Consider the following 72,089-nt stretch of genomic DNA (forward strand, 5'->3'; position numbering starts at 1 on the left):
TGTGCCCTTCCTTGAAGCATTTTGAGAGCAGCGTGCAAAGCTGAAAAATGGCAGCCTTGCTCCTCCACCTGAAAGTACCAGGAGGAATTCTGCAGCTCGTATTTATTATTTGGTGAAAGGAAGACTGATGTTACTCTGCAGCACCAGGCCTCATCCTCCCCTCTTGATAAGGCTGCGTGTATGAAGCCAGGGAATGTGGAGAGGGGTCTCCAACATCTGGAGTTTTTACCAGATGTTTCTTTTCAATATGCCTGTATCTGTTAAACAAATAGTGAAGAAGCTTTTTTCCTGCTGCTGCTTGCTGTACCTCGTGATTTATTTTCCCTGCTTTTAACATGTTTGTGTATTTACTTCCTCCATCAGGACAAAACTACTGTGCTGCGAACAATGGCGGCTGCACTCACCTCTGTTTAGCAACACCAGGCGGCCGCTCCTGCAAGTGTCCCAGTAACGCAGTGGGTGTGGGCTGTGTGGAGAGAGACGGCGGGTACTGACGTGAGGCAGCTGAACGATGACACTGTTTGGATGTTTGACCACAAATTAGGAGCCAGTCAGCATTACTAAACTATAGCTGCTGAAAAAAGCCACTGTAAAGCGAGGTAAACTTGCTGTGCCTTTTATTTCTCAGTGTCATGCTTATTTACTTTTTTTTTTTTACATTTCCCATTGCCTTAATAAAACACATTGGCCTTTCAAAATTGTAAATATAAACACTTTTTATGTTATGACTTATTTCCTGAGTGCACATGAACTGAGAATAAAGCTCAAGGGATAAATAATTTAATGTGAAATTCATCACAGCAGCGCATGATGTCATCTCATGTCAGCTGTGTTACACTGTGGCATGTTTGGATTATCCCAGAAGTTGTCTCATGGAAGTATTTGTGTGGAGTAAGACTGAAATATCTGTGCAAGTTGGTGGGATGAGTTCACATGCTGAGCAACAGAAGAATAAACATTTTTCTAACATGTCCGTCTGTGGATTTACTACAATGGTAGAGACACCTTGTGTTTATTCGAGGGTATTACATATGCATGTCAGGAGCTGTATGTGTACCAACTGGTTAAAAGTTCAAATGTAGAATAACAAAATTTGTGTGACCTTTAATGACACATTATTAATAAAAAAAACAAAAAAATACAATGAAGAAGTGACAAACACTCAAATCTAGGGATGCAAAGTAAAAAAAACAAACAGACAACAAGTTACTGTTGGCAATGGCTTTAACAATTAACAATTTGCCAAAATAGTTCACATTATGGTCTTGTGGAAAGATGTAAACAAATGGAGGTCAGGACACACAATCACCAGACAAAACTACTTGAAGCTGTAACATACTGACCTGCATTAATATACAATACAATACAATTTGCTTAGAAACAAATGATACTGTATGTGTTGATGTTTGAATGTGTAAAGATTAGATTAGACTTTATTGATCCCACACTGGGGACATTCCCATGTCGCAGCAGTTTAAGAACAGAGAAACACAAGAGAATAGAAATAGAACACAATTGTAATGCAGAGAGTATAAAATAAGATGTACAAAGGTAGAAAGACAAGAATAATAAAATAAATAGAAATCTATATTTACATTTAGAGAAATTAATATGCAATTATTTTTTAAGAATCTATTTTGTATTTGAATAAAATGCCAACACTTGAGAGAAAAAACACTCACCAAAGCAGTATTTAGAGGTGATATGAAAAGTCCATATCTTGGTTATACTGAGCAAAATAATTGAGATTACTGATTAATGATATTATTGCAGTAATTGATCATTTCTGTCCAATTACCGTCATTTGGATGTTATTTGTAGAATATCTGAAAATAAGCATGATTGTAATTAAAACATGTTAGGAAATTTCATAATGTTGAAAAAACAACATGTTTCCAAGGTTATATCATTTGTGTGAACATTTTTTGTGTGAAAAACAAGAGTATTAATAATTAAACAGAATCAGTAAAGTTATCAGGTCCTGGAGTGACTGGAGAGATACAGGCTCCCCCTTGTGGTTAAAGAATAAATCACGAGGACTATATGTTGGTGATGTCCACGAGAAGTCACTCACATATTAACACATCCCCAATATGATTGTCTCAATGATGGAAATTTACCAGTCAACTTATTGTACATGCTATTTATCGTGATACAACAAAATCGTGATATCAATCTTTTCTATTATCGATTATCAACTCAATTCTTTTGGACTACTCAAAGTTATATAACTTGTTTTTTTGTTGTAAGTCAACATTAAAAGTGATAATGGTTTAACAGTGGCATAGATGTGTATATATATGTATACTATATATGTAAATACGTGTTTTCGCGGCTGAGCTTCTGTGGAGCAGCAGGCAAAGAAAGGGGCGGTACTGTTGTTGCCTTGCAGTCGAGGCTGAGGGCTAAAACACACCTACAGCCCTCTGCTGGAAGGAGGCTAACGTTTGCTGCGTTTAATTTATGGGAAACGAAGGTTTGTATGAAATGTATATATTTATTAATTAATGACATTTTTTTCCGTGAGGAACTTGTTGTTATGAGTTTAAATAAGACGTTTGTGCTGCCGGACCGACAGTTTATTTTGGTAGACAGCGTTTACGACGTGTCGTTTGTATCTGTTGCACTGTCTTGACAGCTGCCATACCCAGTAACTACAGTCAATTTACAGCTACAAAAGAGCCGGAACACTCTAATGTCAGGTTTGTTAATTGAAACAGGTTTTAATTGAGAGTTATAGCGAACTTGAGGCTAATGTGACATTTATGCAAACATTTTGCTGTAATATATCGAGCTTTCTTGGTTATAGCCGTCGTGGTCAAGGTAGCTTAAATAATGAACCCGACGATCGATCGGAACTTTCAAAATAAAAGGTCCTTAATACACTTAAGTCCCAAAATATGAGTAAACATCTTTTACTACACTGTTATATTGTGGTATTTATGTAGCATTATTCCTAAACGCATCACACTAAATCAGTCGTGAATTCAATATTTTTTTAATTTTAAATTTTTTATATAAATATATATTTATTTAGTTAGTTAATGACGAAGATACAGTGAATGTTATTAAACGCATTTTATATAAAGTATTTAATTAAATGAATTTTAAATAAAATAAAATGTATGATTACGTTGTAAATAAAAAAATATATTTGTTGTTAAAATTCCATAAATGTATGTCCATGAAAGAAAAATCACAAGCTTACGTTGTTAAATTCAGAAACAAGCTGATTTAAAACATGCGGCTGGGTTTAGTGAGACAAGAGTCTACCGTTGTAAATTTTGTTTAGGTACCTATGAGTTAGTCTTACTTTGAAAACCAAAGTCGTGTACCGGAAATGAGATGATTTTGCGTACCTGATGCATTGACGCACTTTATGTCAGCTACATAGCTAGCCAGCTAGCCGAGTGTATTGTTTGAGTTCGTTTTATTGCAGTAATGCTAAATTGTGCCGATATCGTCCGGCCGAAGTCCGTGTTTAATTCAGGTTCAAATGCGTCACATCCAGCTGTCAGTATCTGTGTGTGCGGATAAATGCTTGAGTGTTTATGTCAGCTGACTCTGTTTTGCTAACCATTGACACTGTGTTTTCCTCCAGAGAAACAGTGGCAGAGCTGCGCAGTGAATCATGAGGCTGCTATGAAAAATTCAGGAGAACAGTTGCTGCTTCTGTCCAGGTCACTTCCAGTCACCTGCAGGACCAGGACGGAAACCTCAAGCAGGATTCAGTCACTCCTGCCCCCGGCCTGACTGCTGTGGCACTTGGAGGCATGAACGCAATGGCCAGTGTACAACAGACTGATCTGTCATATGCGTGGGAAAAGTATATGGACTGTAGGCTGCAGGGAGCGGATCTGCAGGTAAGCACACTTGATCGATGGGATGGACACTCACGAAACTCGGGGCTTTTTCTATGCCTTTCCTTCCATTTTCATTTCCAGGACTAAAAGGTGGTGGTCCTGGAGATGTGTTAGACTTCTTGTCTGCACCTTTTTATTACAGCCCTGTGTTTACCAGATGTGCAACCAGCCTTGCATCTTTAAACAAGTTAAGATGATAATAACACACACCTGGTTTCCATTAAAACTTGTTAAATGTATCAAGACATTTTCAACAATTCAGAAAAATAAATTGTGCATCTATGTTGGTTTCCATCCACTGATGTTAAAGGACCAATGTGTACAAATTAGCTAATGGTGAGACAGCATAGTGCAACAAAACGAGCACCCTCTTCTACTTCACCTCTTACCCAATGTTTTTTGTGCAATGCAGAAACGAAAGTGACATTTCAGTTGTTGACTCTGTTTACATTCTATTAATACACAAACCTTTCTACCTCCCTTTAGCTTGAGAACTGTTATTTAAAGATATTTTGCTTAAAGACAGGCTGATGGAAATCCACCTAATGTTTTGATGATGCATTTGTTACTTAGCCATTAATGAGTCATTAAAAAAAACATAAAAAACACACAAAATAAATACAGATAACAACTAAACACTGTGCTCCCATAGAAGAAGAAATAAATAGCCCAATATGAATCATATGAATAGCATAATATGAATCAGCAGTGTGACAGATTTGAGCACATCTCACTTACAAACTGGTCATATGAGTTTGCATGTCTCTCTTTACAGCTTGTGCTCAGTAAAACAGTTATATAATATACATTTTGTTTTCATCAGATCTTAATTTTTAGTATCTAATCCAGTGATTTTGAGCAATGTGGAGCAGATAATAATTCTGAGTAGTTAAGCTGATAAAATACTAGGTCAGCTCATTTTGCACACTATGATACAATTGTTTTTTTCTTTGCCTGACTTTTGAATTTTTAAATAATGTCATAAAATAGTATAAATATTTAGTCCTCATTGAGTCCAAACTGTTTTGGTGTTGTTATCAGATTTGCTCGATTCTATGCTGAATAAAAGGTCACGTCATCCAACAATAGCAAACATTGTTTAAATTCAGTCCTTTAGTCTGCTGCTTGTCATTGAAGCTGCATTCATTAGTTTTCTGTCTCTGCTGATCCACATACTTTTGGAGTCTGTTGGTATAGCAATTTACAGTATATACAGTTGGAACAACACACCAATGTTAACATGTTTTGGTTTAGTTTGACTAAAACAGAGTCCAGATGGTACTTGTGTAAAACAAATCTGTAGGACAGTTGAATATTGTGTTTTGTTCACTTAATTTGTATTGCATATGTAGAATTATGTGTAATTGTATGAGTGGGGTAACCACAGTGTGGAGAGTCATTCAGTAGAAGAGGTTGTTCTGTGGTTGTGTTTGACCTAAGAAGTAAAAATAAATGAAAGAAAAAATGCTATGTTGGATAGAACGTGAAAAGAATCGTCCTCAGTATCCTGAAGATCCTTGGCGTAATATTTTTAACCAGAAATCTAACTCACAGCTGAGCAGCACTAGCCCTGGAGGTGAGTCACTGCAGGTGGAGGCAGGCGTTAACCACAGATTGTTCATTTTGTTCAGTTTTGTGTTGTGTCAGTATATCACAGGAGTAAGTGACAGTGGTTTTCAAAATCTCTGTCAGGCCACTGCATTACATTTCACTCCCATCCTGCCTTCAGAGAATGCAGCCAGATCACGAGACATGGATTAAGATCACACCCCAGGCTTAAGAGTGATACACACACACAGTTTTGTGCCACTATCCTTTGAAGGACTCTCATTATTGACTTCCAGTCTTTTGGACAGCCTAAACAATGTGTTAGCCATAACCAGTTAATGTCTAACCATAACTATGGTGATTAGACCAACTTCAGAAATAACATGAACTGTGTGCAGTAACTACAAATAAACCTGCAGCTGTGCAGATGTAACAGATTTATTTTCATTTATACGTGCAACTACTACAATAGAGACTTGTAATCATGGTGCATTAGCTTTCAGTGTGCTGTGCTGCATACATTTACATATTGATGAGGGCAAATGTGAGTTATTAGGCTCCTGAAGTACATTTTGTTTGTATACTGTTCAGTGTAACTAAAACACACACACACACACACACACACTCACATGGGTGCTTTTAGAATACATTGACAGCCTAAACAAAGTGTTATCCCTATCCATAACCTTCACCATAACCAGTTAATGCTTAACCTTAACCCAAACACAGTTAACATCTTAGCCCTAAACTTAACCAGAGTTAAGACTTAATCAGTTTGGTCTCCATGAGGACACCTGGTCCTGACAAGGGCAGTGTTTATTCCAGAAAAGATCCTAAAGAGGTAACAAATACAAGTACACATACAAACACACATACACAATAATTTATCCCATGTGAGTTATCCTTTAAAGACAGGCCTGTGTAATTCTTAAATTTAGAAAGCCATGAGGGTTTTTGTCTTGGAAATAATGTTTCCTTCCTCTGTAGTTGTCATGTCTGTGGTGGTTCATTCATTGCTTTATTAATCATGTTGGTGCATGTAAGGATGTTGGCTGTCGAAATGCTGCTGGCTTCTCAGTTGTCATGGTGATATCGATGCTTGGGCTGCAGCAAGGAGACTCTGCCTTTCTATTAATGGTAACTTTTTTATGTCACTTTTTCTTGTGACAGTGCCTTGGGTCGGCTGTGTTTGCTTCTCCACTTGTCGTGAGTGTGTGTGTGTGTGAGAAGATGCAAATAGAGGGTTAAGTGAGCACATCTGTGCTCTTCAGTTTGCTCTCCCTCCTGATTGAATCTGATGGGGACACACAATGTCAATGATACTGCTCCACTGTCTGCATTTCTCCTTACTCTGTCAGTCTTATCAGTGTGTATATAAACTGTAATGATATACACCAGACAGAGAATGTACAAATCATGTATATTTACACTAATCTACATCTTAAAGTCATTGAGCACAGCAAACAGTTCAACAAAGTGATTATATGATATGGTACGATACAATATGATTGACTTTTTTTGTTGTTTTGGGGAAATTTTGCTTGCTCTCTGTGTAGCTGCGTCATCCATCAAGAAGGAATTCATTTCAAAGCACAGAGAACACATAGGCCGTGATTGCATCGAGTGAAATTGTTCGCTTTGGTGCAAAATACTGTATTAGAAATGTTTTAGCTTTAGCTTATAATAAGCTTTCTATTCTTATTCAAAGCTTGATGTCTTGTTGAGACACACAGCCACAAATTGTGTCACGTTCAATGTCATCATTTGTTGTTATTGCACCGGTACAACGTCATGCTATGTAACTCAGTGACACAGCCATCGTATACAGCCCACACCCCGCTTAACAAGTAAAGGTACTGTTCTTAGTCGAAATGCAAGCCTGACACGGGGCTGACCATTCCAAACCATATCAAACCAAACTGTACCAGGATGGAAACAAAGCAATAATGTAAATCACAACAATAACAGGATGAATTTGCACTTTAATAGTATATATAACAGTAAAATTAAAGTTAAATGCACAGTCAGTATGAGGAGTCTCTCAATCAAAACATAACAAAATACCTAATTTAATGTTTGCATTATATGGTAAGAGCTTCCATTTCATCTGCTTTTCATACATAGTTGCTTATTTGTTGGAGACTAATCTTGGCTTCATGTTTGACCTTAGTCTTCCTGTTTTCTGTTTTTTTGTCAACCTCAAATTCCACTTTTCTGAGAAAGCAGAAATGCCATGAAGACATAAATTTGTTGGGGTCAAAGAAAGAAACTTTTTCAAAACTGTTCATGTGGTCCTGGTTTTGATTCCACTTTGATTCCTGCCCTGTCTTGCTGTCTCTCAATGAGCAGAGTGTGGTACCTTGGTCAGGAACCAATCACAATAGTTTCCTCTGGACTGTTTCAGTTTCATTGTGAGCTAACAGGATGTTTCAAACACCAAAGTGAGCAGTTTAGAGGGCTTCACTTTTTTTGTCTTTCTGTCTCCAAGAGCTCAAGATATCAAGATAGTAGGTCTTCAGTGGTTCCTTCACCTTATATCACTTTAAAATCAGGTAATTCGAATTTCAGACCAATTCTAACTCCAATTTAGGCCTTTGCATTTAGTTTCCTACAATGCGGTTCTGATATTTTGGTAAAAGCTGCACGCACATTATACATCATCAGAGACAATATCTTGTGCAATCTTTTCTTGTGTTCAGCTGTAATTTCATTTGTTAAACTTTTCAAGCTCTCTCAAGCAATTATCTACTGTATAATGTGCACGGATCATAATCTACATCTTTGCAACTGTAAAATGGGAAAAAGTAATTGGTGCTTTAATTGCCCTCTGTTATCGTACAGCAAAAGTAAAAGAGAAAAATCATCCACCTACACTTTATTAAAACTACAGTCACTCATGTGGTCTGCTATGATATGAGTAAATTTATCTCCAACTTTTAGACCTCACTGTATGATTAGTGTTATTATGTAAAAGCTAGAGGCAGGATTGGTTCACACTAAAGAAATAATGGGCATTACAGTGCATTATCGTTCTTCGCTGTAAGGAATCAGGATCCTCTTAGTGCCTTTTTGTAGAGTTGATGGATATTTCTCAGCTGTCATGTTTTCAGTGTTTGTGTTACCTAACCTAATGTGAAGCCGGAGGTTTGAGGTAAAGCTAAACGCTTTCATAACCTGCTTACTCAAACCAGTTGATGTCTACCAATGTGTGAAATCTGCATGCCTTGGGCTGTGGTAACCAGAGTTACAATTGTCTTGTGAACATCAAACTAATCTGACCACAGGTTGTTAGTAATGTTGATTTTTGGTGGGACTTTTTTGACATTGTTTACCCAATTCCTCTTGAGTTACATGGCTGTCCAAGCTTATAGCTGGTTGACCACAGGACAAGTTTCACATCTGCATTTATTGTTTGACTCTTGTTTTCAAACTTACTCTTACTGGCTCTGCTCTCCTGGGCTGTTCTAAACGCTTGGCTGAATGGATGAATTATTCATCTGTCTCTCTAGTCAACCATTGCTCTGCCTCAGCTTTTTCCACCCAGTGGCACTTTATTAAGTCAGATATCTGCCTTCAAAAAGTCAGTCTAAGGCCACGGGGGATTGTAATTTTGACCAACACCAGCATCTATGCTATCTCCCTGTAATAAAAACAACAAAGCAGAGATCAACACATTTTCATTTCCTGCGCAGCGGCTACGCCTGAATAAAGGTCACTGCTTGTGACAGTATGAATCTGACACAATCACAAACATGCCTTTTGATTTTAGCCTCCTGACATTTTGGTTGTATGTGTTAATAGGGAAGAAAGTTGTTTGTAGTGTTGTGTGAAGCGGCTTTGCTCTCTGACTCGACGGCTGTGAGCAAATGCAGAACGTTAGGGGCTCCTCATGATGCTCATAACCCAAATGTCAAATTAGATCAGTGGGGATCTCAAACAGGAAAAAACATTGCGTAACCAATGCCCTGTGTCCTCTCTCACGAGGACAGGATCACATCGCTATCACTGCTTCTTCCAAGTTGTAGTCGACTCAATTATCCAAAGAGAGCTTGAGAGGAACGTCTGTACCAGCATGGGTGACTCAGTCACCAGACTCCCATGACTAAGCCTCGCATGATGGCCATGTTGGATTAAGACAGGTCACAGCTCTGGCTGGGAGATAAAACTAATGATACAGATATCATTTTTCTCAAATATAACTATGTTATTGCATGCCACCGAGTCCGACTGTAATTCTCATGCATTGTGCAGACAAACTGAGCGACATGTTCACTTGCAATGTAGTCAAGCTTTTTTTTTCCCCTCAGCCTTTGCAACAGCAATAGCTCCTTTTTTGTATACCTTTATATATTATGTGCAGTCCTAACCTGCCATCTGAAAGAGTAAATGAATTGCAAAAATGACCATGACCTCGGAAATTGTATCCGAATACTATTGCTACTACTTTCTTCTCCTACTACTACTACTGTTTTGTTTTTTGCATATCTTTCTGTCCTAGCCAATCCCTATTGGTCAATAACTTATTCTTCCAATAAATTTCAAGTTGTAATTAAAATGCAAAAAGTTAAATAAACATCTCGGCATATGAGCAACAAGCCTCAAAAAATACTCAATGTGTCAACATCTCAAATTACCACTATATGGTAGGGTTTAATACTGCAGAGGACAAGTCATAGTGTTGTTTTTTTCAAGTGAGTTTTCCTGAATGAATTGGTATTAGCAGTGTCACTGTCAAATCACCGGTCTGCTTTGAGCTGAGTGCATTGTAATATTAGATTAGACCCTCTGATCTCTGTTTTTTCAACTGAGGTGAAAAAACACCTCAGTTGCTATCAAATTAGTGTTATCACACATTACTCAGTTTCCCTTTCCTGCACGAAAAATGATGTGCCCATAACAGGTATGCTGATAACACAAGGACAAACCCAAATTGTAGATAATAATTTGGGTGGATTGATTTTAAGTGAGTGAGTGCACACCTCCAGCGCAGCCCCAGGGCTTATTAATTAATCTAATCACGGTTTTGGCAACCCTGAAGCTTTGATTTTCTGCCAGTCGCTCCCTCTGTTTATCTTTGCTCTTAGCTGCATTTATTTATTTCACCTTTTATGTTATTGTCAGCTTTCATTGTTTTACTCCTGTCCTCTCCTGTCTCTCTCATCAGCCATTCATTTCTTTTTCTTCCCTTTCCCGTCTCCTGTGTGTGATGTTGTCCAGCCCCCTGATATGCAGTGACCCCCATCCACCCACCCACCCACCCATCCCTTCTCTGCTTGGGTGGGTTGTTACCTCCAGTGTTGAAGTGTCATCCTCTCTGCCTCTCGTTGACTTTGGTGAGTGTGGTCCAGTCTGCATGGGCATCACCTGGAACTTTAGAGTCTTTGCATTTTTTAAAGTTGCATTTTAATCACTATTTTATTATTTTGTATCTCTTTTAAAGTTTTGTAATAGAAAGAAACTTGCTTTGACAGTTTAGCAAGGAAGTTGACTCACCGCAAGCTTGCTTTTGCTGTGACAGAAACGTCTTGGTCTTGTTGGTAGCAAAATGCCAAGTGTGACGAAACATTAGGTACCTGAATATCTGCAGTGTACTTGAAACATACAGTGTGAAAATCCTTTTCACACATATGCATAGGCACTCATTGCTATTGTAGAGCATGTACACTAGACTAAACACACTATAACCGTAATTGATACTATATTTACTCCTTAAGGTAATGTGAAATAGATCAATCACTTTTTGTGTTTGTCACTTTCCTCTATGGTCTGGGGTTCAACAGATTGTGTGAATAGACGAACATGTGTCCATGCATCTAAATTATTTGCGTGGTGTGAAGTGGACTCTATCCTCATTTTTTTCTTTGTAGGAAACCCAAGGGTGCAAACTAATTATTGTGTGCTTAATATGATCTATGGTTCCTCATTTTTGACAGGGAAAAAGAAAAGAGTCATACCTGTGTTGCGCTCCCTCCACTGGCATTTTAGGATTGATTTTAAAATTGTATTGTTGGTGTTTAAAGCTCTTAATGGTTTGGCACCATCTTACCTCTCTGAAATTGAACATGGAAATTAAATCCGCCCCCAACATTGAACATTTTAAATCAATTTTGAAGACCAACCTCTTCTCCTTGGCCTTCACTTCAGGATAAGAATAGTCAACTTGGACACTTTTTTTATTTTTTTATTTTTTTATCTTATTATGTTACTATTTTACTGTTTTACTTTTATGTTTTTATTGATTTGATATTTTACCTGCCTTTAAATGCACTTTGGTCAACCCTGGTTGTTTTTAAGTGCTCTAGAAATAAAGTTGACTTGACTTGACTCATAAAACATGAGAAAAACGGATGTCATGGATATTTTGAATCCTGCATTGTTCACATGGTTGTTAACCAGAAGGACAGCATGAAATCATATTATCAGTTTTTTATGTTTGTGAGGTGTAAAACTATTGCTCCATAGAGCCAAACCTCTACAGGGATCCTTTATTTTATTGCCACTTGGTGTCTCTCAGAGAATAAATCAAAAAGTGTTTGGTGACTTTGTGACGTAGTATGTGATCGAGGTGTTTTTTTTTTGTTTTTTTTACTGCTATTGCCAACAAAGCAGTCAGCGTCTACTAGTTAAGATTCCATCAGTGTTCATCATTCAGGAGGTCGTTAGATTTATTAATAGCATAATTATTCACAGAGGTCTTCTCATCTTGAAAACATGCAGAGCAGGTAATTAAAACCTGGGAAAATACTGACTGAAGTAAATTCATATTAAAAGTCTTTTTTTCTGAGTGTAGCCAAGTCAAGCTGCTAACTGCTCAACTTGTTTATCTGATAGCTTATGATCAGGATGCAGAGAGACAATTATTTTTATCTTCCCATCGAAATATATACAGTATTTTGTACATTTTTATTTACAGACGACCTGAAGCATGTATTGTTAAAATGTGACAAAAGTCAGTTCATGCCAGATAACAATAGTTATCTTTACACTTGTGGAAAGATGCCATTGAGCATTAAAACATAGCATAATTGTTGACTTGCTGTTTTCCAAATTTCATTCATGTTTTAATGTTGAAATGTTTATCCTATACTTTGTATACAGGGTTTTTTTTAAGTACATAATACACACGGTGTAAAACACAGTCATTTCTTTGTGGTTTCAAATGAAAATATTAGTTTGCTTTTTAATTTGTATTAATTCCCAATACAATTTTAACGTATGCGGCTTTACATGTCATTGTTTTCCCCATCCTGACAGTATAATTGCAAGTCAGACAATGCGTAATGTGACTGGCACTGTGTGATGTCTATCCTTTGGCTTTGTGACCCTAGACACTCAGTGCAGTGACATTCAGCCAGGGATCGGTGTTGCCTGAATAAACCCAGTCAGTGGTGTCAGATTAGCAGAGGCATAAAGCCAGCTCGTGTGAGTTGTAAACGACGGCCAGGCGTTGGCCTAGAAGATCCCATGTCTGCCGTGACGGTATTAACACCCTGGAAGCACTAATGTATGGGGTGGGGTGGCTCAGTGGTTAAGACCCTACCTTGTGTAACAAAGACATCAGGGTCGCAAGTTCGATTCCACCCCTTGTACTTGATTCCATTGTAAGTCGCTTTAGATAAAAGCGTCTGCTAAATGACATGTAATGTAATGTAATGTAATGTAATGTAATGTAATGTAATGTAATGTAATGTAGTTAAAAGCAGTCGTATGGCTTGTCTTGCTGTTTAAGTCCTGAGAGAGACACTAACTGCAGTGCTGTGACAAAGCTGATTTAATCTCTACGTGCTCTGTTTCCTCAGAGAGTTTGCACTCTCAGTTTATTTCTGGTTATGATTTTAAAAACCCGAAATGCTGTGCTGTCCTCCAGAACTTGTTCAGTCTTTGAATATGACTTTGGGGACTCTTTGCTCAGAGATAAAAAAAAAAAATAGTTGTTACTTCTCTGGACTGAATTCTTTCAAATCCATTACATCATTTTAAAAATAACTGTATATACGCATAACAATGACATACCTTGTTTTGATAATGATAATGCTTGTTCTGTGTATCAATTTTGTCTTTGGGTTACTGCAACTAAAAGCCTGTGTTTGAATCGTGTTGCTCCTTGTATCTTATCAGTATATCTCTGTCTCTTATCAGGTCAGTCTTCAGAGTCTGGAGAATTTCCTGTGCCTCTTCCACTATGTGCAGCATCATCCCAGCCACAGCACCAAAGATGCACTGAAATTCTGGTAGGTCTTATTTAGATCTGTCTGGGATGTGAGAGGCAGGGCAGGACAACTCATTCAGTGGTTTATACAGATAAATAAATAAAAATTAGCAGGTTCTCAATAGTATTTCAGTTGGGGGGGTGAGAAAATAATAGAGAACCACTGCCTTAACCTAACACCACTCACATCTTAGCCTGAAACATACCCAGAGCCTCAGAAATTAGGTTCTGTACCATTAAGACCAGGTTTTGGACCAGGCTTTGGACTCCCCCAAAGTGATGAGGTGTTGGGAAGGGAGTAGAGAAGTAAGGGAGTTGAGGTTGAATTGTTTAGACATGTGCACAGGAGGAATAGTGATTATATAGGACAAAGGATGTTGAAGATGGAGCCTTCGGGCAGGAGAAAAAAGAGGATGACCACAGAGATTGATTTTCTCTATAGTCTCTGGTGGAGGGAGTGAGTGGTTTACAGAGCGACACAGGCACAATTAGTGCTGACGATTTGTCAGTAACCTCGACAACTGCATCCATTTTACCTCCATGATACTATTCTAACCACTGACAATTTTATAAACCGTACACTAAGCCAGACCACATTTGAATGTTATCTGTCACATTAATTGACCTCAGACACAAACACAAATAGAATATGATTTCTGCAGAAATGAGATTCCCTGATTTTGCAACAGGAAGATATCATGGAAAACATGTTTACAAGTCTTTAATCACTGTCCAACTGTCAACTGTCTTGTGGTTATGATAACACAGCGGGGAGGATGGAAGTACATAGCTGATGGAGAAACTAAATGAACTCTTTGTGTGTTAATGTTTAGGAAAAAATATTGTTTTGCAGCTCTTGTGTATGTTTTTGTATTGGCTCTTTTTAAGTAGTATAGTATAGTATTTATATAGTATAATATATACTACAATATAGTTAAAATCCAGACACTGTTAAGAATATCGTCTTTAAGAATTAATACAGCAAATGTATGGAAAATTGTCTATAGCAAATTCAATTTTGAGTGATGTTTTTCAGTAGTGCTGGCTAATGTCTGCTCTAGTGAGGTCATTTTAGTTACTGATTTGTCTCATTAGCGTTGCAGCATGTACAACACTTATGTATGACTGAAGGTCATTTTCCATCATATATCTATAGAGCAGACATTCGTGCAGCAGGATTATGATTAAAGTCCTATTGTTGTTAAAATATCTTAAAAAATCATTTGACATAGTTTAAGCCAAATATTTTTTGGACATCCTTGTGGTCTAAATTAGATATCAGAATATAATGGCAATGAGTTGGTCTTACAGGCCATACATACGTTAAGAGCATACAAGTTGTTGCTAGTCGACCTTATTGAAAACAATCCTTAAACAGTTGTTGTAGTTGGGAACACAAAGCCAGTTATTGTGAAGGATGGTTGATTATGGAGGTCTTGCAGGGGCCTGGGGGCTTGTCAGTATTCCCAAGGCCAGTCCTCTTGCCATGTGACATCACATGCTTTCATGTGATACGCTGATCTGCTGCGAATCTGGAAGGCTTCCATTTTAATTCCAATTTAATGGAATTTGTGCTGCAGAACAGAAAATTCAGTGAGCAGTGGTGTGAGGAGGTATGGAGATACAGCCAGCAGGGCTACAGTCAGACTTAGAGCAAAAACAAGATGACTGGAAGGGAACTTTTTGGCCCAGCAACATTTGGTAAGACGATAATAATCCTCGTCCTTTTGTTTGGTCCTTTGCGGTGTATTAGTGTAGATCTCCATGCTTCTTGTCTTCTTATGTTATTGTTGTATTTCAGATGGTTTGAGCCAAAACATCTAAACTAAAAGTGAACACTCTTATTTGGTTACTGTATCATGGAATGTCCAATGGCTCAGTCCTAGAGTGTGTCTTAAATTTATGTTGTCAAGTTTTTTTGTTTGCTGTGTTGTCAGGATTTTCCTGTTCAGGGTGTGTTTGTTTGTGTGTTTCTTGTATGATGTAGGTTCGATGTATGATTGTTGTTGAGAGGAACGTCTGGGAGACGTGAGCAGGCTAGCATGAGGGCACTCTGTGTATACTCTTCATTCATGGCACAAGTCTTTGTTAACCTTTCAGCAACATATACTGTATCTGACATGCACTAGTTTTGCTTGTTGAAATGGAGACTGTTGGAACAACCTTATTGCTTGGATTATACAACATAATGAGCGTAGGCTTTTTGAGGGAGTGACCGGAAATGGTTAAGGCCCCTGTCTTTCTTTCATCTAACTGTACTTGTATGTTGTAGTACTCACGCGGTTATGGTGGTATGCATGCAGGCATTTCCATTGAACTGACCCTAACGTATTGATTAAAACATTGCTTTGCCACATTGTGTGTCATCTATGACGAACCTAAGCGTGATTGTCCCCAAACAATAATTTATGGACAAGTTTTATGATAAATATTATTTGTATTTTAGTGATACTTGATACTGGACAATTGTAGTGTCAACATAAGCTTCAAACTATGTGGTATAGTTGTATCTGGTACTTCTGAAGTCTTAATACATTTATGTTTTATGTGAGTCTCTGAAATTACCTCTGAAGTTATCTCAGTAATTCTTCCTCCTAAAATAGCTTCTTATTTTTTTTCCATGGCAATGTAAATACTAAGATAGCCTTTATTAATACTTTAAATATAACTATACACAGAGGAAATTCACATAACAAATAAAAACGGGGCTAAATTACAATAACTTAAATAGCAGTGTGTTTTTTTTTTCATTGTGTTGGAACAGTTATCATGTTTGCATCATATCCTGGTTAGTGTCTCCAGTTGGGAACAGATCAAATGTACTACAATGGAATTGAGTACAATCAGCCAGGGGTGGAGTCAAACTTGCGACCCATTGCGACTATGATGTCTTTCACACACAGGGTACCGGTCTTAACCACTGAGCCACTCCACCCCATCGTACTGCTATCCAGAAATTGTGTGTTTTTTTGCTTATTTTGAGTGTGTGTACTATTGTGTGAACGATTTGATTGTGATGCTTTATGTTGTCTTTTGTAGCTCAGACATGAGTGGGGCCAGTAACACACTGGCGAGGGAGTTCCTGACTGATGTACATCAACTATGCAGTGCAGTGGCTCAGCGAGCAGAGGCTCGAGAGGAAGATGAGGAGGAGAGTCACATGGTGGCACTGGGGGAGTACCTGGTCAGGGGACGGGGCTTCCTGCTGCTCAGCACGTTGGACTCGATCATTGACCAGGTAAGGAAAAGTTTATAGCATTTATCCATCCTGTCTGTTAGAACCACATCACACAATATGTGCATTTAAATTTTGGTTCCAGAATTTCTTTAACATTTTAGCAAAAACGAGTCTCACAAATTAATATTTACAGTAGAAATGGCAACTTTATGCATGTCCCTGTTACTCTGGAAGAGGTAGCTAAACTGAGAACCAAAAAACCTGAACTAAGTAATATCCACACTGAACTATGGACACTGATTTTATTTAGTTATTTATTTATTATTTAGTTAATTTAACTTAACTTGATTTAACATAATTAATCAAACTCACATAACTAACCTTTTAAATGCAACTGTTAGGTAACAGCACAGCACGCATGTGTAACCTGCTGCAGCTAGTATCTGCTAATCATCAAATGGAAATTGCAGGTAGTGTTGTTTATGTCCTTGTTTAAAGGCCCCTTGGCCTCCCTATCTACTTCTGAGGCTGGTGTTGCTACATTTTGCAGGGTGTCTCTTCTTGCAAGAGAAAATAAGCTCTACAGTTTTTATTACATGACTGCAAAATGTTGTGCTGATGCTGCTGCATGCAGGATGTTGTTGCTGATAAACAAATCAATTTCACTGTCAATGCAAAGATTTATTAGTAGTGCTTTTTTCAAAGTAGTGTACATTTGCTTTACTCAAGTAATTGATCCTTGTGTGTTTCCAGGTAAAGTAACACATTCCTGTATTCAGAGTGAATCATAGTTCTTTCACAATTGACATGAAAAGTAGAGCAATTTAACACATACATTGAAAGCATCATGACTTCTCAGTGTTGGGGTTTGGCATTGCTCCGCATCACTTCCATGCAATAGATTTGTTGTTGCTGATTAGTCATAGTTCTGACTACATAAAAACTGTGTAATGGCTTTATGGGTTATGATGATAATCAAGTGAAATCAGCTTCAGAGAAGTTGCAAAGTTATTGGTAAACAGGCTAAACCATTGAGAGCTTAAGTGTGTCAAGCCCATTGAGATGAATTGATAATAAAAATAATGATAATATCACAGCATGTGGACAAGAAATCCATCGGCCATCATTTCCTCAGGAATAATGTAATGATCATTTTGTGACTTCAAAGAGAAAGCTATGGTCCCTAGTGCAGTCATTTTTGACCACCTGTGTCTTAAAATGTTAGTAGTACTTGCAGTAGCATTATGGAATGCAACATAATATGAATGTGAATGTGTGACTCTGGGTGTCTCAGTGGCCTTGTATTGTTAGCCGGCTTCACACATGCTTGTTTTATTTTCCCGTTCATCAGAATGCATTAATGTGTAAGTGTGCTATCACATGCTGCAGCCTTGTGCGTCAGATGTGACCTGAATGGAGTCGTCTATTGTGACAGGGGAAATCAGACATTTTATAAATTAATTATTTGTGCTGTATAAAAGTTTTGCATGTACCATATAGTAAAAAAAAGTATTTTGTGTTAGAATCTTCACATCATTTCATCACATCATGTGCCGCTCAGTCTCTATCTACTACTGTAGTTCTAAACCTTTTTTTCCATGACACATTTCTTTACAGTGAAAAATGATAGCAATACTCTTGACATGGGATAACTTTTAGAGTTGAAGGATCACGGTGTATCCCACACTAGAAGATGTGTTGTCATGTGATCTGGAGGCTTTGCAGTTGCTGTGGGTTCACAGTTAGGGTTGCAGATTTTTTGCATTTTCTTTAAACATGTTTGTATAATAACAAGTAATACAAAAACACTTATTCTTCTTTGTTTAAATTCTTAATTGGCTAATGGTAAATCATTAACAACTCTGTTCACAATATATGAGTGAGTGGGCACTGGGAGACACATTACACAATCTTTTACCAGGAGGAGCTGCTGACTAAAATGTCTCATCACTAAAACACACATGAGAAGTTACAAAGGCACTTTTTGGCTCAACAAGAATTATTTCTCTCTTTGATTAAATGCTGTTGTGTTAATGTTCTGTCTTTACCCTATCCTGGTTGGTTGGGGTGACATGAGTTGTTGCAGACTCAGATCAAATTTCCAACCTGCTAGAAATGAGATCTGTGATGCATTTTGGAGATGCTGGCAGGTCTCTGTGAGCCTGGTCTTTACTTATTTAATCATAAGTGACTGCCAATCAACAGGTTTTGTGAGTCCTGGCAAATTGTCCTTCAAAAAACGTATTGGCAAGTGGATTGTTGGGTTCAGAACCTTGTCTTGTGACCTAGATTTTACTTAGAGTTACACACAATAGTATTCCTACAGGCATGTTTAAAATACAATTTATTACTGACCAAGTAGTAAGTGTCAAGCTATTGACATCCTTATATACAAACAGTTGAATAGTTCAAATGGCAAAAACTTTGCTGCAAATTTTTTAGCTGTAGCTAAAAACAGACAGAAATGAACCAGTAATAAGACTTTGGACAGCTAAATGATCATGTTGTGGAAGTAATTAAACCATAACCAGCAAGCTAATGACTATTTAATTCACACATGAAGGAGCAGGTTGGTTGTTTTTAATTAACACATGAAGAAATTGGTTCTCTCTCTGCTGTGAGAAATGTCTTGAATAGATCCCCTGGGTCTCGGAAGTAAGGTTGTCATTTAGGTGCTACATTGTTCTGTTACACACTTTGCACTGAATGCTAACTTTACTATTTATTAAAATCCACATAAATAAAAAAAATAAGGCCTAAACAAAAAGATGCAATCTTTAGTGGAAGTGGTAAAACCCCAAAAGGATAATCTTCAATCAATTTTGAGAGTGGGTCTAGGTGGGCGTGTCTTAATGTGACATGAGAGTGTGAGCAAAGAGAGTGGTGATGAAGACTCTCTAGGTAACATCAGTGTGGTGTTTCTACCCTTTCAGGAGCTGACCTGTCGAGAGGAACTGCTCACTTTGCTGCTATCTCTACTGCCACTGGTGTGGAAGATCCCTGTACAGGAGGAAAAAGCCCCTGGTGCGTACTCACAAATACTTACTCGCTTACTTGCTCGTCATATTGCACACTGTTGCAATGGTATGTGACTGCTTCTTATTCATAGTCTGAAATGATTCTGAATGATTTTAATTTACATACTTTCTTTTACAAGTATCAAATTTTGCACTACATTCTCTAAGATTATATTATACAGTGTTGGCCGATATTGAATTGCTATTGGATATCAGCAAACATGCCAAGATTCCCTGATATGACTAATCACTAAAAACGGTAGGCAGAATAGGCTGTTACCTCCTTGACTTCTATGCTGGCACCCACACCAACTGTTATTTATTTATGTTTATTTATTTTTCACATCAAGAAAATGTATATCTACATCTGTTGTCACATGAGTATGCAAAATATCATGTTAATTTCTCTGTGGAAGAGACTAAATTACTTGTGCATTTGGTCCTTTGTAAAAGCAGTGGAAAGTGGGCACAAATTGCTTTTGGTTGTAAAAGCTGCCTGTGATGTGCTCTTCAAATGATGTTCATGTATTATTTGGTATTTGCTTAACACTGCAAACTATGAAACTATTAATCATTTCATTATCCAGGTTTATTATTCTTAGTGGTAGAAACATAAATGGTCACACAAGAGAAGAAGAAATGCAGATGAAAGTGCAGATGCTTGTGACCTCAGGATGACACGGATATTTAGTACAGGACTGCTGATCCTCTTTAACATGTACCCTAGACATTTTTACTTTAATTAATATTTACTCTCCGAAGATAAACTAGGAACGCCATCGCTATTGACATGCAACTGAGCTTCGGTTTCCTTAGTTTAGTTTTCTTTATTAAAGTCAGATTTTTGAAGTACAAATTTTTGACTTTTGGAAGTCCTAACCCCTCTCCAAACCTAATAGGATCTTGATTTACGTTTTGGTACTAAATTTATGTCTAGAAAACAACTGACAAATGTTTTTGTGTGGACAGATTTCATCCTGCCATCCCTGCTGGAGGTATTCCTTACCCGGGAGGTGAAGGCTGTCCCGCTCAAGGCAGGACAGAAGGCTGCACCAGATGAACAGAATTCTGGGAAGAGGTCCTGTGTCAGCAGTGGAACCTGGAAGTCACGGAGGTCACACAGAGCAGCACAGAGGTATTCTGTCAAGGATGCGCGCAAGTCCCAGGTTTCTACCTCGGATTCGGAAGCAAACTCTGAAGACAAAGCACTCCCAGCACCAAGTGGTGCAAGGAGTCGAAGATCACATGGTTCCACAATCAGGTTAAGCTATCAGCATCATCGGTCTGAGTACTCACAGTTCACATCTACCGCCAGCACCACAGCAGAAATCATGAGTGCACCATACCCACATCCCCGAGCCCCTGGGTCCCAGACAGCAGACACTGAAACCCTGACTGATCCAGCTGCAATATCAATATTTAACCGCATGGAAAACTCTCCGTTTGATCTCTGCCACGTGTTGCTTTCCCTACTGGAGAAGGTGTGTAAGTTTGACATGAACATCAACCACAACCCTGGCCTTGCGGTCAGTGTTGTTCCGACACTCACTGAGATCCTAACTGAGTTTGGAGATTGTTGTTGTCCAGGGGGAGGTGGTGGAGGTGGAACTGGGGCAGAGGAGCTTGCTGGAGGCTGGACCGAAGAACCCATTGCCCTGGTCCAGAGGATGCTACTACGCACCATCCTACATCTCATGTCAGTAGATGTAAGTCAGAGTGAAACCCTTCCAGACAGTCTGAGACGCAGTCTTACAGACCTGCTGCGAGCCACACTAAAAATTCGGAGCTGCTTGGACAGACAAACAAACCCCTTTGCACCTCGGCAAAAGAAAACCCTGCAGGAGGTCCAGGATGACTTTTCATTCTCACGCTATCGTCACAGGGCACTACTGCTGCCAGAGCTTCTAGAGGGAGTCCTACAGGTTCTTCTTGGTTGCTTGCAGGCTTCCACACCCAACCCCTTTTTCTTTAGTCAAGCACTGGAGCTCATCCACGAATTTGTCCAGCATCGTGGCCTAGAGCTCTTTGAGGCCACAGTGCTGCGGCTAGAGGGACTTGGCAGGGCAAGGGATTCTGAAGTAGGAGGTGAGGCTTCAGAGAGGCTACGAGGTCTCATTGCAGGGGTCTTCAAAATCATCAGTGCTGTCAAGAAAGCAAAATCAGAGCAGCTGCATCAGTCTGTATGTGCCAGGCGGCGTCATCGCCGTTGTGAATACTCACACTTCTTGCATCACCATAGAGATCTGTCAGGGTTGCCTGTCTCTGCTTTCAAACAGGCAGCTAGACGCAACCCCTTTGAAGAGGATGGAGACAGCAAGGACGAGACGGATGGTGATGTGGTGCGTTACCCTGAGCGCTGCTGCTGCCTGGCTGCCTGTTCTCACCAATGCTTGCGGCTCTTGCAGCGTCTATCCTCAAGTGGACCAGCTATACTGCAGGTACTTGCTGGGGTACAGGCTGTTGGAATCTGCTGCTGTATGGAGCCTCGCTCAGTTGTAGGACCCCTGTTACATGCTTTCCAAGCCCCTGGTCTGCGTAGTTACCAGTCTCATGTTCTCAGTGTCTTGAGTAGACTTATCCTAGACCAGCTTGGTGGAGGCCAGCCCTCAGAGAAAGCCAAACTGGCCTCTTGTAATATCTGCACTCTAGACAGCAGCCAGTTGCCAGGCCTGGAAGAAACACTGCAGCATGGGGAACCTTCAGCCGTTCCTCCCAGTCTGCGCTACCGCTCCCAGGGTATTCTGCCAAGTGGAGGTGGGGCAGAGGACATGCTGTGGAAGTGGGATGCTCTTGAGGCCTATCAAGAGCTTGTGTTTGGTGAGGATTGGCAGCTGAGCCAACAGATAGCTGGCCATGTGTGCTACCTGACCCTGCGGGGCAATGCTATAGTGCAGTGGCAGCTCTACACGCATATCTTCAACCCTGTTCTCCAAAGAGGAGTAGAGCTAGCCCACCATGCCCAACAGCTGGGGGTTTCCACTGTTTGTACTCAGGTCTGCAGCTATCATACAAAGTGCCTGCCTGTGGAGGTACTTCTCACATACTTGCAAACATTACCTGCCCTCCTCAAATCAAGGTGAGCTGTTTTCAGTTTGTTTATCAGTCCCTTTCTTTGATCTGTGTTTTTTTAGCTGTTTTATTCATTCTGGGATACAGAAGAAGTAAAGAAGCTGGAACATGCATGATGCAGTTTTAAAAATAGAGGGTATTTCTTATACTTAAAATATACAAATATAGTTTATCTGTTCAGAGTAAGAAACCTTAACCACTTGAACTTTGCTTGTCATCAGATCTGTCTTTCCAGGTCAGTGCAAATTGATGCTAGTTAATCATTTATTACACCTTTGTGGACAGAGTAAGAGATGGAGGATTGTTGACTGTTAATGTAACAATGGTACAGGTACAGTAGCCTGGAAGAACAAGTTGTTTGCAGTGTTATTCTGTATAGATCACACAAATTAATTCAGCCTGTTAAGCTCGTCCTGTAGCTCCTTTCCTGGAATTGGTAGTATGGACCTTAAACAGGACCAGTGAGGATGCTTTGAGGTGTTCTTTTAGCAGCTCAGCTGAAATGTTTCCTTAATTAAATTCAGAGTATGCTTTTCTGCTCACTGCCAATTTGATATTTAGCTGTGGTATTTTTCACTTGAACCTATGAAAAGGACATTTTTGGAATCTTTATTTGGTCCTTATGTTGCTGTAAAAGGAATCATTATAATAATCTGAAATCTCTCTTTTGGAGATACTAACAAATTGGATGTTTACTTCCCTTCTTTTTTGTTTATGATTTATGAACAAAGTACCTCATGATTCATAATAATTCAGGACATACTGAAGCAGTGGCAAATCAAATTGCAATATTTACTTCATGACAAAATCAAATATAGAATGAAGCTTAATTTCACAATTGTACATGTGATCAGTTTTCTACTAATCTATTCAAGCAAGACCATACAGCTCCATCTGCTGGTCTAGTTACATATATCTATATTAATAAATATAGATGTCCTATGAACCCTTATGTATTCTGTGTTGATGTGTTGAAAGGAATATCTGCTTGCTTTGTAAAGATAAACTTGAGAAAGGGACATTTACATCGGCTGAAAGATGTTTTAGGCATGTCTGAGGCTGCCATGTAAAAATGGGGAAGATAAATTTTGATAACACTTTTACCCAAAATCAGTAGGTCCACTAAGTCTACATGGTATTTCATATGGTGTATGCAGCTTGAAATTTTGTTGTTGCAAGACAACATAAAAGAACAGTAATATTCTGTTCTGAATGCTGTACGTCTGACGCCTCTCTTGCCTTTCCATTATCTTGCACTGCTTGCACAGCTTTCTGCGTAACAGAACTCTGTAGACTCTAAATATACAGACTAATGAAAAATCATCCTGATGGACTTGCACACTAATTAAAAGAGGAAATGTTCTGAAAAAGCAGAGGAAGTATAGAAAAAGGGTTAGAAAGATTTCAGCTTACTTCCTCTTAAATAGTTATCTTTTTGATCCTTATTATGCAGTATGAGTATATTTTAAGTCACTTCCTTCAACCTTCCTTCAAACTCAACAAAAGATTAACATTTTGATTACTTTTATAGAATGTGACAGAATTTGTTTTTAAAAAGGTCCAGTAAAACTGTCAAGACAACAATCTCAATATATAACAAAGCAAATGCAAATTGCTGAATATAGCATAAACTAGGGCAAGATTGTGTGAAATGTTGACCATATTTGTAAAAAAAAATGAGTCATTTATTTTAAAATACTGTTTGTCCTTGAAGTTAAAGCAGAACTTTGCAAGTCTTTCTTGCAAGCCGCCTTTCTCCTTTTTCTCTGGCTAGGGTTTGTGCGTGTAGTGCCATGAAACATTTTGTGTTTCTCATGAGACCAGAGACTTAGTGAGACCTTCCGATTCTGAGGACTTCAGGTTGGCAGCCCTGAGCTTGCAAGGCTGACTTTCCACTAGCAGGCGGTAGGGGGGAGTGGAGACAGCCCTAATCTCCCCACAACAAGCCATTTAAACATCACAATTAATGACTCTGAAGCTGTTAAATTGTGGTAAAATCCCTGCATAGTTCTGCTTTAATCAGGAAGACGAGGAAGAATACATCACATGTATTCTTTCTTATCTTAACTTTGAAGTATAAAATGGTGTCATTGGTTGGCATATTCTTACTGATTTTATAATGTTTTTATTATGTTACAGGGTGATACGAGACCTCTTCATCAGTTGTAATGGGCTCAATCAGGTGACTGAGCTGGTCTACCTAGACCAGACACGCTCTTTGGCTCTAAAGGTTTTTGAGACTCTGATCATAGGCATTGGACACCAACAGACTTATGGAGTGCTTCAGGAGCTTGAGTGTGCCGATGGAGAAGAAACAGAGGCAGTCTTGGGTCTTGCTGAAGAATTAGGGTCCAGAGTGGCTGGAGAGGGCCCGCAGAGCCTCAGCAAGTTCTATGAAGGCCTAAAAGTGGCATATCCACATCACAAAAGCCGAAGTGGGCATGGTCGAGGACCAGGGCGCAGCCGAGCTGAGACGCATCTCCATGTTATCAACCTCTTTCTCTGTGTGGCCTTCCTCTGTGTCAGCAAAGAGGCAGATTCTGACCGGGACTCGGCTAATGACTCTGAAGACACCTCAGGTTATGATAGTACAGCTAGTGAACCTCTTGGTGGGCGGCTGCCTTACCTGTCCCCAGAAAGTGTAGCTCTGCCCTCCAAAGAGCAGGTACAACGTGCTGCAGATGTCTGGTCAGTGTGTCGGTGGATCTACCTGGCCAGCCCCTTGTTTCAGCGGCAGTTTTTCAGGCTTGGTGGACTTGATGTCTGTTTGCGCCTCATGGTCATGGTTATTCAGAAACTTGCCTGTAAGACCAAGGATGGAAAAGCAAAAAAGAAGAGGGATGGTAAGAGCAAAGGCAGCCCTGAGTCCACAGTGCCAGCCACTTCTCTGTGTCGGGAGGAGACACCAGACACCCTTGGCCATGGTCCTGCTGAGGCTAAGAACAAAGATCCTGCAAAGAAGCTGGAGGAGGAGTGGCAACTTCAAAGTATTCGATTGCTTGAGGCTCTACTGGCTATTTGTCTGCATAGTGCTAACTCAGCCCTGCAGAAGATAGAGCCTGAACTGTCTTATCAGGTATGTCACACGAAACAAAACTAATCAGCTATACCCTTGCCACTTCAGTCACAAAAAAGCCTTTACCCTGGCCTCAGTTAATCTATTATGTTTTGTTAATTCTTTAGCTCCAGTCAGTACAGGAAACCCTGCTGGAAGTGAGAGACCAGCTCTCTCGCTCAGGTGTGGTGAACTCTGACCTTGCTGTACCTCTGTTTGACTCTCTCCTGAGAGTTGCTATGGCTGAGGTGTCATCCTGTTCTGATCCTCCTGAGGAGAAGCCAGACAGGGTGAGTCCTGCCTTGGGAAAACATGTGAGTGTTACATGCACCTTTTAGTTTCTGAAGTTATTTAAGCTCTGTATATATAGAATCTAGTTTGGGTCATGAAGAAAGGTTCCATTTCTGTTCATCACATTGTAAATTTATTTGTGAATTGACAAGCATAATAGAGGACTTGATAAATTTAGGCAAAATATTTACACCTTTTGTAGGCATTTATTTTGTCAGCAAAGAATTAGAGGTCAACATGTGTTACGTTCTTTGATTGTCATACAACACAACCTGGCTTGTACTTGAAGGTGTGGAGATGTCCTTTTTTCTAGATGCCTTCAAGATGTTCTTGGTTACTTTGTTGATCTGCTTGGTGGAGAGACTGACCCATAAAATGGCTGCATCTTACTTCCAATAGTTTGCATATTGTTCTCCATCTACTGTTACAGTCTTGTTAGATTATATACCTGTACTTGGCTCATTCTGATCCAGAGCCTTATGCATCTCCCTGTGGAACCAGAGTAAGGTTAGTGGTTGTAATGTACCCTGGAAATGTAAGATACCAAGGTCAACCAGTCCATTTCTAATGCCAACAGGAAAGGACTGTCCCATTATGATGCCCATTGCATAAGGCCTTCAGGCTATAGTTCTGTATGTGCAACAGGAATTATTTCTTCAGACAATGCTAACTGGTAAATGGTCTGTATTTATATAGCACTGTTCTAGTCTTGATGAACACTTAAATCTGCTTTACACAACAGTTTTGCATTCACACATCCACACTCAGTTACTCACACATTCATACAGCACATCTATGTGCAGCACATTTTCTGTCACACATCTCATATCCATTCACATGCTGATGGAACAGCCGTCAGGAGAAATATGGGGTTAAGTGTCTTGCCCAAGGACACATCGACATGTAGACAAGTTTAGCAGGGAATCAAATCCACAACCTTCCAGTTGAAAGAAGGTCGCTCTACCACTGAGCTTCAGATGTTTTGGCTGAGTCCTAACAGAAAAAATAATGGTAGTGTCATCCACTTACTGAATGAGGAATTTATCTCATTTATCTCAAAGCACTTCTGCTCTTCAGAGATCAAGGTGATTTTTATGGTCAGTGGTCTGCTCCTGTCTGGTCCAGGCTCTTTGGTTGCCTAGTCTCTGTCTCCCTCTGATCCTCTCAATGCTGGTGCTTTAAAGCTACTAAGTCCATTCTTCCTTGAATCAACCGGCCCAAATAGAGGTTATGACACATCTGAGTATCCACCCTTTTTAATTGCATCTTCAATCCACCACTTGATCCCTGTCTTGACTATGAGACCAGCTGTATGCCTTTAACAGAGCATCGCCTTTCCTGCACTTGTTGTCTACTGCTTCTTGACATAGTTTTTGTATGGTCTCGCAGACTATCTTGCTAAGTAGCTTTTATCTAACTGATCAACAAAATAGCAGATGGAAACTTTGCATCCAAAGAGATCATTAATTAAATCATTGTAATGTAAGTGTATTTGTCAAAGTCTCTATAAACCGTGACAAAACTGATGAGAAACAAACTCACAGGCTATATAAATTAAAGATTTTGAAGACCATAATATGGTTCATACCAGAGGGCACATGCTTAACCTTAAAGGAATCACCACCTGGTAGAGGGTGCCCTCTATCTCACAGCCATATATGTGTTTTCCACAAGTCTTAAAATGCCTGTCTGACTAAGCCTTTTCCAACACAGGAGGATTTAGCTTTTATATAATAGATTTACCTCAGAGCTTAGTTCTTTCTCACTGAGTCCAGCAGTTTAATGATCACTCTACCATTGCAAGTATGTGGTATGAAAGTTCATGGTGAGCCTCCACTGACTTTTATTTGAAATGTCCACTTCACTTGCAATTGAATATCGAAACTACTAATTAACCTGGTATTAATATTTTTACTGCTGTGAACACTACTAAGATGCATTGAGCATACATGTTGACTAAGGCCAAAAGGTTAGAAAACGTGCAGTTAAAAGAGATATCTGAATTTTGGATAAAAAATTGGTATTTACATATAGAGTAGAGAAGTGTGATCCCATCATAAGTGGTCATACTTGTGATTTGATAAACTTACTGATGTCTAACCCTTGTGATCCAGTGTCTCACAGAATGGCTGAAATGCATCTACAGTATCCTGAAAAGCTTAAGAGTTACTATGTACTACTGCATCCTCTTTTTTGACCAAGTGAACATAGAGTGTGTCTGTTTTTTATGTGCGTGTGTCTACATGCACAAATGATGGCTGACTCTTCACCTCAAGGAACTAGGCTGTTTGAGGGTTGCACAAGTCAGCTGATATTTATCATATGACCAAAATCTTCCCGTGTACATAGCCTGAAATCATTTTATTAGAGCTTGTTAAATTATTACTGTCTCACCAACCACTTGACAACTGATGATCTTGAGTTAGTTTCAACTAAACTGGACTGACATTCCAGATTTTACACACACAAACACACACCCTGCTCTTGTGCTTTCTAACACACTCCCTCTCTCTCTCTCTCTCTCTCTCTCTCTCTCTCTCTCTCTGTCTCTCTCTGTCTCTCACATACACACTCCCTCTCCTTCTGTCAGAAGCTCCAGGTATTGGCAGAGGGGGCGGCTCCAGCAGACGATCTGTCAGAGGAGGTGGATGAGGTGCAGAGCTGTGCCGTCAAGCCCCCTGGGGAGGAGGAGGGCTACGACGCTGACAGCGAAAGCAACCCCGAGGACATGGCCAAGCAGGAAGAAGGTAAGTCCACACACACACCAGCATACATACATACATACTTTTACAACAACTACTACTACTTCTACTACTTCACTGCTAGAATACACACCTCCTTACTGCAAATAGCGTTGGCTCAGACAGGTTTAACATTATTTTCCTCACGCCTTATAACTTTCGGCTTTTAGATTTATTTTTCCCCTTGTTCTGCTCAGGGTTATTTTAAATTTACTTTTACCTCAGACACTCTTCATCATCATTTGTTTTTGTTGTTGATGAATGTCAACAGACCAGCAACTGATGGATTGAGAGGCCATGTTTTTTTTTCCGTGGGAAGCTTTGGCCCCATGAACTAGTCGATTTAGTAGATTTTTTTCTACATTATTACATTCATTAGAATTTTTATTGTATAGGATTTTATACCTTTATTTATACCAAATAGCATTTTGCTGAAATTTTGAGTGTAAGACAGTGTATGCAAGGACTGTTAGTGTTGTGTCATAAACCACATCCTCCTTTAGTGGGCTATGGACCATATTGTGGCTATTCTTTTATTGTGTAAATATGACATGGCAGAAACATGTCTCCCTCCTCCCCTCCATCCCCACCCCCCACAACAGCGTCTTATGTCAGCTCGGCCTCTGCATTTTGGTGTTACAGTTTAAGAACGTGGCCTGATTACACCCCTTTTACTTTTTCATCCCCTCAGAATAGAGTCATTGTTTTTTTGTTTTACAACTGTGGGCAACTTCACTGTGGTCTCATGTTCTGGATCTTGTGACTTGAAGTGAATCTTACAACACTTACCATATGCTAGACAAATAAAATATTCAACTAACCAATGGAGAAACAAATGATTACACCTCTTCTTAATTATTCTCAAATCAAACGGCTTATACCTCCTTAACAGAGAATTTCCTGAATCAGTAGGAAATACATATTTTCACCCCAGGCTTTTCTTTATCTGCCAAAATTGAAAATTTTAATTACTACGTTCTTATAATCCTGTGCATGACATAAAATACCTCCGTTGTTTTTGTCAGATTTGTGTTTCTTAGTCTCTTTAACTGTTAACACTTTACTAGCCTCATTGTATTCATTAATACAGCATATTAAATGAGGTTAATTGTGTGAAATAATATGAAACCTCAGACCAAATGCAATCATCTAAATTTCCCTCAAATGGCACTAAGGGAGGCTGGGACGACAGATGGGGTATGAGCTATGCAGTTATAAGATAAAGCAGTTTTTTTATATGGGCATATGTATGTTGTAGATGGATGCCAGCTGTGTACTTGTGCAGAGTGAGGGAGAGCAAGCTTCATTAATAGTAGGAAGTCCCAGAAGACGCATGGGAGGCTGCTCTCCTGTAAATTATGAGGGGACTTCCATGCTGCTCTGAGGCTGAGCACAGGATTGAGGCTAACTCATTTTTATGAGCTGCCTCCATGATAGGAGGATGGAGCTGAAGCAGGGAATGCATGTGTGTCATGAAGATGTGATGCCTCACAGTCGTGGGTGTTTACGTGTTAGCATGTGTGAATGTGATGTGTAGCATCTTTATGTGTGCGTCTTTTGCTGTGTCTCTGATCTTGTCCTGGTGTCTTTAATTGTTCTTTTAGGAGTTAAGCTGGAGTCAGGCCTGCTGCGTGAGTTTGTGGCAGTGGCAGATGGGCCCCAGCATGGCATGCTGTTATTCCCCGAGATCTGCACGATGGAGTTACAGCTTCTCGCCAGCGGCTCCCCAGACCTGGAGGTTCTGAGTCACGTGTTTCATAGTTTGCTGGATGCAGTAAAGGCCAACCACCGTAATGCTGCCTTGCTCTATGACCAGGTTGGGCATTTTATTTTTTCTCTTCATCTCAGTCCTCACCCTATTGAAATTTGTTTTACTTCTCTCCTCAAATATTATATGAGGAATATGACTAACCCCCTGTTATGGTCGCACAGGGAGGAGTCAAAACCATTCTCTCTGGTTTTCACAACATCCTCAGCCAAACGGACCCCTCCTTTACAGGTTTGTAATTTCTCCTAGCTTATTTTTGGCTTATGTGTTCTCACTGTTTTCCCTAGATGTCACACATGAACAGTATCCTGAAGCTCTCCTCATTTTTCTTTGTTCATTAGTTGTACTATTTCAGACATTTTGGCAGGCTTACGTAGATAAAACACAAAATACAGTATGTCTATAACAACAGTATATCAATAAAAACATTAATCTAATGTACATTTTTTTGTTTTCCACTGATAGCAGGCAGTGCTGATGTTTTATGCTTTTGTCAGTCCTGCTTTGGTGCATGCCCAAGTGTTATACTGTTGATATAGCATGTCATTCATTGGTCTTCACGCAGATTGCCAGACTGTGCTAGTGGAGCTGTTGGTTGCCATGGTGAGCCAGCGAATCACAGCGGAAGAACTGGCTCTATTGATTCGCCTTCTTCTGGAGAAGACCCCACCTACTGTAAATAGCAAACCCTATCAGTCACTGAGCAATGCACTGCTAGCTTACTTTCAGGGTGTTGACACGGATAAGTTCACAGTATCTTATGCTCTGATGCTTATCAGGAACAAGAACTTATTTGTTAGACAGCCTTCCTGTCACACTTACTTCTCAATTCTTGTTAAAACTCAAAGTCACACAGTGCTCTCCTGAGCCCACTTTATATTGTTTGTATTTGTATGTACAATTAACACCAGTTTGTGGGGAACAGATCCAACACTTTAATCAACAAATCAAGTCTCTAGTAAACATATTTCCAGAAAGGAAAAGGAGAAGTTTATTTTTAACCATGTGAATGTAATGGCATGTGACCTGTAAGATTTCTGTCTATGAAAATGAGACATCTGTGGTGGCAGTCACTACTTTTCTGTACTGTTGTGCAGGTTTTCTGGTTTAGAAGCAGCTTGTTTTAGTAGTCTTTATCATCTTGTAATGCTACACTACTTTTAAAAGAAAAAGGATTTAGATTATTACAAAATGTATTTACTGTATGCTGCATCAACACACAACTGTCAAGTGTTTTTTCTAGTTAATTATAAAATCCTGACACATTGTTCTCACTGACCTTGTACTTCTTTATTTACCAGGAGATTTTACTGAACGGTATCCTGCAAGTTGTTGAAGCCAACATGACTATGGAACCTCTCCACTTCCTAACCTTTCCAATAATCCTTGGGGCTTTAACACCCGTTGCGCTGTCCCCTGGCTTCAGACAGAATGGTGCTGCTGGAGGGAAAAGTGTTGGTTTACTCTGGAAAGGCAAGCTTTCTGCTGGGCGCAGAGAAGGAGATACTGAGTACCGAGCAAGCCACCTCCGTTCCTCTCCCTGGCACACTGCTCCTCTGCACTTGCCCTTAGTAGGACAGAACTGCTGGCCCCACATGGCTAGTGGTTTCAGCGCCTCTATGTGGCTTAGGGTAGCAGAGCAGGAGGAGACGGACAGGGACAGAGACAAGGGTAAGAAATAGTCACTTCACTGAAACTGTTTTTATGCCTAATGACCATAAACTGAAGCTGGATTTCAGATGTTCCTTTCATTGCTTTCAAGAAGAGAGTAACCTGCCTGCAGCCGAGTTGCACCATGGCTGCTCTCAGGCTGGGACAAATTTGGTAGAAGAAGGGCTCACGCACATTCTGTCCATGGGCTCCAAGGCACTGATGCTTCAAGTATGGGCAGACTTCTCAACAGGTTCTCTCACATTCAGGTGAGCTCCAACGTAGCCAGTGGCCTCAAGGTAGAAAGTGAACAATGAGTTAACCTCATTAACCTTGACATATTGTGATCTGTTGTTTCCTCAGAATTTGTATTGACCCAAATGATGAGATAAAAGCAGGACTGCTAGCTCAGGCAGACTCTAGTGAGGGACTGCTTGGGCGGGGCCAGTGGCAGCACCTCGGCCTCACTTATACCCAGCAACCAGAGGGCAAGAAGAACATCCACGGCCGTGTGGTTGTTTGGGTGTGTGGTGTCAGGTGAGGAACAGATGTAATCTAACAGTAAGACACTGGCACTTGAAATAGTGTACTAAAATAGTGTACACTAACTTCATCTTATTACTTTAATTAGGAACTGTGAGGTTTCTTTGGACTACACCCTACCTAGAAAGTCGAGTTTATCTTCTGACAGCAACAAAACCTTCTGCATGTTGGGCCACTGCATGCCATCCTGTGAAGAGATATTGAAGCAGGGTGCTCGCTGGAACATGGGCACTGTGCTTCTCTTCAATGGTAGGTCTCCTTTTAATATCGGCCTTATTTATGGCTGTAATTATTTGTCAATGAACACTTTTCACATTTTTCACATTTGTTGTAAAACATCAGGTATCATATCTTTCCTCTGTACTGCTCACAGCTGAGACACCTACCTTTTCCCTTTTACACAGAATACACCTAAATGTTTCAGTGCAATCATATTTCAAAAGTGTGCCCAGGCCAGTGTCTGTAAAAGACTTAACTAGTGTGACACACAGTACATTCTCGGCATTCTCTCTGGGGCCTTTCTGAATACTTCTCTTGTTGCCTCTAATTGGCTGTGAATGGCTTGCATCTCTAGGCGACCTCGACCTGTGAAAGCCAGCTGATGTCCTTATATAAGCTGTAGCATATGCACTGTCTTTGGAATTCATCATAGGTACCAGTTTTTTTTTTGGAAAAGATTGCGAGATTCATGAAAATAAGAAATAAAACATCAAAATGTGCACCCTGGTGCCTGAGGGGTCTCACTTAGCATCACTGTAGCAGGGAGGGATGTTTTCATCCATGTATATGTGTTTGTTTATTTGTCAACAGGAATATGCAGAAAATATTAGTGTTTTGCACCAAATTTGTTGAAAAGATTGAACATGGGCCAGGAAAGAACCAATCAAATTTTAGTTTACTCATCTCGATTCCTAACAAAATAAATAAAATACCAAGATATTCCCTAACAAAGTTCAGAACTCCCCAGGTGTCTGCACCAAACCTTAATTATATATTATACGTTCATTTAATGTTTTTTATTCTAAGCACATGCTGTTGGTGTGTATTTTAGGGTCTCGAATAGGGTCTGAGGAGGCCTTCCACCTGTACACCCAGGGGCCTGACCTCACCTCCATCATGCCCTGCAAATATGGCCAGCCACGTGGGACATTCTCCAAGTTTGTCACTCAGGAAGGGCTTAAGTGTGACCATGTACGAGAAATTCTGATGAAGAGCAAGGATGTGGACACGGCAGCTTTGGTGGTATGTCACAAACACAACACAAAACACAAACACAGAGCCAATTCCTGTTAAAATGCAGAGTGACACTACTGTTAAACCCTGTTTTCTTTTCTTTGAGACTGAAGCGCTATATAAGCATAGCAAAGCATTCCTATGGCTCATTTATCATGTGATTTCACAGTTTAATATTCTCTCCCAGTTAATTCTCATTAATGACACTGCATGGCAGGGTGTAATATTTTCTCAATGAAAAAGCTGTTACATTTTAGCTGCAGCTATTTCAGTGAGACTGAAAATAGTTTTACTCCCATTAAATGCTAATGGATTTGTTGATAATAGCTGTGCTAATTACAGAGACAGGAAAGAAGGAAGTGAGAATAATGAATGAGTTCCCCTCTACATCTTTATATACTTTCTAACACTCTAACCACATATAGCCTGGGTAAACATCCATGCTCAGGGCTAGTATAAATAAAAAGTAATTATATATACAGAATATAAATTACAATATAAAGTCACAAGATGACAATTAATTGTGTTTTTGCACAGGAGAGCTTGGCAGTTGTGTATGCCCCCGGCAGCCCCAAAGTCTACACTATCTATGAGCCTGTGATCAGGCTGAAAGGCCAAACCAAGACGGTGGTTACCCAGCGTCCCTTCAGCTCCAAAGAGGTGCAGAGTGTTTCCCTGGAGCCCAACACTCTCAGGACTCTGCTCCCCACTGAAACCCAAGGCCTCCAGAGTGTCCTCCACAAGATTGGAGGAACAGGGAATTTTGTCTTCCTATTTGCACAGGTGGGATGATCCATATCCTTGATGAAGCTGTACAGTTAGAGGTCAGCACTCCCAGTTGTCCAGTTGTTAGCATTTGTGAAATGTATTGAAGTGTTTTGAATAAATTTGCACTTTTTGTGTTACAACTGTGTTATAAACTACACTTTTCATCTAAATAATTATGTTGATTTGTACCTTGCTGTTGCATTTGTTAGTTGAGACCATGGTTAAATATTGCTTTTCAAGACAAAGGTTGATTATATGCCCTTTTGTACTTTTATGATTACATAGTTATTATAGCAGCAACAGTGTGAATTGATTTTAGCAGCGTTTTGTTTGTCTCAGTTCTGTTTGTTTTTTCATCTCTCATCTCTGGCTCCCTGCCATCCAGACGGTGGAACTGAGTGACTGTGAGAAGACCCAGGCTCTGGCCCTGCAGGTGTTACTGTCTCTGTCCAAGATTAACCAACACCGCATTCATGAAATGGATTGTTATCATGGCTACTCTATGATCCACCAAGTCCTCATCAAGTCCAAATGCATCGTGGGATATCATATGCTGAAAGTTAGTCGCACCTTGAACTATGTGCTGTGTTCTGTTCCAAGAAACTCTGCTGATCAGTGCGGTAAAACATATTCACCTGCACTTGTTTTCACCATGAATCTGAGCCGGTCTCACTCTGGTGCCTTTCTGAACCGGTATTGGTGACCCTGTTGTTACTTGACCCTCTGGCTTTGTCCGTAATTGATCTGTGTGATGGCTGTGTACTGAAATAGGTTCTGTCTAACTTGATGAAACACTGAGCTCTTGCGGAGTCACACAGAACCTCTGATTGCCTTTCACATGGTGAAGTGTATAGCCCGATCAGTGTACTATCGAACACTCTGCTTTTTATTTATACCATTTAAATTTCAGTAAAGTGAAGCTTTTATTGTACCATAACTTGATTCTCTTGTCAGGCAAGCAACCAGCTGTTCCCAAGACTGCAAGTTTCTGTCATACCTTAGACTTCAGACTGCAATATTGATGACTGCTGCAGTGAATCTGGTCCCAAATTATGGACTTCAATGCAATTCATTATAAACATGGCCACCACGGAGTATATGACATTGGTTTTGACACACTGATAGGCATTCTCACAAATATTTTGAAGAATTCATTAGTTTTACATGTTGCTGGAGTTGTTTCTACAGAGACGGTGACTATCAGTATGCTCTATGTGTCTGAATGTGAACAGCACACTGGACATTCTATAGAATGTATAAGGGGGGGCTGTATTTCTGATGTGGTGGCCTTACTTTGTCTCTGTAGACTCTGTTGGACGGGTGCTGCAGTGGACCCATACTCATCCTGGGGGAGGATGGGCAGTATCGTTTGGACACCAAGTCCATCGCTGTGGTGCAGGACATCAGGCTTCTCTCAGACATCCTGTTGGACTGGAAGATATGGGCTAAGGCTGAGGTAAACTTGAAAGTGCAGTTATGCACCATAGTAAAAAGAAATAGAATAATTTATATGTATAAGGAGGTATTCTCAGTCCCATACTCATCTGACTTAAATATATCACTTACCAAACCCACAGGTGTGAGGAGGAAATGCTGATCACTGCTTAATATGCACTCTGGCTAGGCCATCAATAAATAAGTTTGAACTATAAATTTTATTTTTACAACACACAAAGTTTAATATATCAAAGAAGCTAAAATAATGAGTCATCAGCGTTGCTTTTTGAGCAGGACAGGTTATGAGATGTTGAGATGCTATGAGATGTGTGAGTGTGCTCAACCCCATCATGTTTTTCTCTCTTTCATTCACCATTCGGGTCATTTCTCTCAGGGTGGAGTGTGGGAAACATTGCTTGCTGCCTTAGAGATCCTCATCAGGGTACACCACCCTCATCAGGTTTTTAACATCCGTCAGTTTCTCAATGCTGAAATAGTGCACCGCTTCCTACTCACCTGCCAGGTGTTACAGGTAGGTCAACTCAATATCACAATACCTTTTCTATTTTCTAAACTATTACTGACGGCATTGTGTTTCTCTTAAGGAGCATCGGGATGAACATCTGACTGCCATCCCGCAGGAAGTCTGTTTGTCTTTTGTCAGAATCATCCAGGAGGTGCTTGGTTCACCTCCAGACATGGACCTGCTCAAACTGATATACAACTTCCTGCTGGCTGTTCACCCACCCACCAACACCTACGTCTGCCACACTCCATCTAGCTTCTACTTCTCACTACACATAGGTAAGGTTGTGGTGCAGCTGAAAGCAGCATCTCTGTATGAAAGTGCCATTAATTTAATGCACTGAGTTCCTTTGATGTTTGTCAGATGGGAAGCTGTACCAGGAGAAGGTGCAGTCCATTATGTCCCTGAGACACTCCAACAGTGGAGGAAAGTCTGCCAGCAGTTCTGTGATGTCACTCTCCCCGACCGTCTTCACTGATACTCCCCACAAAGGTACAGCTACTTCAGCCACAATATGCTGCCCTTAAAGCTCTGGCTGCATCCAAAAAAGCAAAGATAATTAGATGATGACCCCCCAGTGTATTGCTTAGAATGGTTAGCAGGGTTACCCAAATGAAAAACTTAAAAAAAGCTCAAGAGGTAAAAGGATTTTTCTCTTTGCTGTGATTGTTCAGTGTAGTTAATTGTGTTGTGTGGTAAATGTGTCTAGTTGTATTGTATTTATGTCTTTGTTATTTACAAGTTCTTAATTTTTTTCCTTCTCATAGCTTAATATTATAACTCTATAAACACATTTTCTTTAAGTCTGACTAATTTTAAAGAAGCAGTTACTTATTGTCTGATCATATTTGACCAACCCTACTCTTGGTGAAAATCTATCCCTCTCTCTCTCTCACTCTTTCTCTCTTTCTCTGTCTCTCTGTCTCTCTCTCTCTCTCCCCCTCTCTACCTCTCTCCCTCTCTCCCTATCCCCCCCTGTCTATCAGATATAGTCTAATAGTTTATGCTGGTTCCTATTGGTGTTTTTCAGGCCACGTCCCTGCTCCTTCCCCTGAACATGGAGGTGATGATCAGTCGTTACGGCCACCCAGTGTGGCACCATCGCCATACTCGTCCCCACTGCTGACACCTCGACTTGGACACGGTAAATTAAACGAGGCAAGTGAAGGTGACAGGGTCTCGCTTGCAACTCAGCAGGCTCGGGGCAGCACAGAAACACTCAAGAAAGGTGGAGGTGATGAGCAGCTCCTAAGCAGCTGTGAGTCAGCCAAGACCATCTGTGACTCTAATGACATCGGTGAGGGAGGAGCCCAACGTCCGCCCTCCATTAGTGTAGAGGAGGAGCGGGATGAAGCAGCGGAGCTGGACAGTCTGGCGGAAGGGAGTGTGGGTGTGGCAGAGTCTGACGACAGATTTGATTGGGCCAGTGATGAGGCACCACGACGCCCTGACAGTTTGAAAGGCATCCAGTCTTTCCAGAGAAGCCATAGTAACCTTGCTAGCCTGGGCCTGGCTTTCCCAGCACCAAATGGCTCGTTGGCAGTCGGCCGCTGGCCCAGTGCAGCTGATAGAGGCTCCATGCCTGAAGACTGGGAAAGCTACACATACTCTCCTGGCTATGAGAGGGCCCACAGCAAAACCGAGTCCAGTGACAGGTATGTTTACCATGGAAGTGAGATGTGCGGAATGTTTTAACTGAACACTGATAATCCTCACAAACTGAAATTACATGACCTACTAAGTGAAACTGTGATCTTGTTTTCTTTATTTAAGAAGTGCTGTTTAGGGGTTTTCATTTCATTCAACAGATCTGCTTAATTTGTTGATATGTTTTAAGTAGTCAAGCAGACTGTCTAGGACAAAAAATGTATTTAATGTAAATTGATAGTAGGTGCTTTATATTTTGTGCACTGAATTTATACATCATTTAAAATTCTGTAGAACTTAAAATTATTTTGACATTCAGTACTTTACAGTTTTAAAACATGTTAAATTGAGAGAAACAGTGATACAGATCTAAAGTGAGTGTTGCTTAGGTCCAGTACTGAGGACTGCCTGGTGCTGATCTGCTGTGGCCTCTATGATCTTCTGAGAGGCGTCTTGTTGCTGTTGCCTGATCTCATGCTTGAGGAGGTGATGGACAAACTCATTCAGCCAGAAGCTCTCATTGTCCTTGTCAACCACTCGTCACCTCTTATCCAGCAAGGAGTCATGAAGGTTGGTCCCGACTCTGTCTGAAAGCAGATTGTTCCGGCAGCTGTGTTTTTGCACTCATTTGGTCTCGCCAGTGTACAGTGTTTTTGCCTATTATCATTCCCAAAAGTCATATTCACACATTTGTTATTCAAAAGGAAGACAGCAAGTGAAACTATCATGCATTTCTGTAAATATGCCAATTAGGCTAGTTTTCCATGTGTAGTTGGATGTTACAATAAGCTCCCTGAAAAGCAAAGACAGAATAAAAAACAAGAAGCAGACTTCAGTAGCAACTTTAGGTAAAACATTAATAACATTTGCTTATGGTAACATTTATTATAATGCAGCTAGAAGTGCTAGTGCTAGAAGGCAGAGTTTAATGACTCTTAATAAAACCAGGATTGCTTTTTCTACCCTCTGTATTTCCCATCGTTATGCTAAAATGACCAGTTCTGACATGGCAGTTTTTGCATTAACCTAATTAACTCTTGGTATTAGCCCATTTTTGAGCACTTATTTGGTGTAATTTGTTGAATATTTATTCAACTGTGCCTTAATCGTAAGAAACAAAACTTTTAATGATCACATCAGGGATGAGTGTGAACCACAAAAATAGTATGAAGAGAGTATATTTGAAATTCGAGCTTTGCTGCCCATTAATACTGTGCTGTTCTCACTCCCACCTCCATCCAGCTGTTGGATGCCTATTTTAGCCGTGCTCTCAAGGAGCAGAAGGAGAAATTCCTGAAGAACCATGGCTTCTCACTGCTGGCCAACCAGCTATATATCCATCAGGGCAGCCAGGGGCTGCTTGAATGCTTCCTGGAGATGCTATTTGGGCGGCCAGTGGGCCTAGAGGAAGAGTGAGTCAAGAAGCAATACACTTGTTTTTCAAACTGCAATATAAAGATTATGTCACATTGTTTCTGTTTACAAAGACCAAACAGAGGCACCGTGAAATCATCGGCAACAGCAAAAAATCAACGTGTTTTGCACTGCAGCTTTAAGCCATAATGTCTTATGCAATATTGGTATATCTCGTACTATTCCAATATATATATATATATGCACTCAAGTATTAGTGTATGTTTGTCATTCATTTTTTTTCAATCTTTTTTATTTTTTATTTTTTTTATCTCTTAATGTCTTCCAGTCTTGACCTGGAGGAAATGGAAAATATCTCACCATTCAGAAAACGCTGTATCATCCCAGTCCTGGGTCTTATTGAGAACTCCCTTTATGAGAACTCCTTGGTGCACAACATATTGTGTATGCTGTTGCAGCTTCTCAATGCTTGCCCTAAGCTGGCAGACATCCTGCTTGACCATGGGCTGCTCTACGTGCTCTTTAACACTCTCTCTACCCTCAATGGCATGGAGAACAGGTATGGCTGCCAGAACAGAGGATGATTTATTCTATCCTCCTCCACTGGTTCATGAATTTTGTCTTGACTCTTTGAGTCATCATCATAATCCTCTCACTGTTTCATCACACTCATTTATTCTGGTAGACACTTCCTATGCTTTGTATTTTACTGTTCTGTCTTTCCTCTGCAGTATCCCTCTAAATGACTACAAGCTCTTGGTGTGTGACATCCAGCAGCTGTTAGTAGCCGTGACCATCCACTCCTGCAGCTCATCAGGGTCCCAGTACTTTCGCATCATCGAAGACCTCATTACCTTGTTGGGTTTCATGCAGACCAGCAAGATGCGTCGCACACAGGGTGAGGACTGGATTTCAGAAATGTAATACATGTGCAGAATACATCACCTCTTTGCTCTGCATTTCTGAATGCTGTGATGCTGTCGAGCTCTGGTGAACATAACCTGTCTGTCACTTCATTATCTACAGCTACAGAGTGGAAGTTCATGAATATAAGTAATTCATTCTTAAAGTATTATTGAAGAACTATCTCTCTGGAGTTGCACCAAGTGAGAGGCGGAGGGGAGGTGTGCGCTTACTCATAGATCCCCAGCTTTCTGCCTGTGTGTTTTAGTTTACCTTGGTGAACACGAGAGTTATTTCCCTGCGCCTTTACACTGAGGAACAGGCCCTGTCTGTTGTGCCTATGTGCCGAATGGCAGTTCAGAGAACTCACCCTTTCTGTAGTCCTTGGGACGGATACTGGAAAGGGATTACATCTTTCTGTCCCACTTCAGCGCTAAAGATTTGTGTGTTCAGTTGCTGGACTTCTGTGCTAGTCACGGTTCGTCCATGATGAACTCTATGCCGTACAGACCCAGGAGGCCCAAATGAATACTAAAGGTCTTCTGGGAAAGCCCGGCTGAGGACCCAGTCAAACTGACCTTTAACTCCCCTCGCTCAGACACCTCCCTTGGGCATATCCATAAATATTTAGTAGTTGTAGTAAAAAAAAAAAAAAATATATATATATATCATTGTAGAACATGTTGAACATTTCAGCAAACCTATCCATGTACACTAACACTTGAGGAGCATCAAAATAACTTGTTACATGACAAAGTTCATTGTCCTTTTTTTTTCCCCAGAGATGGCAGTAGCATTGCAATTCCGAGTCCTTCAGTCAGCCATAGAATTTATAAAGACTACAGCCAATCAAGAACCTCAAAGGCTGAGCAGCTCTGTTAATGCATCAAGCTCGCCACATCACGCCATGTATCAGAAGCGCAAGAGCATTGCAGGTGAGTGCCAGAAACTTGCTTTGCAGTTTTTCTCATCCATCCATCTCAGTGTTGATGTACAAATGACCACCATGTGTATTTAAACACTTCACTGCTCCTCTCTCACCTGTGTGTTTATTGATCCTCATCCTGATCTAAAGGTTCCATTGCCATGAAAGACTCCATTATCCCCCGCATCCCCAGACAGCACTACTGCTCCTATGGCCAGATCCCCCTGTCCCCTCCCTTCAGCTTCCTGTCCCAGGACTCCCCCCTCCCCTCCCCCTCAGGAACGTCATCCTACATGCTCCACTGTGACGCAGGTAGCTGGGACTCAGTGGAGGACATCCTCTCTCATGGAGCATGTCTCGTCTCTGACGTTTGCAGTGCACTCACGCTCTCACCCCTAATCAATTTTGGGGTTAATTAGCCCAGTACCTTTGTGTGCTACTGGAGCCTTTGTGTGTGCATGTTTGAATGCTTAACTAAATCAATGTTAAGCATTTCAGCACAGATTTGATTTTTTCCGTCTTTTAATCTTTCTTCTGTTGAGTGATTCATGAGACATGAGCATAACTTATACTCTGAACTTAAAAGGGAAAGTATGAGTTTATTTACTCACAAATGGCATGCAGTCATGGACGCCACAGTTTTTGCTCACACCAAGCTCACACCAATGTTGCTGCTTTTAGGTCGTCGGCGGTTTTCTTTGGCCCAAACTGACTCTCTGTTGATGCGGATGCGCTCTGTAGCCAGCGATGAGCTCAACCACATGATGCAGAGGAGGATGAGCCAGGAAAACCCCATTCGTGCCAGCGAGACTGAGTTCGTCCAACGGTTGCAGAGACTTGTTGTTCTTGCTGTCAACAGACTCATTTACCATGGTGAAAAACGTCTTTCATCTAACTTTCCCTATTTTCTCCTTCATTTTACTTGAGAATAAACTGAACCTGATGTTTATTCCTTGTTCTGTTTGAATGTGTCTCTCATTTCAGATGTGAGTCAGGACTTATTTGACCTGCTAAATATTCCCGACTCTCCAGACCAACAGCTTTTTACACCAGATCCAGGTGATCAAGCACATGATGAGAGTGGCTCTGCCTCTGTCCCACACTCTCCCACTCCCTTTACCCTACCACCTGCCAGCAAGAAGAGCTTTCAGAAAGACATCCTCAGACTCATGATGGATGGAATCAAAATTAGCCTGGTAGGACACAAGTCACTGAAATGCATTTTCAGCTGTCCAAATTTGATTGCCATATTCTGAGACCATATGTCTATGTACCTTGTGGTCATGTTTTTTACAGGGCAGCACAGGTCGGGGAGGAGCTCCACATCAGCAGTGGCGAAGAATCCTGTGGTCTTGTCGGGACACTTTTCGGGTTCAAATTGGTCGCCTCCTGGTGCACACATTCAGCCCTGCACTTCCCCTGTCTGACAGGAAAGAGGCGCTGGATTTTGTGTTTGATCCCAGACATTTAGACATCCTCAAGGAGAGCCTCAGTCCAGGTCTAGAGGTGAGTGTGAAAGAAATGTATAATTGGAATCCATTTCTGACCTTAAACATCAACCTAGCTGTTGTTCACAGCGAAGCACCAAACCTAAGGACCAAGTGCAGATTCACATATGTGTATGTTTTGTTTTGGGAAAAATTTAAGTTAGTTTAGTGCATTTGTTTTCCCAGTGTTGTTAGCTATTGATTTGAAAATAACTGGCTGTTTTCTTGCTCTTCATCTGCCCTTTGGATTGTTATTTTGTTTTTCTTTCACTCCGCAGCCTCAGGCTTTACTGAAGGTCAGCAAGACAAGGTTTTGTTTCCTGCCATCACTGTGTGACTTGCCTCAGTCACAAATTATTTTTAAAAATGTGTCCTTTCCTTTATTCTCTGTCTCCCTTTCACTCAGCATGGGCCAAAGTTGTCGCTGTACCTGTATGAGATGCTGCACGATCACAAGGACAGCCTCACCAAAGATGAGCAGAATGCTGTGGGTGTATTCATGACCTCGCTGAAGCTTTGTGGCCATCGCTGCATCCCACCCAATGCCCCACACAAACAAGAGTTGCTCAGGGCCATAAAAGAAGTGAGTCCTGCAAAGAGTGCAAAACACCCTCTATGCTTTTTTAATAAAATGTGAAAATACCAATTTTTATGCAGGTGGACTTGTGAATGTTTATTGGCCAGAAAAAATGCATGCTTGTTTACTTGTATCTTTATGGACACAGGAAAAAAACAAGTATGAAGCCGAAGAGAAAACAAGCAAAGTGGCATGGGAAAAGAAAATAACCAACACTCAAAGGAAGTAAGTCTGGGCTTTTACTTTCATGTTGAATTTATATTTAGTACGAAGTACATTTAGTTCAAAAATCGGTCTGAGCATTGCGTCCTTTTTCTTCTTCTGTTCACTCTATACTTTCTTATTTCTCTGCAGTCTTGTCCAAAGGCTTGATGGAAAGTCCAAGGACATTTCTAAGATAGCAGCTGATATCACTCAGAATGTTTCTCTACGGCAAGGCATGGAGAGAAAGAAAGTCATCCAGCACATCAGAGGACTCTATAAGACTGACCTCAGCGCCAGCCGCCACTGGCAGGAGCTGGTGCAACAACTGACGCATGACCGGTGAGCTTTGAAATTCCTTTCTGACTATGAAAATTTATTTAATTCTCATGTGTGGCTATGAAATAGAGAAAATGAGAAATGAAAATGTTGTCATGAAACATTTGAGAAGATGCCATTCTAAGCAGGTCGACTGTTTGACAGTTGAAAAGTTAAAAAGTTAAAAAGCTTTAACTGCAGCTCATCCCATACTGCATGGTGCAACCTTATTTCATTTTAAAGCAATATACATATATATATATGAAAATTAAATGGTATCATAATCATTGTAAATTATTAATACTGTATATGTCTTTTGTATCTTAATTTTTGGTGCTCACCTTTCACTACTGCCTTACTTACAAACTCATGCGAAATTGTTGAATATAGACCTCTCCAATGCCCTAAAACATTAAAGATGTGATTCCTCAGCTAAATATATGGCCATGCTGTCAGTTTCTACTCTACATTCATATGAATAGACAAAGCTTTACAGATAGCAATGATGTCTGTTTCAGTGCGGTTTGGTACGACCAGACATCGTACCCAACATCCTGGCAGCTGGACCCCACCGAAGGGCCAAACCGGGAGCGCCGGCGATTACAGAGATGCTACCTCACCATCCCCAACAAATACCTGCTCAAAGACAGGCGCAAGTCTGAAGGTGAAGGTCCCCTTTGTGGTGAATTTCTGTGTTGTGGCGGTGTATTTGTTTTCCTAAATCTGACCTTCATTTCTTTTTTTAGACACCATGACACCGCCACTGTCCTTCCTGTTTGAGGATAAGACTCACTCCTCCTTTTCCTCCACTGTCAAAGACAAAGCCACCAGTGAGGCCATCAGGTATAACTTTGTTCCTCACTCTCTCCGCATGTCTATAACCTGAGTAAACATTATGTCCATCTCAGGAATTTAGTGTGATCTGAAGAAGGCAACTTTGACACAACTCAGAGTTACGTATAAAGTTTCTCGTGTTTCTAGTTTGTGTGTTAATGTCTTACTACTGAATGTATGTAGTCTATGTAGTACTATGTTGTACTTTTCTTGTTTGAAGAACGTCTTTTTGTCCTTAGGTTCACTAGGCGGTGCATTAGTGTCGCGCCCTCCAGAGAGACGGTGGGAGAGCTACTTCTGGGTAAGTCACTGACTGTCATTCACAGCTGCTCCATGCATAATACACTTAATGACTCAGGCAGTCAAAAATGCACAAAGAGTAATGTGTTCTCTCTTTCTCTTTGAGGCATGAGGGATATTCCTCTGGCATTACATACAAGTGTGTGTTAATTCAGTGGTGAATGCTTTTGTTTGTTGTGTTCTTCACAGGAAAGTCTGGGATGTACTTTGTAGAAGACAATGCAGCTGATGCTCATGACAACCAGGTAATGCCAGACTCTGTTGCTCATGCTTTTGTTTCTTCACCAAAAGAGGTGCTGCTACGTTATGTGAACTCAACCTTACGTATGCTCCTGTGTTTGGACAGAGCCTTCATGGGGAGACTGAGGCCCCTTCTTTCTCCTGGACGTATGAGGAGATCAAGGAGGTACACAAGCGCTGGTGGCAGCTAAGAGACAATGCTGTGGAGATATTCCTCACCAATGGCAGGACCCTGCTGTTAGCCTTTGACAATACCAAGGTGAGTCACATAGAATAAAAATGAAGGACACCACGTCGTCAGTGGAAGGTTGCTCATGCAAGAATGAAATACTGAAATGAATGCTAACATCGGTCGTGACAGGCATACAGCAGGTCCTCTAGTGTTACTTAAATTATTTCATTTTATTATAACAAAGAACTGACAGGGCTTATCATAAATACTAGACTACCCAGGAGATCGGTGGAGCAAAATTAAATCTGTGTTTGATTTGAATATTAAAATGTTGCCTCACATAATGGACTGGGATAAAAATGAGGAGGAGACGACTGATGCTCAAATAAAAAGATGTATGAATTGATAAAATGCAGCTTGAAAATAACCTTTGTTTTGAGGGTTTACTGTCGCCTCTTTATTATTCTGTCCCTGGTGCCTCTCAAGCTCTGTGGTATTCTGTGCCAGGATTCAATCATGATCATATCGGATGTAAAACCACTGTTCTCTTTGAGGTGATAACTATCATTATCTTACACCACTTTTTATTTAAATATGAAAAGAAATCTATTGTGTGCTTGGGAGACTTGCTTTTGTGCAAACCAGAGTTTTCCTAAGCAGAAAAGTCCTCAGTCCAGTGTCCTCAGATAATCTGCGGATTTACAAAGATCGACAAACAATAAGATATTTCAATTTAAGATGATGTGTTGTGGTTAAACATTACAAACATTGCTGGTCCTCTCGTGATTTTTTTTAATTGTATACAAATCAGCAAGTGTATTCCATTAAATCTATTTAATATCACCATGTAGGGTTAGATAGTATACCATCCATTTTCTACTGCTTTGTCCTCCATATGATTGAAAGCCAGAATTGGATGGTATATATTATTCCAATATATTTACAAACATGGTATTGCATTGCACACTGTCATTTATATCATAAATGGAAAGCTGTGCTTACATTTGCATTTTTTCAGAGAAGAGTAGAGCAGAGTCTCCTCTGTCAGGATGAGCAAAGCACGGTGGGAGTGACCACCAAAGTATTTTGACCAGAACGTGACAAAAAGATCTCTAGCTCCAATATCGCTCATAACAACTCTTTTTTTTCCTCCTTCTCTCCCTGTCACTGTCTATATCAACCAGCCCTATGACCATGTTGGGCATCTTATGCATTTATTATGTATTGTCTTTTGGGTTTTGATAAAGTTGATCAGTTGCTTCTTCTTTGCACTGAGCTCATTTTTTTTAGTGGTGCCTTAAACTGGGTACACTTGAATAAATGTTATAATTTTTTATTATTTTTGGGACTGTGTACTTTTACTAAGTTTCAGACCCTTCCTAACACTAGAGCTAGAAATAATCTCAATTATCTGTGTTCTCGCTTTAGTTCCGTGACGACGTCTACCACAACATCCTGACCTCTGATCTGCCCAACCTGCTGGAGCACGGCAACATCACGGCACTCACACAGCTGTGGGGCTCTAGTCAGATCACCAACTTTGAGTACCTCACACATCTCAACAAGCACGCAGGGCGCTCCTTCAACGACCTCATGCAGTATCCTGTGTTCCCCTTTATCCTGCGAGATTACACCAGTGAGACGCTCGACCTGCAGGATCCAAGCATCTACAGGTGCTGGAGAGTTAAATCTCTCTTTGTGTTTTGAAAGGAGTTCTATGTTTTAGTCTTGAGCATTGTAATGTAAACTCACTGGAAACTTTATTTGGGACACAGGACCCCTTTTAAATTGGCATGTTTTGTTACCATTTTTGCCCAGATAACTGCCGCTCAATTCATATTTTTTCCCTGCCGACAATTCTCTAAACTCTAGAGATAGTTGTGAGTGAAAATTCCAGTAGTCGGCAGTTTCTGATATAGTGAGACCAGCCTGTCTGACACCAACAACCAGGCCACGTTCAAAGCATAGTCTGGATCTAAAAAGTGGACATAGTCTTCCGGTTTTCTGGTTGAGGGTTAGGGTTAGTTAATGGTCTCAATCGTGAAATTTTGGTTTAGAGGAAAACAGACAATTAAGCATGCCACATTTTGGTGGATATACTGTATAAATCCATGGTGTGTTAATGCTTTCCTTCTACTTTGTCATGCAGGAATTTGAGTAAACCCATTGCAGTCCAGTCAAAAGAAAAAGAGGATCGATATGTGGACAATTACAGGGTGAGGCCCTGTCGTACCGTAGCATGTGTTACTTTTAGTTTTTTCCATGATGCAGTAAGAAAAGACACTCTGCCACATGTGCTTGTTTTGCAGTACTTGGAGGAGGAATACAAGAAGGGCATTCGTGAGGATGATCCCATGCCGCCTGTCCAGCCTTACCATTACGGCTCACACTACTCCAACAGTGGCACTGTGCTGCACTTCCTGGTCCGGATGCCTCCTTTCACCAAGATGTTCCTTGCCTACCAGGGTGAGTCACACATTATTGTTTCCTGAAAGTTAAGTGAGAAACGCCTGGATAGTCCAACTGCATAGTTTTTTACTTTCTACAAGCAAATGCACTGTTAATTGACTGGAAATGTGTGGCTCTTTAACAGCAGATAATTATCATACAGCTCCAAATAGCTTTTATCCCTGAGTCCCAACTGTCTACTTTACCCCGACTGCTTCATCTCATTTGATGCTCATGTTTTTAGTGCTAAGATTCTGGAAGCAAGCCGTTTCCTGTGTTGCGTAACATGCGTTAGCATTAAAGGTTATAACGCCTCTGTACTTTTCTCTAATCAGGTGTTCCCCTTTTCTTCTCTATACATGTTAATTATTTTTGTCCATTCAATCCTCTCTGTACTCCTCCTCTGTGATCCTCTAAAGCACCTTTTTTGTGTGATTGTAAATGAATTCACCAAGCATGCTCTCTCTGGTCATGAAAGGGGATCTTTTTAATCAGTGAGTTGAATTTGTAATAAGATTGTCTTTGGCCTCAATCAGATCAGAGCTTTGATATCCCGGACCGGACGTTTCACTCCATGAACACGACGTGGCGACTGTCCTCCTATGAGTCCATGACTGATGTGAAAGAGCTCATCCCAGAGTTTTTCTACCTCCCAGAATTCTTGGTTAACAGAGAGGGTAATATTTTTTATTTATACCCTCAACATTCATATCTACCTTTAGCTCCCTCATTCTTTTTGCTCACTGCTGATGAAATGTATTTTTTTGTGCCTGAACAGGTTTTGATTTTGGTGTTCGTCAGAACGGTGAGAGGGTGAATCATGTGAATTTGCCACCCTGGGCTCGCAACGACCCACGTCTGTTCATCCTGATCCACAGACAAGCCCTAGAGTCTGACCAGGTCTCCCAGACTCTGTGTCAGTGGATCGACCTGGTGTTTGGGCTCAAGCAGAAAGGCAAAGCTGCTGTCCAAGCCATCAACGTCTTCCACCCTGCTGTAAGAATCTGTGCATCACCACATTTGCTTAGCGCTAATGAGAAAATACTGCAGTTGTTGTTGCTGACATCAGTTTTGTTTTGCTTTTCACAGACTTATTTTGGCATGGATGTTTCGTCTGTTGAAGACCCAGTACAGCGACGGGCCCTGGAGACAATGATCAAAACATACGGACAGACGCCCAGGCAGCTCTTCAATGCCTCTCACATCAGCAGGGCCGGGCCAAAGCTCACGATTGATGGAGAGCTGCCAGCAGCCATGGGACTCCTGGTCCAGCTGGCCTTTAGAGAAACCAGAGAACAGACCAAAGAAATTGTTTGCCCGGTAATCCAATGTGTAGTTGTGGTGTTTCTAGCACACCACTGTTCAGTGAGGAAGAATGAAGCTGTCTGATGATTTGCTGCTCACCTGGCAATTTCCACTTCCTTCCCCCACAGAGCCCGCTACCATGGATCAAAGGTCTGAAGTGGGGTGAGTATGTGGGCTCGCCCTCTGCTCCAGACCCAGTGGTGTGCTTCAGCCAGCCACACGGGGAGAGGTTCGGATCCCTGTTGGCTCTTCCCACGCGAGCCATCTGCGGCTTGTCCCGCAAGTTCTGCCTCATGATGATTTACAGCAAGGAGCAAGGTAGGGAGTGCGCCACTCAGCAACAGTAAGTTTTTCCACAATGGCTTGCTGACTCCATTTATTCTGCATCTCCTTCTCTGATAGGTGTGCGGAGCATGCACAGCACAGACATCCAATGGTCAGCCATCTTGAGCTGGGGTTATGCAGACAACATACTGAGGCTGAAGAGCAAACAGAGCGAACCACCTATCAACTTTATTCAGTGCTCACAACTACACCAGGTAAGAAGATCAGAAAAATCCAGGGCCCCTGACAGAGAAGAAGTAACTGTAATACTTGTTACTAGTTTTAATCTACACACAGGATTAATCGATTAGGGGTGGTAATCTCTTGGTAACCCATGATTCAATTAGATTACAATTCACATGGCTACAATATGATTATAGAAATAACAGGTTTTCCTTTGAAATCATAGTGTATAAATGATCCATATTTAAATTATTAGATTATTTACTTGCATCTTGTCTTTTATTAATAACAACACATTCTTGAAACCAGGAAAAGACTAAACTGTGACCCTCTAACAGCAACTCATACAGATTCAGTCTGGCACTAGAGGGGTGTCCCCACACATGTCTCATACATGTATTTTTGTCTACTTAAGATTCACACATCTGGAAAAATATGAAGAACTACAATATGATTGATATTTACATGTGATTCAGAACTGCATTATGTGAAACGGAGCAGGAAGAGGGAGAACAGCAGGGCAGTCATCAGCTTCTCTGTGCCTCTTCCAGCTGAAACAGTATTTTTACCATTGTTTTTCATGCATTTATTGAAAAATATTCAAAACAATGGCATGACTGGCTGAACGAGGCCTACCTGTGACTTCAGAGCTGCACTGTTCAGATTTAAACTATATCTACCACTCTGATAAACCTGTATTTAAAGGCACAGTGTGTAACTTTTGTTAGCTGTGAGGGATTTCTCAATCAAAACAATAACAAAATACCTAGTTTGTTGTCAGAAAGCAGAGGGGATCATGGGAATTGTTTTTGTATTCTTTTGAGACGCACAAAGCAGTTGACTTCAATGAAAGGCGACCAAAAATAAATGGTCTGTTACCTTGAATACAAATATGGATTTCTGTGCATTTAAAGAACATTCAAAAATGTTTTGGTTAATGTAAGTACACCATTTTGTTGTTTCATTTTTATATGTTAAATATTGCATCTTTAACTCTGTGACTTTTCCATGGCATCAGCACAAAGGAGCAGAGGCAAGTAGATACAGATGGCAGATATTTTCTTTACATTTTGATTTTTCTGCATTAGTTAAAAATCCTTGAAGAGATAATTGCATTGCTTCTAAGAACTGTGTTTCTTTCCCTCCCATTTATCCAATAAGCTTCCAGGTTTCTCTCTCTTTTTCACTGTGTCCAAAAATCTCTCTCTCCCTTTCTCTCCTCTAGGTGACCAGTTGTGCCTGGGTGCCCGATAGCTGCCAGCTATTTACAGGTAGCAAGTGTGGAGTCATTACCGCCTACAGCAACCGCTTCACCAGCACCACGGTGGGTTTCCATGGCAACCTCTCCCTCTAACCTATCTCCTCCACATCAACGCCCAATCCGCCGCCCACCTCCCATCACCCCCACTCTCCTCTCCCCCTCTTTAGGCAGCTTCACTGTGCTCAAACGCTCAGCTTCATTAGTCACATCACAGTCGCCCTTGAAACACATTTCCACCGAGTCCACAAGTGGGATTAGGGGTCTGGGAGTTCAGCCATCAGAGAGGCTTTAGACTTTCATTGGTCGCCATCAACAGCTACATTTCCTATTTCTCTGGTGCTGAAGGGCGTTTCAATGGCAATTGAGAGAAACTCCTATAGGACGTTGATTAATGGAGTTTTTTTAGGAAATGGCGAAAATTAAGATGGCACATCCATGCTAACAATGAGTCACATGTGAGTATTCAGGTGTGGATGACCCTTTTCAGACCTGGTATGAACATCATTCAATGCATTTTGAATGCATCCAATGTGTTTTGCATCCTCAGATCTGATTAAAAAAACAAAACAACAAAATTAGGATCAAGAGTTGTCGAGAGTTACTTTCACACGTAACACTGTCCAGTTGTGATAGCATTTCCCAGGACTGATGTTACAAGCTCTAAGCAGGACTTCTGCGTTCTTTCTGTCTCTATGGGCTCTAATTTATTGGATGTTTTTGATTTGATCCATGTCTGTTCATAGCCTTCAGAGATGGAGGTAGAATCTCAGGTTCACCTGTATGGACACACGGGGGAAGTCACCAGTCTGTTCGTCTGCAAACCATACAGCATCCTCATCAGTGTCAGCCAAGACGGCACCTGTATCCTCTGGGACCTCAACAGGTCAGTGTGTGTACGAAAACAAGAGGAAATCATCATGACCTTTTTTTATCTCTGCATACACTCTCTGTGCGTCTGTGTGAGCTGTTTTGTGTTTTTTTCAGGCTGTGTTATGTTCAAAGCCTCACAGGACACAAAAGCCCAGTGACTGCTGTGTCTGCAAGTGAGACCACAGGTGACATCGCAACAGTTTGTGACTCAGGTAGGAGAAGAACGCCCTGTTCTGTAGACCACAGTGTTACATTAGTGTGTTACATCCCCAGACCATCATCATCACCACTATCATGACTCATGTGTCTTTGTATTCAGTGGGCGGAGGCAGTGACCTGCGTCTGTGGACGGTGAACGGCGATCTGATCGGTCACGTCCACTGCAGAGAGATCATCTGCTCTGTGGCGTTCTCCAACCAGCCGGAGGGTGTGTCTGTCAACGTCATCGCCGGTGGGCTGGAGAATGGTGTTGTTAGGTAAGCAGAAATTTTACTCTGTAAAGTTAAAGATACAAATACACCTATTTGGGGACCACTGATTTCATTTAAATGCACTATTTGAAGTCATGAAATGGTTTAATGAAGCTGCTGCACTGTGACTTCCTCACTGCATCTTCAAATGTACCATAAAAGACTTTCCTAGCGAGTGCTCGCGCAGAGGCAACAGAAACTTTGTTCTATTAAAGTGAACCGGTTGTAAACAGGTTGGAATATGACAGAGCACACAAGTAGAAGTGAATTGAATTTTATTATTTTATTATTAACACTTCTTGTCCCTTCAGGGCCAAGAATATGTACTATACATACTGATAGTTCTGCTCAGTGCCAGAGCCAGTGTTCAGATAAAGGACACGGGACATAATACATATTCTTTTTTTCCAGGTTGTGGAGCACCTGGGATTTGAAACCAGTGAGAGAGATCACCTTTTCCAAGTCAAGCAAACCTATCATCAGGTACAGTAACAGAGTCACAGCCATGCTAAATTACACCACCGTTAACATTTATATATCCTGTGGGGGAATCCTGATGATTGCATTTTCTCCCTCACTGTGTGCCTCAGCCTGACGTACTCGTGTGACGGTCACCACCTCTACACAGCCAACAGTGAGGGTACGGTGATGGCGTGGTGTAGACGGGACCAGCAGCGCATGAAGCTGCCCATGTTCTACTCCTTCCTTAGCAGCTACGCTGCAGGTTGACCGCGCGTCTGACATTTATGACTGTCCACCTCTCAGCGGGGGGAGCTCCCTCTTCCTCCCTGCTTTCTTCCTCCTCTTCCTCAGGAGAGGACTTGTCAGCATGGCCTCAACCTCCCTCAACCCTCCTTGACTTTTAACTAAAGCCATCCCCAGCTAAGCGATTACTACTCCCAGCATCCAGAAATGATGATATAAAATAGTATTATATGTTTATAAATATATATATATATATATATACATATATACATATGTGTGTATATATTTATAAACATATTGTGGTGGAAAGGATGGATATTTGGTTGAGGCTGCAACAGACACTTTACACAAAATGCATTTGTGCAAGTATGTTTGGTCTTTTGTGTTTTGTTTTTCTGTTAGTTTGTTTCCTACTCTTGAGTTTCTGTTGCCTGTGCGATGTATATGTTTTTTTGCTCTGTCCTGGTAAGCTGCTATGGTATGGCTGAAGTCAGATCGAAAGTGTTCGCGTCCGCCCCCGTCTCCCATTTCACCGTCGCTCGGATCTCCCGCAGCGCGTCGTCTGACAAATTGGTGCCAGAGCTCAGTAAGAGTGTCCTGCTGACGCTGCAGTAGTTAGTAGGAAGGAAGGGAGGGAAGGAAGGTGGGAGCCCGTCCTCGCGTCTGTCACCAGGAGACGACCTGCTCTGTGGGAGTGAGACGCTGCTGTGATGGGCTGTCTGCTCCACTCACGTCTGAGTTCTTGTGTCGCGTCCCTGCATGACTGTGTATCTGCGCTCAGCGGAAGATAATGGGAGAACCTGGGAATGAAGTGTACCTCGCCTTGGCTGTTCTGTCCTACTCCTGCATGCTAGGATGATGCTGACCTTGACTCTGTGACCTCTACTGTCATGGCACTCCTTTTTATTAATGCCTGTCTTTGCTGAACTCTCCCTTTACATCCAGATATGATTTATTTATTAGAAAAATCTTCCCTTCCCTTGTGTTTTACTCTCTGCTGCTCAAATGCACTAAAACCTTTCACTCCGTCAGCAAGCTCGCTGAGATAATTCCAGAGAGCAGTTAACAAACAGCATCGACTGCCTAAAGCTAGAAAAGATGCAGAGAAGATGATCCTGTAAACCTCCTCATCCTCACTGAAGCTTCATACCTGTGCAGCTTTTAGGGGACAGTTTAGTTTTATTCAGTTTAAGTGGCGATGCATGAGGTACGTATGCAGAGTTAATGTGTTGTATTTTGTGGGATGCCTGTTAATAGGAGACATTAGAACTGGAACTGCTTTCACGCTTTGTTTTAAAGTTAATGGGGGGGACGGCAGAGAAAATGTCCCAAAACCCAACTGAGAAAATAAGCAACTTTCCAGCTGTTTGCTACATTTAGAACACTTTCTGGGGTTTGCAACGCTGTCTGACGCTGTTTTTGGAAGTATAACCCAAACAGCTGCTTTAAAACACAGCTTTAAAAATGATTCAAAACATTCAGAAATGATGTAACATTATATGTGCGCTGCTCCCTTAAACACTTACACTGTACAGTTTTTTCTGCTGCCCCTGTTTCACATCCAAACAATACACAGATCATGTTCTAGTTCAATTGTCGCCCTCTCCAAACAGACACTGGACACAGTCTACACTGACTCTGCGTAAATATCTCACCTTCTAAACCAAAACAATGATACTTTAAAATAAACGTTGCATCATTTTCTGCCAGCTGAGGTCCAAGCATTGATGTCTCATATGCTGAAGAGGTTTACAGCTGATTTATAGACACTACACTGATCAGTGTTGACCAAATGTCTCCCTCCTTAACCCAATCCATGTGACCATTCTTTACATTCCCATTCAACTCACTGCACTTTCACTTGTCAGTCATTAAAGAGTCGAATGGTAGCAGAAGCACTTTTTAAAAAAAAAAAACATGTAATTCAGTCAGAGCCAATGATCTGTGGTCTTAATATGAACTGTGCTTTGGTTTAAATCCTCTAATAAATCTAACCGAGAAAAGCAATATCTGTCACGAACATGCAATAGGTCATCGATGTTAGAAACCAGGAGTTTGTTCCAGCAGCTGTGAAATAATGTTCAACCTTCATGGTGACTGCAGTGAGCCTTCAGTTAGGAAATGATTTCTTACATTTTACACTTTGTCTTTGACTTGTTTTCAAGAAAGGGAATATTTCTTATGTAATGATGTCATTCCTTTGGTGTTGCTGTTGGTTTTGTTTTTCTCTTCCTCTTCGGCTCAGTCAGGCCTGTAACGAGACATGAAGTTACTGAGATTGTTTACAGAGTTTCACGCCTGCATGTGTACATACATTTCCTCCATGAAATCTTCAGTGTTTGTCTATAAGAACCACAACCTTTTCTCTCTCTCTCCCTTTAACATCCATGGGTGAAAATGTGTTCTTGTTTTGTTGTTTGTTTATGTTTTGTTCTGTGAAAATGGCAAAAAATCGGAGAGGAAAGCGTGATTAATGAGTGATGTGTTTGTGCTTTCTGAAGAAGGAAATATTTTTGTTACCTTAGGCTATGCATAATTTAAGATCATCGTCTTAGGTTGCTTGAATTGTGTAATTTCATTGGCCTCTTTGGGCAGGATTTGCAGTTTGGTAACTTCTGAAAGGTCATATTTTTTTGTACGTGTGTGTGTGTGTGTGTGTTTGTGTGTATGTATGGACCAACAAGTGATGAGTATATTATAAATATATAAATATATATATAAATATTTGAAGAAACATTACTGCATCTCGTCTCGTGTCTGTTTCTTATCCGTTGTGTTTGAACATGACAAACTATACATCTGTGCGTAATATATCGTGTTTACTGCCACTTCTCTAACACCTACTATTTATAAGATTTTGAATGCGTAAAATCAGACATTTCCAAGTTCTACGTTTAAAAAAAAAAAAAAATCAAAATCCCATCATTGTGTATTATATATTTTATTTAAAAGGAACACACACAAGCCGGGCACTTATCTGCACCCGAGGAGCACGGGGAATTGGGTGCCTTGCTAAGGGGCACCCCAGTCCTGTGGCCCATCCTGGGACTGAACCAGCCAACTTGTCCCCCCAAGTTTCTACTGCAGCCTTCCTACGTCATCCTTTCTCATATAGAAAGGGGGGGATGCTCTTCCAAACACCTACAGAAGACCAGCATCTAACAGACTGCAGAGGCGGGATAGCATATGGTGGTGGATCTGGGAGGACAATTTCTTGTCCCAAGGGAGATCTGCAGCAGCACGTTAAGGCCTGACACGGTGCTGTGGACTCCAGCTGGAAGATCTGCCTTTCTAATGTAGCCAACAGTGCCATGGGAAGATGGGATGGAGGCTGCCCATGAAAGGAAGAAGGTGAAGTATGCAGACTTGGTGGCAGTGGACAGGGAAGATGGAGGTGGACTGGGGGTGGGAGCTCGAGGCTTTGTTGGGGGCTCAACATTACGTCTCTCAAAAGACCTGGGGCTACAGGGAGCCAAACTTGACAAGGCCACTAAGGTGATATTAGAGGAGGTGTAGAAGGCGAGTTTCTGGTTCTGGTTGAGAAGTAATGATCAGCCTTGGCTGATGACTCTGCAGCTACCAACTTTGGTATGCGGTCTGGCTTAGGCCTGACTCAGGGAAACGGACGTCCCTGCCATGCATAGTCCTCCATGGGCATCGGTGGAGGTGTGACAGTCGGGCAGGAACACCATCATCACTGTACGGCACAATAATTCTGCTTTTTTTTTTTTTTTACACATACTGAGACATAACCGATAGAAGTGCAGTGAGTAAATTTGATCCACATTTATTGTTGCAGTTGCATGTTGCAGGTCCCTCAATACATCCCTCCCTTTCATTTGTGTTGGAGAACCTGTGTAACCTCCAGTTAGCATCACAAATAAAGACAAGTTTGTGGGATATTGGTCCACAGTGGAGACTTTGCCATTATAAATATTACAGGCTCATTCTGGGCTCTTAAATGTACACTTATAAATACTTAAATATAGTTATTTTATCTTCATTTACTGCCAAATGAAAATAATGTACACACTGGATCTTTAAAACCCACAATTGAATGCTTTATTAAATACAACAATATCAACTGAACCTTTTTTCATTGAGATGACGTGTGGTTGTCGTGCAGCCTTAAATCATTGGTACAAATAAATAATAGATGTAAATATTGATCATGATTGGTTGATCAGGAGGTTTTTCATGTGGATGCAAAAGTGCAGTGTTGTTGTTATGGATGAGGCCCGTATCCGTTGCTATGTTGGGGAGGAGGGGGGGACCCGGTGATGTCAAAGATGATGTCAAAATAAAATAAGGAAGCCTGCACGTACAGAATCTGCTGCAGGAGGCAGCGTTAAAGCAAAACACGTTTGTTTTAATTGTGCGGGTGCGTTCACGGTCAGTGTTCTCTGCTCCACTGATCGAGCTCCTCTCTGCCCCACAGAGTCTGATCGTCACCAGAGATCCCCCACCACCATCATCACCACCACCCACCGCCCGCTACATGCGAAACATCTCTCCAGGTCCAGCCGCTGCCGCTGCTGCTGCTCTCCAGGACCCCGCCGCTTTAGATTTCATCTTCCTACGCGGATTACGCACGACGCACGGGGATCGAGATCCAAACGCCAGGACTCACTCAGTCACTCACCTCCGCGGGTTCAGTCCACAGTGAAACCAGGCTGCTGGGATCTCCTCCACCTCTCATTTCATATTTGACAGATTTTTTTTTTCTCTTCTCAGTGTGTTTGAGTAAGTGTGTGTGTGTGTGTGTATGTGTGTGTGTGTTGGGTGGAGTCAACCCGGAATCCTCCAAATTGGAAATCCATTGGCACATTTCAGGTAGGTCAGCCTACATTAGTCAGCTTATACATCTGGGCATCGCAGCGAAGCCACGAGCGGCTCCTTTTGTGTTTATTTCCTTCTTCTTGTTGTTTATTTTCCATGATGTGTGTGTTTTTGGTTTCGCTGATTTCTGCTCTCACCACACACACACACACACACACACAGGCAGGGCCGCAGCAGCGCGCGCCGCCACGATGTGTCTCCACAATTTACTGCCCTTTAGAAATAAGAGTCGCACCATGTTTGACTGATGTGCACCAACAGTCATCACCGTCGCTTCGTGGGGATGAGACAGATCCAGTGAAAGCACGCGCATACGTGTGTAAATATGGCAGGAAACGAAGGGGAAACCTGAGTGGAACAGGCCTGGTAGCTTCCTACGAGGGAGTGATTCAAATCCACAGATTGGCTTTAGAAAAAAAATCCTCGTCTGCATCCCTGTGCATCATAGACATTTTATTATCTGTTCACTTACAAATACAGTTCGATTCAATGCGTTAGAAAGGAAATAAATGATGATAAAGGGCAGCGTGAGTCCTCCCCACTGACATGTGGTCAGGTGTCATTTATACAGAGAGACAACAGGGTTCAGAGAGGAAATCTATATTTTTACATCACAGCACACACAAGTGGTTGATCCACTGCTTCCTGCATCTCTACAAGTTCAAATGTGTTCTTTTGTGAAGTGTTGTGCTCGGATTTACCCAAGTGACACAAACTTACCAAAGGAGACAGCACTCGACCAGTAGCTCCTGTGTTTCTGCTGCGTAAAAACACTGGTTTTCTCTCCAGACTTTGGTTTCGGGAGATTTAACAGCATGAACTTGTTATGAAGCAAACCTTTAAGCGCGTAATGGAACTACAGTGGCCTTTGTGTTAGGGATATCAATTTGGTGATATATCGTCGTCCTTCCTCATGCAATATCGATATTTTAATGAATAAATTAAAGTCATGTCACTGCTCTCATTTAACATATGAACCACTGGAGCAGCTGGAGGAGTTTCCCCCCCTCACTCCTCACTGTTTCCCCCCCGGCGCTGTTCTGTTCGTTGCGGGCGGGGCTCCCAAATCTTGAGAAATGGATGGAGGTCGGAACTGGTTTATATTTTCTGTAAGTCGGAATGAGAAGCGATGGGTGATGAATTACCTTTGGGGGACAGTCAGCCCAAAAGCCACGGTCATATTTACCTTTGCTTAGGTCTTCTTCAGACTGCCAGAAAATAAAAATCGAATTTTTGTGCATATCTATTCTATCAAGATTGTTTTCTTGAAGCAAAAAAAACACAAGAAATGGGATTATTTTACCCTTAAAGCTTATTGGAGTTGGTTTGAAATGTGATTTAAATCTACAGCTGCTTCTCAGTCTGAACTCTCTAACATCTCCCTTAACACAAACAACAGTGTTCTGTGTTCTGTTTCCATTGCACAGTTTAGCTCCAGCGTGTCCTCGTGTAACTGGTGATGACACACTTTAAGAATCCAGGGCTGGACTCTTCTGGAGGCCATTCTTCATTTCATTAGTGACAGAAAGTACATAAAACAATCCAGTCAGACACATGTGGAGCCACGAAACAAATGAAATAATCCAAATAAGTTGGAAATATGACAATACATCATCGTAAAATGTATGAATAAGGAAGGCGCGGCACAAGGAAATAAGGGAGGGGAAGAGGTGAGACATGAAAATGGAAAGGTTGCTTTCAAGTTCGCCTGTTTCCCTGTACCTAATACTTCAGGACCTGGTCTCACTGAACACTTTTAGGCCGCTTTCACTACTAATAGTCCCATATTGCCAACTGTGGTGTGAACACAGCATGAGAGGCACAAACTGGCTGTAGATGTTAACTGGTTTAAATGTGTCTAAGCCCACATTTTAATCTCTTTACTGTCTATTTATTGGTGATTATGGTGCCGTTTTAGTGTTGTTTTTGTTAATGTCTGCAACTTTATCCTGGTTAAATCAAGGTTTAATATCATAAAGGCAACGTTTTTCCCTGCATCCTTTGCTTTAAAGCCACACCACAAATCCATGTATAGTTGTTACCGACCTCTGTTTTTTTGCAAGCTGGCAGAAAGAAAGCATGTGTAAATTAATATCTTCTCCCCGATTCCCCAACCCCCCCCCCAGCAGCCTGTGTTTGCCTGTGATCATCACATCGTTTGCGGAGTGAGGACGCGCTAACCTTCAGCTGGGGGATGGGGCTTTGTTTGTGTCGGGGAGTTGAACTCCACCTCTGCTCTGTCAGGACTTTCCCGTGTTCCCAGACAGCCGCGATTGTGTGCTAATGAATTCACGGAATACTAATCAGGGAGCCTAAGTCCAGGGGGTGGGGCAGGGCTTGACACAGACCAGGTCCTGTATGAATATGGAGATGAATTCTTTTTCCCTCCCACCGTCATCACATTCCAAAAAAAAATAATTGGGGTTGTTCCCTCAGAGACAGATCTCTTTTTGTTCCTCTCATTGTTGAGTTGGGATGGTTCTGCTTTGGTTCGACCCCCGTCCTCACCGACTCCAACTTGCTCCGATTTGGCCCGTCTATATTCCGCCGCCTCGTTTATATTCCTGTTTATGTGAATCTCTCAGCACCGCTGGCCAGAGGTTATATCTTCCGACATTAATCAAGACTCAGCAGACTCCTAATCTTTTATCCGAGTCCTGTTACCCCCACGGACAAACTCTTTATGGCTCAATCAATCAGACTGACAAGATCTGAAATGTCCACTTCTACATTCTCTGGAAAACCCTTGGCTTTTTACTCTACAGGCTACAGTAGCGACGCAACAGCAAAAACAAGATCCACGTTTAGCACATGTAGTGTGACCTCTGATCTCTGAACAAGCCTCTCGCTCTCTCACTCAAATTGATTCGGGCTACATCCATTCGACGCTTCTTTTTTCATTTAATAATTCCGTGGCACCTGCCACAACACGGGCAACACAGTGCGACAAAGCTGCCAGCTGCATTTTAGTCAGAAACTAAATATAAAAATGGATTTTTGTCTAATGGAGTTCTGGTTTTAAAGCCTCAAGATTGGTGATTTGACGGGTGCCGTGTGTTTGCGACGGAAGGTTCACAGACGTTCACAGACCTGCAGCCTCTGGTGGATACTTCCAAGGCTTCACTTTTCAAAGAACTTTGAATGGAGGTCTACTGGAAAATGATCTTCTACTTCTCACATGATTTATAAAGTCACTAGTCCATTAGTGGCAGGACCTGCACTAAGTGAGCTGAGCCCATACTAATATGACTTCAACAGACTGCCGGCCTCTGATTGGTCAGAGAGTGTCGTCACTGGAAGAGTCATGAGCGCGACACAAGAATCAAAGCGAACAATGCCGAACTGTAGATCAGTTAAAAATACTTAATCGCCAACATTTTAGCAAAGGAAATATGTCAAATCTTAATGTTGAACAGAGGAGTCTGGTGTATTTAGCGGAAGCACTGCCGAAAGCCAGCGATCGTGAACCAAATCTTGACCCGTTCAGCTGTATTTCAGTTCAGTGACTGTGTCAGGCGGAGTCACGCAGGAAGTACTGAACGATTCTAGAGCTGGTCGGTTTGAGGGTTTTTTTCATCATTAAAACATTATTTCTTAAATGTGAATATCGTCAAGAAATCATTCAAACTGAATCATTTGCGTTTGAACGTGATTATTTTCCAGGTTTCTTATTTTCTGACATTTTCTGGACCAAACGAATACTCGATTCATCGAGAAAACGCTTGAAAGATTAATGACGGCCCCGTCCAAGTTGAGGAGGTACTGTGAAGCAATGGAAAACCAAACCGAGTAAAGCCGAGTATTGCTCGAACTGTACAACTGGAACTCACCATTCGTTATACAGTGTCAGGCAGAGAAACGTACTAATTCTCAATTTCTAATCATGGTATAACTTTTAAACATAGCGGCATATGTGGAATTAATTGTCACAATTGCTAGTTTTAGGTTTCCTTCAATCCAACTTAATGTGTACGTATGAAATGTGGTCTATTGTAACGAGTAGTTCCTAAAAACATTAATCTCTCAAAGGATCTCTCTTGTTTGAGATGTTTTGTGGACGGGTGAATGGGAGCCTTTGTGGACACTTGACATTACGGAGCAGAAGTTTTCAGCCTCCTCACTGAGAGACAAAAAAAATCCCCAAAGTGGATCTGAAATTCATCGTCAGCGCAACACAAAGTTTCATCTGGCATTTTAAAGCTTCCCGACGAGAAGGCGTTCATGTTCATGAATACTGATGGAATTAATAAATCTCCATCTGAACGGAACTAATACAACCTGAGGTTGGATAGTGATTTGTATAATTGAAGGGGGGGGGTTAGTTGATGAGTTTAATCCTGATGAAAGTCATGGTTGTAATTCCAGTGGAGTTCCACGGAGCGGTACCTTGGTGACGCCTTGGCGACGTCCTTGAGAAACGCTGACTAATCCCACGTCAAGTGAATCTGTTTCCTTATTTCACATGCAGATGTGTTTCTTCTTTTTCTTCTGAACTTTAGAGCTAACTGATGCTGTGACATTAGCGTTTAAACTCACCCAGACTCGCGCGCATGTTCTTTATTTTAACGCATTTTGTCCCCACTCGGAAACGCCTCAGTGAGTTTCGCGAGGACCCGTGCGAGGAACTATTGATTTTCCTTCGTCCTCACTCCCCCACTGCTATAATCTGAGCGTCCTCACAGTCCACTGACTCTGAAGACATTGAATGTCTGCCACATGATTAAAACCAGATGTACAGCCTGTGGGAGGGAGGCTGTGGTGTAATGGAATCGAGAAGGCCGTTACGTAGCGTCATGAAAATGTGGCCGCTGCGCCGTCGCCTTTCTACGGAAAACACATGAAGCCGAACAATGGCCACATTGTTCGTTCGTGGCGTGAATGGACACTGGAGTAAGTAAATAAATAAAAAAGCAGTGGATTTATTTCCTATAATTACAGGTGGTATAACTGTATTCTCTGTAATTACCCGTATAAACCATTTCATTCTCAGCCCACCTGCTAAGCCTTGTTTACACAGGACCTCGCTCACCTTACGGACGCACAGACGCGTGTTCTCTCTGCGTGATACACACATACTATGCAGCAGCGGGTTTTGTTAATTGGCAATTATTTTTTCATACGTTCGTTCAGGCCCACGTGGCTGTGTCCATCACGGCGGCGTGACAGTTTCTCATGCAATACTGCCCGAAGGCTCCATGTTCACGCACATTCAGCACTGGTTTCCAAGCCCCAACTCTATGAATCTTCTCCCAACTTTATTAACTGTGCGATGTACCGTTTATAATTTGGTGTCAGTATTTGTAGATGGTGAAATACTTTGCAATCTTGTGCCGAGAAACGGAGACAAAGTTTGACACAAAGTCTTTGATGGATTCTCCTTTTATTCCCAGTTTCAGCCAATGGCAGAACCTTCCAGAACAATGTTACCTGTAAATTCTCTGTCTTGTTTTCAGTATGTTGCAGCCGAAACAGTCTATATTTGTAATTTATTTGCAAAATACAGTGTTGTTATTGAAAACACTGAAGATCGACACATTTCTTGGTACTTTTATCTGTTAAATAAAGGTTCAAATCATTCCTTTAGTTTTCACTGCATTTTTAGTGTCCTAACTTCACCTTTTTGAGTTTTGCTTTCATATCTTATGGACAGCTTTGTTTGATGCAGCTTAATCTGTGTGACGCTGTTAGAATATAGAACCATATGATCATCTCTTCTTTTCTGCCCCCAAACTATAGAATGATTTACCCATTGAAATGAAAGTCTGCCTCCACCATTGAACGTTTGAAATCACATTTAGAGACCCATCTCTTCTCCTTGGCCTTCCCTTCAGGATGAGAATAATCAACATGGATTCAACTTATATGTTTTTATGATTTTTACCTTCTTGTTATGCCTTTTACATTGTAAAGCACTTTGATCAACAAGAAACAAAGTAGACCTGACCTTGACTAACACATTTTGGGGGTCTTGCACACAGTGACGTCATTTCAGACATGCTATGTATTTTTAAGCATGTAAAAACCAAAACAGACAAAATAAATCAAATGCAGATGAGCATGCCACCGCAGGCAGTCATTGACACTGTGGGAGCAAGTATAAACTTTAGTACGCAAGCCTTGGACACACAACCGGCTGCTACATGGCTCAAGTGTCTTCTACAACACTGTCAATCAAAAAGTAGTTCCGCCTTTCAGATAATTCCTGCAATCGTCTTCTTCTCCGTTGACTCCCAGAGACGCTGAGCTTCCCTGGAAGTGACGATTTTGCCGCATTTATCCAATCATCATAGAGATGAATTAAAGCTGAGCTTCTACTGGTTTTAATATGTTTGTACGAGAAGAAAATCCCGTCCGAGGATCTGTAGTAAACAGCTGATTCCTAATATTTGTCTATTATGACATTTAGCGCACAGGCAGCCGGCTTTATTCTTTACCTCACATGTGTTTTTGCTTCTATCGCGCGACAAACTACAGCTTTAACAAGATGAAGATTTAATGAACATTCCTGACAAAAGCAATGATGCAGTCATCACATTTGGAGAGGGAACTCTGACCTCCGAGTAAGAATAATCACCCGTGTGAGAAAAGCCCTCAGGCGCTCTGCATATTTCATCATGTTTTATCACACCGGGCATTTTTAACAGCAAAGCGAAAATAAACAAGCGTCACTGTCGCTTTGTCGTCTTTCTTTTTTTTCAGCGTTACTTTATTACCCACCGGGGTTCAAAGAGTCTCCCCGCAGTATTGTTAAGAAGACGAAGGCGTCTTTATCTCCTCTGCTCTGTCAGAGACGGCATCGCAACATTAAAACAACAAAAACGAGATCAGCGTAAATCCTAACGTGAAATGGAATTGGATGTCTTTCCTTGACATGTGCCTGGCTTCCATCTCTTGGGTCGTCTTGTGCAGAAACAGGTTTTCACCCTTGAGCGGACAGGATAAACCAAATATTATATGATTATGTCGGACGGCGACGCCATTTCACTGTCATACAGAACGTCAAAACAGCACACGCACTCCCCAACGACCTGATCTCCATCTCTTTTCTAATGCCCCATGGTAGTGCAGACAGATTGCTTTACATGTTACATAACGTGTTCTCATTTCGGGCTTTTTTTCCTCCCCCCGTTCTTCTACTTCTTCTTCTTCTTCTTCCTGAAAGGCTCTCAAATGTCCCGGCATGTGGTGAAAGAGGAGGAACATGTGCATGATTATCTAACCTTTATCGAGAAAAGAGGGCTCACTTGCACTAAAAGGAACATTTTGACACTTTAATGGGGAGTTAAATGAGAAGAAAGCCCCCTGTTGTACACGGTTACAGTGTCTGTAAAGCTACATCCAGCAGCTTAGTCCAACATATGTGGAAAAGTAAAATGTTGGATTTGTGTTTCACAACAATTACCAACATATTCTCTGATTTCAGATTTGTAAATGTTTGTATTTTCTGGTTTCTTTGCTTCTCTATGACAGTTTTTTTTTTCTGGACAAAAACAAGACATTTTGGTACAAAGTTAGTTTTATTTTCTGTCCTCTTATAGATGTATATACATATGTGGAAAAAATTAACAGATTCATTGATAAAAGAATAGAATCACTGAGTGCTGAGTTTCACAGGTGGTAGGTTTATTCATTTGGTATATATATGTGTATATATTATGGTAAATAAGCAAATGTGTTACAAAGTCAGAGTTTTGCTGTATTTGTGCAACAAATAGATTACTTTCTCGATTAATCGAGTACTTGTTTGGTCCTTAAATGTCAACAAATGTTGAAATAATGATGCTCTCAAATGTCACAAAGCAAAATGATTGAGTTTTAATGATTTGTTTTGTTATATGGAGCAAAAGAAATCAAAGAATATTCACATTTAAGAAGCTGGAAAATCAGAAAGTGTGTTTAAATTCAAATAGTTGACGATTCATTTAGTAATTGATTAATCATCGAATAATCGCTTTCTAATTTGTTACGTGTGAGGTTGTTATCTGAAGTGTTTTAAGTCAGTCACATCACAACATCATCAACAAATACGGAAGCGGATCCTGGCGTGATCCATCGTCTCTGCAAAATCTAAATCTAAAAACTCTGTGGATGCGACGCTGAAGTCTTTTAAAAAGAATTTTCCAAATCCTTTCAAAGTCCTTCTGATGTGTGAACACTCTTATCTTTCATCCAAAAGGAACTGAATCAGTCGCAGCTCCACATACTTGCAAGAAATCTACAAGTCCAGCTATTGCTATTACTGTAACTCAGTGACTTATTGGATAACGACGACCTGAGAAACTCCACGCACACTCTTATCTGTAAAAACAGACAGTACGTCTCTAAAAAAATGGTTAAATCTGTTGTTTGGGTTTTGTGCTTTGATAAGAATTCAGTCATAACAACCTTCCTGTGCTTCAAACTGGAAATCACGTCCTGACATTTCCTCTCTCGTCACAATGGAAAAGCCTGGAGCTAAAGTGACCTGTTAGTTTAGGGCGTATTAGATTTTTGCGAATTAGGCAAGGTTGCTTAAACTCCATCCCCATGGCTAATAAGCTGCACGGCTGTGGGTGTGTGTGTGTGTGTGTGTTCATGAAGCGAGTGGGTGTGAATGCAGTGGGATGTAAGAACTTTGTACACTCGGCTGTGGGAGTCAGTTTTTCCTCGATCCCTGAAGCGTTTCATTGTCTTTTGAAAGGAGGCTCTTTGTGCTTCTGCTCACATGATGAGTTCCAGTAACTGTCAGTGAGGCGTTTTGATGTCTGCCAGCCTCTATCGCTCTCTCTCTCTGTGTGTGTGTGTGTGTGTGTGTGTGTGTGTGTGTTAAGACCAACTCAAACATTCCTCACATTTTCAGATATAATTAACATGATATTAAAGCGTCTCGGCGCAGAACGTGTTTGGCACGCTTCCTGCTCATGGTACGGGGATGCGGCGTCAGTGTGTGCTGACATTTGGACACGTGGACCTCTGACACGTCTCGGTGGGAGGACGGTGCTCAACACATCTGACGTGACCCAGTTAGAGGAGATACACATGTAGGAGCCTGGGAAGTGGATCCCACCCCAAGGAGGATTTCCATATCCTTCAGCTTTGTTGTCCTCCGCGCTCGTCCTCACTCTCTGCTCTCTGGCGGATGCAGCACTTGCCGATTCTCCTTAAAACATGTCCTCCACTCTGTCCTTCAGTACATACATGATGTTAGAAATAAAATGAATTATTAATTGTTGTGTTAGTCCAACTAAAAACTGACTTTTGAAATACCTATACTCGTGTTAGTCCGACTGAAATGTCTTCTCAAAGCCCAAATAACACTGAGAGTTGAAATAAGAGTATGTGTATACATTTAACTGGTCCTCAGGGTCCAAAGTGCCCGCCCTCTGCACTTTGACCTGGAAATAAAAGAAGCAGACACACTGAAAGTGAGAAAAACAGCATGGAATCATAAAGAGTGTGATAAAGTGTGTAAACTGACTTTGACTCTATTGTAGTCCTGGCTTATTGTTGCCACTGCTGCCATCAAAACTCAAAATGAGTCAGTACAACATTGGACGATATTGCAAAAGCTTTTGACTTTGAAAAAAATGAACATGAACCAGTGCAGCATTTTTAACAGTCAGGTGATTTGGTGATACCCTGAGCTCTTTTCCGTTACTGCTGCTCCAGACAATGTTCACATTGTGCAGCATTTTTTTCCCAGAAAAACCAGAGGAGGAATTTCTCTCAGATGCTGCTGAATTGTTTCCCTTGTGTGTGTGTGTGTGTGTGTGTGTGTGTGTTCCCGCCTGTTTGTTATTTGTCTGCTCCTCTTTAGTGAAACGAGACAGTTGGGGGAGAAATGTCCAGTTTGCAATATGAGATCAGAGCAGACGTGGGTTCTGTTGCAGGAAAGAGTGACACATACAGAAAATATGTTATAAGCACATGAGAGTCTCTCTATGTAAAGTTATTTGCTTCATACAACTGCAGAGGACACAACTTTCTGTTTACATTAACATGCACATGCATCGGAATGGAGCTGAAAACATTTGAATCTTTTTAGTATTCTATTTGTTGTTCTTAATTATCTATAAGGTTAGACCAAATAAAATTGTATTTGTATTCTTAACCGCTGTTTTCAAATGATGTAGCCTAAGACGGATACTCTTCGTCTCTACTTACTGCAGACCCACTGTTGAATGAACCACTTTGCTCTTGTAATTGTTGTGTTTATTAATTACGGCGCGTCGTCTGAAACTGTGTGACAAATGAACGGTGTGATTAGATAAGGCCAGCTCGCGACAGAGCGCCCGAAGGAGAAGCACTGGAACGGATCAGTGTAACACAAGCTGCTCCCGCGGCTCAGGGCCAGTGATGCTGAGTGATGCCCGGACACAGGCAGCGATGAGATGAGAGTGGTACAAACCTACAAAACGGTACGAATTCAAACGTTTCTTATCTCATTCTAACTGACAGTGAACCAAGTGCAGCCTCACTGGTGGTTTTCTATCACCACAACCAAATACTCAGGGGTTTTGGACTATTTACACTAAGGACTTTCATTTCAGGCCCCTTCCCACGAATCAAAGAAACCACTAACATCTGGCATTTGTCTGCAGACGGAACAAAACCCACATCCTTTTTCTGATGGAATTTGATTGGCAGTTTTCCTATTGTTGATCAAATACCATTTTCCCGTCTTTTTAAAAACACAGTTTTCGAGCCCATTTTTGTCACGCCATGTTTTATGCGGTATCACTTTTTGGCTTCCACTGAGTCATCGGCACTGCCTGAAAGCACCTGGGTGAAGAATTGCTTTCCTCTCCTCGGCTCAGTAGTTGGAGGAAAGTCTCTCGAAATGACTCATTCAGTTCAAAATGCAGAAGATGTCGGAGAACGGATGGGAATTTCTTGCAAAAATGCTATTTGAATATTCAACGGAATTATTCGTCAAATATTCTGAACTCTAGGGCACGAGAGAGAGCGAGTGAAGGTAATGCAGTGTTCACGTGTGTCGACCGTGGTGAATTTGATCACGTCTGCAGGATCTACAGCATGTTCAACTTAGGGGAGCAGCTTCAAGATGCATTCAAGAAACATTTTGTCACTTCTTCACACCCCATCATTTGATCTAAAGTCGATTTTTAAGTATTTAAAGGCAGTTGGAATGAGGGAATTTTGTCAATTGATGCCCTCCATTGCTGTTGTGTTTTGTTGTGTTGGATCAGTGCAACATCACATCGCACCTCCCAAGTAAAGTCGGCCGTTCTCCGTCGAGTAGTTCTCAGTTGCTCCATTTCAAAACAAGAATGGAATAGTGTGGAAGTAAGTTTCATGTTGGAGTGTGTCTTGTTGCAAACTAGCAGAGGAAAGAGGGTGAAATTTCATCATCATGGAGAAGAGGAGGACGGTCACACTTTGATTAAAGTCAAAGCTTGCTGCAGAGCTGGTCTTTCAGGTCTGGTCAGTAATACACTTCCCTGTGTTTGATATTCAAGGTGTAAAGCCAACAAATCTCACAGAAACTGACTCAACAAAAGCCTTTAAACTGGCAGATCCGTGCGGTCGCTCATCATAGGAAACTCAAACACTTGTACTGTTCAACAGGAAAAACATCTTTTCCATGCACTCGCGTCGTCTCTGTGCAGAAGAAAAGACAAGGGCTTGTATTTGGCAATGTAAAATTAATCATAAAAAAAATAAAATAATAATAAATCAACAAGATAATTGAAGACTATCAAGTAGAAACCCGTTGAGTTGAGATGGAGAAAAAAAGATTCACATGCCAGTCACTGACAGCAGCCAGCATTTGTATGCTTCACTGTACACATCACATATCACACGTTCTTCACAAATCCCTCCTTTCTCTGCAACACCTCCCCCCCCTCTCATCCTCCATCACTCCCTGCCCCAGAATCTCAACATTTCAGCGCCTGAATCCCCAGATTCCCCCATGAAAACATCAGCTTCGCCAGCAGAAAGCTGCTCACAGAGGAGAGTCTGAGCCCCCCCTCTGAAAACGGCCGCGTCGATCCAGCACAAACGACACAGAATCGACGCATTATTGGAGAATCGGGGCACACGCAGGCTGCACATGTCGACATGTGCCGTGTGTGTTTCAAGTCAAGGAGGGAAAAAAAAAACACGCCTGAACATGCAGGAATGAGTGTGTTGACAGATTAGACACAGGCTGTTGCTGGGAACCTGTCACTGCCTCTGACTGAACTTCACACACTTAAACTGAGAGGGAGATTAGAACGAGGTCAGCTGCACATGAACACGTTAACAGAGTCGCTTTAATTAGAGCGAAGCCTAATCTGTTTATCGATCAAATAAACGAGTCCAAACACGTGGACGTCACAATTTTGCACAGATTTCCTCTTAAATAAAGCCAACGCTGCATGAAATGGATTTATTTTAACTATTAACTTCTAACCTTTCTTTAAAATGAAAGCAGAAATGGCTTTAATGAGATCATTTGTCTTTTGGCAAGTTGTTTGTTGCGTTTCCTCGAGTAACGAAGCATTTTATTGATCTGGACGTTGCTTTTTTTCCCTGCCTGTCCTCATTATATTGTCCCGTTTCTGGAAAATGATCTTTTTTCTAGGTTAAAAAGAAACACGCCCTCAAACAGCCCTCACTGTAATCACAGTTCTACAAAAAGCCTGTCCATATTCTACCTCATCCCTCTGCAGTTTCATGAAAATCCCACCTGAAGAAGAAACAAACCAACAGAGGGACAGAGATGACAAACTTTGTGATCAGGTTTAGTTGAGTTGATGAGGATCCATGAGGTATAACACCTGGCAGCAACTTTGATGTTATGTTTTTCACTGTGCTCAGCTCAGATCTTTCTCCTTCATCAGATGATCTTCCAAACCACCACCACCACCCTAAAAAAAGTGAAAGCCTTACATTGAGTTGGCTCATTCAGGCACATCCTCACTCTTAATTCAAACCTTCTCTGCTGCAGCTTAAAGCGGCAGCCTTTTCTGCCTCTCCTCTTTGGCCTTTTGAATGATAACCTTGAATGGTTTTGTCTCGGGGCGCGGAGGAGGGCAAAGAAAAGTCCTTGGTTGTGGACAGGGAGCAGGAAGGCTTGACAAAAGGGCGGCACCGCTTCCTAACTCGGAGAATGTGAGGGATCCGATAAATGGAGGCAGAATTTCTTTTCAGGTAAAAAAAAAAAAGTGATGGCAGAAAAGGGGGCGGGGAACAATGGCTCTTCAGAAAATGAGCTGTGATGACGAAATCTGTGGCAGGGAGACAGCGGAGGGATCACTGTGTTAGAGCACATTTATGGATTGATGTTGGACTGACTGTAGTCAATTTAACTGAACTCACTCCCACTTCATAGAAGGGCCTTTCGGAGAAGCCAGAGGCCTGAGATAGTCATTGTGATAACGACTGCGTGGAGATCAATTGAAACTCGATCTGTGAATACGTTGTCTGTCCTCTCATGTTCTGCGCCGCGCACGCTCTTCCTCTCCACTTCCCACACCGCAAGAAGACTTCCAAGAGATTATCTGGCTGCCATAGCAACTGAAACAAGACTCCAAAATCGGCTGAGATTTAACAAACAGCGGTTGCTGGTGAAAAAAAATAAGCAGTAAACAAACAAAGCTCCAAGGTTTGTGTTGCTAGAGAAGCACTCGAACAGGATCTCCGGGTCCGACCCGGAGGGCTCGGATCGATGCTGCTGAAAGAAAACCTGTGAATTCTATTTATTTCACAACCTCGGAGGACAAGAACACACAGAGCGAGGTCTGTCCTTCTGTCCCTCAATGTCACGCTCAAACCGCCTTCTGGTGACGTCCGCCAGCGACGCTCATGGCAGCTTAATGGAGTC

General features: G+C 41.3%; 2 protein-coding genes across 11 annotated transcripts in view; both read left to right on the forward strand.

Moving 5' to 3' along the window:
* nid1a (nidogen 1a) overlaps positions 1–969 on the forward strand; it is a gene marked incomplete at its 5' end in the record, with an annotated part of 13,706 nt that extends 12,737 nt beyond the window's left edge. The window contains one exon of the mRNA XM_044032292.1: positions 364–969. Within this exon, the coding sequence (XP_043888227.1) occupies positions 364–494 (131 nt within the window). The remainder of the gene's footprint in view (positions 1–363) is intronic.
* A 1,448-nt stretch (positions 970–2,417) lies between these two features.
* On the forward strand, positions 2,418–55,397 carry LOC122773164 (lysosomal-trafficking regulator-like). 10 transcript variants are annotated; one of them, XM_044031598.1, is made up of 55 exons: positions 2,418–2,476; positions 3,602–3,863; positions 13,551–13,642; positions 16,660–16,858; positions 19,732–19,822; positions 20,785–22,891; positions 25,024–25,960; positions 26,068–26,253; positions 28,821–28,977; positions 30,576–30,787; positions 30,904–30,970; positions 31,305–31,414; positions 32,041–32,410; positions 32,502–32,658; positions 32,753–32,926; positions 33,021–33,181; positions 33,984–34,174; positions 34,703–34,948; positions 35,319–35,492; positions 36,240–36,389; positions 36,765–36,902; positions 36,976–37,174; positions 37,260–37,388; positions 37,927–38,551; positions 38,933–39,113; positions 39,786–39,955; positions 40,246–40,476; positions 40,649–40,815; positions 41,603–41,755; positions 41,896–42,057; positions 42,427–42,618; positions 42,730–42,941; positions 43,042–43,251; positions 43,639–43,815; positions 43,958–44,034; positions 44,164–44,352; positions 44,847–44,992; positions 45,075–45,171; positions 45,402–45,463; positions 45,652–45,707; positions 45,809–45,961; positions 47,303–47,547; positions 48,024–48,090; positions 48,184–48,340; positions 48,859–48,999; positions 49,101–49,318; positions 49,412–49,642; positions 49,756–49,945; positions 50,030–50,166; positions 51,360–51,458; positions 52,139–52,278; positions 52,380–52,477; positions 52,585–52,741; positions 53,147–53,218; positions 53,326–55,397. In XM_044031598.1, exons 2-55 carry the CDS (start codon positions 3,774–3,776, stop codon positions 53,462–53,464), a joined length of 11,688 nt encoding a protein of 3,895 aa, XP_043887533.1. In that variant the 5' UTR covers positions 2,418–2,476; positions 3,602–3,773; the 3' UTR covers positions 53,465–55,397. The 10 variants fall into 10 exon arrangements, with proteins under 10 accessions (XP_043887533.1, XP_043887532.1, XP_043887534.1 ...); XM_044031597.1 differs by lacking the exon at positions 2,418–2,476 and adding an exon at positions 3,369–3,513; XM_044031599.1 differs by lacking the exon at positions 2,418–2,476 and adding an exon at positions 3,369–3,513 and having other exon boundaries at positions 32,505–32,658.
* The last annotated feature ends 16,692 nt before the right edge of the window (positions 55,398–72,089 follow it).

Source organism: Solea senegalensis, linkage group LG8, assembly GCF_019176455.1.
Source record: "Solea senegalensis isolate Sse05_10M linkage group LG8, IFAPA_SoseM_1, whole genome shotgun sequence".
Taxonomy (NCBI): Eukaryota; Metazoa; Chordata; class Actinopteri; order Pleuronectiformes; family Soleidae; genus Solea; species Solea senegalensis.

Excerpts from the sequence above, each read along its gene's own strand:
- LOC122773164 (XM_044031598.1), top strand. The coding sequence starts at position 3,774 with ATGAACGCAATGGCCAGTGTACAACAGACTGATCTGTCATATGCGTGG. Across the intron at positions 42,942-43,041 it reads ATGGAATCAAAATTAGCCTG|GGCAGCACAGGTCGGGGAGG; the intron begins GTAGGACACAAG and ends TGTTTTTTACAG. Across the intron at positions 50,167-51,359 it reads AGTGCTCACAACTACACCAG|GTGACCAGTTGTGCCTGGGT; the intron begins GTAAGAAGATCA and ends TCTCTCCTCTAG.